The sequence below is a fragment of the Pristiophorus japonicus genome, unplaced genomic scaffold (assembly GCF_044704955.1).
Source record: "Pristiophorus japonicus isolate sPriJap1 unplaced genomic scaffold, sPriJap1.hap1 HAP1_SCAFFOLD_634, whole genome shotgun sequence".
NCBI classification, from domain to species: domain Eukaryota; kingdom Metazoa; phylum Chordata; class Chondrichthyes; family Pristiophoridae; genus Pristiophorus; species Pristiophorus japonicus.
In genome coordinates this window covers 1-72,089 of record NW_027254546.1, presented here as the reverse complement: position 1 = coordinate 72,089, position 72,089 = coordinate 1, and the positions used below count along the sequence as shown (strand labels likewise).

General features: G+C 44.6%; 1 protein-coding gene and 1 pseudogene across 1 annotated transcript; both read left to right on the top strand.

Moving 5' to 3' along the window:
• Positions 1–26,026: 26,026 nt before the first annotated feature.
• Positions 26,027–29,336, top strand: LOC139255790 (histone-lysine N-methyltransferase PRDM9-like; annotated as a pseudogene).
• Positions 29,337–36,182: 6,846 nt separating this feature from the next.
• LOC139255789 (zinc finger protein 239-like) lies at positions 36,183–55,272 on the top strand. Its single transcript, XM_070873996.1, has 2 exons — positions 36,183–36,350; positions 54,736–55,272. The coding sequence occupies exons 1-2, from the start codon at positions 36,183–36,185 to the stop codon at positions 55,270–55,272; spliced, it is 705 nt and encodes a 234-aa protein (XP_070730097.1).
• The last annotated feature ends 16,817 nt before the right edge of the window (positions 55,273–72,089 follow it).

Genomic DNA, 72,089 nt, shown 5'->3' with positions numbered 1-72,089 from the left:
TGCTGATCCTGCACCTGACCCCAGTGAACTGCCCCTGCTGAAAGTACAAGTGCTGGGCATCTGGTCTGAACAATAGTCTATCTCCACTCTCCAATGGAGCTGGTATGGGAGCTCGGATGGTCCCTAGCTATGCTGCCTTTTCTTGGGATACAGGGAACCTTCGTTGTTCCAATTGTGCTCCGGTCCCCTCCTTCACATATTGTTCAGGTACATTGATGACTGTGTTTGCGCAATTTCCTTTTCTAGCCATCAACTGGAAAATGTCCCAACTCGCACAAAGTCATGGTAACCCATCACCTCACCCCTATGCTTTCTGACCTACATTGGCTCCCGGTTAAGGAACACCACGATTTTGAAAATTATCATCCTTGTTTACAGATCTCTCCATGGCCTTGCACCTCCCTACCTCGGTAAATTTATTCAGCCTCACAACCCCTCAAGATATCTCCGCTCTTCAGATTCTGCCCTCTCGAATATCCCTCATTATACTGCTCAACTATCGGTGGCCTCACCTTCAGCTGTTTGGACTCTAAACTCTGGAATCCCCTCCCTAAACCTCTCCGCTTCTCTAACCATCTTTCCATTTTAAAGAAGCTCCTTAAAATCACCGTCTTTTACCAAGCTTTTGGTCGTATGCCTTCATTTTTTCTTTTTTGTATCGATGTCCTATGTATCTGTGTTTTCCTGTTAACATTGCTTTGAAGAGCCCTGGAACCTTTAAATACGTTAAAGGCGCGATATAAATAAAGGTTTTTAGTATTATTAATAATAATTATTATTAATATTTATAGTATTAATAATAGTAATAAAAATATTTAAGTAGTTAACCTTGCTTCTACTTTACTCCTCTCTCTCTCCTTCACATGCTCCCTCTGACACTAGCCTTCCCTTCCTCGACATCTCTAAGTCCATTTCCGAGGATAGGATCACTACAGATATCTACCATAATACGGCCGACTCCGACAGCTACCTTGATGGTATGACCTCTCACCCAGCTTGCTGGAAGGGCTCTATTACATTCTCCGAGTGTCGCTGCCTGCGTTGCATCTGTTCCGATAATGCCACCTCCCACACCAGTGCTTACAACTTGTGCTCCTTTTTCGGAGCTGAGGATACCCGTCCTCTGTGGTGGACAGGGTCCTCGACCGTGACAATCCAATTTACCGCATTTATCCTCAGCCGAGGATTCCCCACCACTGTGCTGGAAAAGGCCCATCGCAGTGTCAATCCAATTAGCTGCATTAATTTCATCGCCTCTGATCCTCCCTGCTAGAATCATGATAGGGTCCCCATGTCCTTACCTTGGACTCAACCAACCTCCACATTCAAAGGTTCATCCTCCACCATTTCTGGCCCTTCCTTCTTATTCCCTCCAACAAACACATCCCCTTTCAACATTCCCAATGGATCGTTCCCTCCATGACAACCTGGACCACACCTGAATCGCCCCCAACAGTTGTCCCCTTCCATCGGACCATCCTATGCAAAACCGAGGAGAAAGAAGACCTGCCCTTTCACCTCCATTCGTTCCATCGCCCAGGGCCTTCAATGTGTAAGATTGATTGACTTGTATTTCTTGCAATTTAGTATACTGTATTCGCTGTTCACGATGCACTCTCCTGTAGATTGGGGAGGATTAAACAGAGATTGTGTGATTACATTCCTGAACTTCTCCGTTCTGTCCGCAAATGTGTGTCTCTCTCTCCCTCCCTGTGTCGAACATTCCCCGGTTACTTTCCCCTTCAATTCTACATCCCACTGCCAGTCTGACATCTCTAACGTCAACATTCTAAAATGTTCCCCTTTGCAACTTAATGGGGAACAGCACCACATGTTTCGATTATCCATTTATTAAAAGCCGAACATAAAACTAAGTTTAAACTTTTCAGACCAATACTACCGCTCCCGTTTCCTCAGACAGCATGTGCTGGTAATGAAGGATGTCTTCAGTAGAGCCATTGGGAGTGGAGGATGTGTGTACAGGTGCTTGGGACCACCTCTCGGTGTACGGCAGGCGGGCTGGTCCGCACCCCTTGGATCTACTGACCTTTTTCTACAACATTCCTGGGCCATGGGAGCCTTCTGATCTTTGCCAGATTTACCTTGCTCCCCACCGTCCCACCGCCCCACTCTGTAATCCTGCTCTATCCACTTACGTCTCCTCTGGACTCATTTCCTGTTCCTTTAGTTGTCCCATTTGTGTTACACTATCAGCCCTTTTGTCGTTGAATCAATCCTGCACACCGTCCCATCAAAGACATTCAACTTTGTTCTTTCCTCCTCCTACCACAACTTTATTTGCCTCTAAAATTGCCTTAAAACTGTTCATCTCTCGCGGATTCCAGTATTGAAGAAAGGTTATCACCTGAAACGTTTACTCTGTTTCTCTCTCCACAAATGCTGCATGACATACTGAGTGTTTTTAGCTTACTCTGTAATTTATCAGATTTACAACCGTCTGTATGGGGGTAGTCTAAGCAGAAGGAGAGAAAGGGAGAGCGTGTGGGGCCTTGGAAAGCGCACCTGGATCTCCTGGCCCACAACCAAGGCCGTGAAGGCACTTCCATTGTCCCCGAAGCTGTCCTCCGCTCACTTTAAATGCCCTGTATCCCGAGGCCTGGGAAACACAGCCAACCAGTTAAATCGTAAAATAAGTTAAACCCGTAAAATAGTTTAAACCAGAGGCTGCTATCCCCATTAATACATTTAAATGCCCACCCGCCTGCTGGGATGGCTCGGTTTCCCTCCCACTGCCCCGTCTCTGCTAAACGTGGAAGCAGCGGGTTGGAGGTAGGTTCGGTTGGGATGATATACTTTACATGTGAACCCCTGACCCGACGTCAAGCCGGCCGTTTTTGAGCTAAATCACAGGCCTTACTGTCTGGGCTCAGTCACCGACAATGTGTGACCAATAATTGACCGTCTCTTCTCCCTTCTGTTTATTACAGTGAATTTAGTGGCGATTGTGATCCTGTCCCGGGGTAAGTGCGGGCTCTCCAACTGCACCACTCGCTACCTGGTGGCCATGGCAGCAGCGGATCTACTGGTGGTCATCACTGGGGTAATACTGTGGCGCATCAATTGGTATTATTTCCCGGGATCTTTCCTGGAGATCACCCCTGTGTGTTGTGTTACATATCTCCTGTCCCGTGTAGCCACAGACTGCTCTGTCTGCTTCACCGTCACTTTCACCTTTGATCGATTTGTGGCTATTTGTTGCCAGAAGCTGAAAAACAAATATTGCACCGGGAGAACTGCGGCTGTGGTTCTGGCAACAAGCTGCATTCTGCTCTGTTCAAAAAACGTTCCTTACTACTTTACACTTGGACCTGGGGAGATAATCGAGAATGTTCCGTGGGACTGTATCCCAATACCAGCCTATTATACTGCGCCCGGATGGCTGGGTTTTGACGTGGTTGGTATGGTTTTATCCCACTACTTCCATTCGCTGTAATTTTGTTGCTCAATGCTCTGACAGTCAGGCACATTTTAGTGACCAGTCGAGTCCGGAAGGGACTGAGGAGTGAGAGAAAGGGGGAGAATGGCAGTGACCCAGAGATGGAGAGCAGGAGGAAGTCTGTAATTTTACTCTGCACCATATCCGGCAGCTTCATACTGCTGTGGCTGGTGTATGTTATAGGTTTCTTATATTATAGCATTACAGGAAAAAAACCCGGTGATTACAATGTAGCTTTATACACCTTTCAACAAGTCGGATATATACTGCAGAATTTAAGTTGCTGTACAAACACATTTATTTACGGGGTGACCCAGTCCAAGTTCAGAGAGCAGTTGAAGAGCGCGATGAAATATCCGGTTACCTCAATTATACAATTAATTAATGGTCAGAACAACTGAGCAAAGCCCAGAGGCGGCTCGCAGTGTTTCCAGTACAGGAATATAATATTTAGCCCCAGATTTCCATCCACTGAATTACACCAGGAATGACTGGTGATCTGATAATACACCCAGCGACGGGGCAAGCACGGTGTTTCGGACACAGCACCATTCCTGATTGATATTTCCCACATGGTCTTTTGGGACAGCACCACCAGATTGTTGCATTCAGTTTGAGCTCTTCTGTAAAGGGTAAGTACAGCTATTTAGTGCGGCTATACATTGCATCTTCCTGAGTGAGAGGTTTGATAATAGGTCGGCAGGCAGGGCTAGGCTCCAGTTCAGAGGATTATATGATATAGAACATAGAGCAGAGAATCAGGCTATTGGGCCCAACTCATCTTTGTTGGTGTGTGTGCTCAGCACTCGACTAGAAAGTAAGAAACTGAATGAGGCAGAAGAGCAATGTAGGACGTGCCAGACTGAGGCGGTTCAGACCATACACACCCCGCACTTACATGGAAAAGAGATCGTACCTCGACTTACCAAGCACCTACCTTCTGAAACTGCGCTTCCACAAGTTGGTTATTACTGAAATATGCCATATCATCAGGGCAGAAATGCAGCCTGCCAGCAAATTCATCACATCATTGCCCGTCGAGGTCAAGGTCACCACAGCACTGTCATTCTAGATGTCCGGTGCCTTTCATGCATCCACGGGAGACATTTTCCCTCTGTCTCAACATGCCACATATTGCTGCGTTAGAACGGTCACAGAAGCCCTGTTTGTGCGGAGGATGGAATTGATCAGCTTCACTATAAAAAAAGGAGGCTCAGATTGACAGGGCTGGAGCATGCTGCAGCATTGCTAAGTTCCCCAACGTTCAGGGAACAATACAAGGTACGCACATAACCATGCGAACACCTTCTCACGGCCCAGAGGTTTTTCGCAGCAGAAAAAAAATTCACTCCCTGAAGGTGCAACTAGTTGTGGACCACAATCCGATAATTATGGCAGTGAATGCCAAATATCCGTGCAGCTTCATTGACGCTCATATCCCTCCGTGGGACTGCTGTCTCTGGCATATTTACCAGGCAGCCACAATGACAATGCTAAATGCTTGGTACAATCGATATGGCCTAGCCACCTGCCTGATGACTCAGCTTCGTGACACCCAAACCAAGGTCGAGAATAGATGCAGCCGGAGCCACAGAGCCACACGCAATGTTTTCCAGAAAATCATTAGTGTGCGTCAGCAGCTCAGGTGGGGAGCTACAATACAACCCCTAATCATATAGCTCAATTCCTGGTCGTGTGCTCCAATGTGCAAAACCTGACTATCAGGAGCAAGCAAGAGTTGCTGCAACGGACCGATGGTCCACTTCAGGAAAGTGAGGAAAAGGAGGACGAGGAAGAGGATGGTGACTTCCGACCAGACAATCAGGTTGACTATGCAACCATTCCCATGCCCCCCTCCAGACGGCAGGTGGCTGCACAGCTGCATGATTCTTACGTCAGCAGCTCATAGATGAGGGATTTCCCTGAAAGAACCATGCTCTTATTGACAAAGCTGACACACTGCTGTGTGTGCAGCTCACGCATTAATGGTGGGCATCACATTTGTACCAGTTAATGTTTATGTTGATTCAAGTTTAGTATAATTATAACCTTTTAGGTTAAGGAATCACTAGAGCGTAATTGTCCAGCTACCTGAGACAATGCTCAACAAGGTTTGGTAAATAAAAAAAGATTTAACACGACCATTAGTCTGAAATCATAAGTGTCACTGGCAAAAATACCTCACCCCACCACACCGCCATTTTTCGAACACTGACATCAATCAAATAGTCAACATTTCCAGCAAAACAGAACACAAATGCAAACCAGCAGGTGGGATCCCTCCCCGCATACATTACAACGAATTGCATACACCGAGATGGAGATATAACAAAGCCATTACCTGCGGGCCTGCACTACACTTTCCTTCCCCTTCCAACTCTTCTCCCCACCTCTACCCCTGCCCCTCCATAATCCACGCCGCCTGGCCGAGGCGCTCCTCAGACGGTGCCTCACTTGAGGGGATGAAGGCAGAGCTGATGGTCGCATGGATCCCGGAGTGCGGGGTACAGAGATGGCAACATTCTCGGATCCAGAAGCAGGATCTTGCTCCAGCATCTCATGTGTCATTGGCACTGGGGGTACCGAGGCTTGGGATGGAGTGCCATGCTCTGGCACCACTGGGAGGCCTGTGCCAAGAGTGTTCCTGGCTACCACTTCTAGTGTCTACACCATCCATGGAACGTACACCATCAATGTGCTGTAGATGCTGGCCAGCTGTCGGTATATGCCCCCCAATGCCTGTAGGATCTGTTCACCTACGTCCACAATCTTCCTGAACAAGTTTACCATCTCTCCGCTCCAATCTGGCGATTGTGGAGCAGACCTGCCGTGTCCAAATAAAGTCCGCGGTGTCGGCGCTGTTCTGGGGACACCCGGGGTGGTCTGAGGTAAGATGCCTGGGCACAGAACCTCCATAGTGAAGGTGGGAAATGCCGGAGGAGCACAAGATGGCCTTGGGGTGGAATATCTTCTGGAGCGTGGCGATGCAGACTCCACAAACTCGGCACTCTAATCCATGGAGGATAGTCCCAGCTGATTGACCGGCGAGAATCAGTGCTCCTCAGCATCCGATGTCGGATCGTCCGGCTATTCCGGCCCCGCACCCACAACCTCTGGCCTCTGTGGTCTTGCCCTGGGACATGCTGCTGGCTGAGCTGCAAAATACAAACGCGGTTATTAGAGGAGAAGAAGGTGCTAGGGTCACAAGTTCATTCCAGCCATACACACTGCATGTGCACGACAAAACCACCAATAATATCAACTTCATCACAGACATCACATTCCAGGCCCATCAACACATTCAGCATTGTAATGATTCTCACGAGGCCTGCATTATTTATAGGACAATTTTAGATACCAGCTATCATATATTATTGTTCAGATATGATTGGGTGTGGCATAAATTGATCTTCCATCAGCCAATGGTGTATATTTTACTCATATGGCATCACTTCATAGTCTACAGCTGCTTCCATCGCCGTCCGGGGAAGCCTTGCCACGAGTTTCAGCATCCGCTCCTCTATCTTCGTGATGTCGCTGGTGACTGGTGGCCCCCACCCATTTGCTTCTGCTCAGATCTAACCGTCGTTAGCATCTTCTGTAAAACGACATGGCATAAAATCATTGCATGATATCATTGCTAGGTAATATCACAGAGACTGATACAACACATAACCGACAGATGTAATCACGATTATTATGATAATTATTATTCTTGACCTAAAGACATGCACCATGACCGTAGCTTTGAATATAACATTCCCAGTAAAACTGAAAGACCCCACACCTGATGATAGTCACTCATGACACTTATAAATCAAATTATACAAACACATATGTACATGTAAAAAAAAGTCATATTTACTCTTGCTGATCCTACAAGGTCATTCCATTGCTTGCAGCATTGATGGCACTCACGCACCTCGTTGATCACCGACGAGACCACCTCTGCTATCTCGGTGCATCTATTCTGGTCGTTGTTTGGGGTGGCTTCCCGCGCCCTCGACCACCTGCATGAGGGAGGGTTTTCCCACATCTGCGAACCTCCTCGCTCTTTTACATCCTTCAATGTGCTCCTTTCCCAGCTCACTACTCTCACGAGTGTCAGTTTCCACAGCGTGATGGCTTCCCTCCTCCTCTCGCTTCATTATAGTCACGATATTCTTGCAAATATCTGGCTGGTAACAGCTAATTCTTTTTCGCAATTTGTTGTAAAGCTCGAAACATTCCCTCCTTCCTCCAAAAGCAGCCACACCACACCCACACACACCTTCGCTCGCTCTCAGCTCCCTGTCTCTCTGTCTCCTCTGATGCGCATGTAATGATGACCTCTGACTCCCTGAATCGCGGGAATCGAGCATTGCCATGCTGTTGCTAAGGACGGCTACACGTAATGGCAGAATTCAGAGAGATTTAATTCTGAGAGAGCTAAGGCCCATTTCATATCGCTCGCAGTAACCCCCAATTTTTAAAATGTAGACTACGGCTTTGAAAATGGGCGACAAGCCAGCGATCTGAAAACACATTTTTACCACCCACGTCGGAAATAACGCCAATTATTGGGTGATCTGCATACAAGCAGAAAATCTAGCCCAGAGTCTCAGAAAAATGGGTCACACATTTAAAACTGAGATGATGAGAAAGTTCTTCTCTCTGTGGGTTTTAAATCTGTGGAATTCTCTGGCCCAGAGAACTCTGGAGGTTGGGTCATTGAATTTATTTAAGGCGGAGATTTACAGATTTTTTAGTCATAAGGCAATAACAGGTTACGGAGAGCGGGCAGGAAAGTGGAGCTGAGTCGATGACCAGATCAGACATGCTCTTATCGAATGCTTGAGCAGGCTCGAGTGGCAAGGTGGCGTACTCCTGCTCCTATTTCTTATGTTCTGATGTTCCTGCCAACGACCACACTTCACAATTTTATGTGTGAAATTTAACCTGCTATCTCTCTGCTCTTTTCAATCAGGATTAGAGTAGTGCTGTAAGCGAAGGGATTGAATTTGGACTGAAACTCCATCCGGGAATTGTAGGATCAGGTCAGATGCTTCTCTGAATTTCTCTGCCTCTCCAGCCTGAATATATTTCATGAGATTCAAGACCCAGTCAAATCTGCTGGTGAGTTAGGTCCTGTTTTAGGCGACACTGATATTGTTTTCTTTTAATGCAAAATATATATCAGTTAACAGAGGTAGGACTTAACTTTATGTGCAGGAATGAGTATCAGTTCGAAGTTGATAATTTGATTGTCCATTTTTACCGATGATGAGCCACGATCTTAGTGAATAGCAGAGCAGGCTCGAAGGGCCGGACGGCCTACTCCTGCTCCAATTTTATAATTTCTAATGCTCACCGGTCAGTCTGTTCCTCCTGAAGTCTAGTACTATCGTCCTCATTGTGTATTGCATTTCCAAGTCTCGTATCATCTACAAAGGTCAACATGATGCAGTTTATACCCAATTCTCGGTCATGAATATATATCAAACAGACCAGTACTCCTAATCCCGACCGCTGGCGGAGGCAACAGTATAGCTCACTCCACTCTGAACAACAACCAGTACCCAATGTTCTCTGTTATCTGTCACTCAGCCAAAGACATGTCCATACTGCCCTATCCCTTTAATCCCATGCGTTAGAATTTTTGCAACACGTCTATTTAGTGCCAATTTATCCAGATTCCTACCAAATTGTCTCATCTCGAATTCTTCTTTAAATTCAATTCCAATTTAACTGCACAGCCTACATGTTTCCTAACGTGTATTGTGAACGGATCTTTAGAGAATTGCCTCTTTAAGATTTGAAGCAAAGCATCAGGTTACTGAATAAAAACATTGATAATGCAATAAAGCAACCATTTACAACTGTGTGAGATTTTAAAATTGATAAGGAATCCATAAGGTTTATTGTTATTCGATGACGATGTTCCTTATTTCATCAAACAGAGCCACTGCCGTGATTACATAAACCTCATGTTTTGTCTTTACATAGCTAATTATGCACCCAATGTCCTCCGCTCTCCCCAAACCACCCAATATCCTCAGCTGCTCCCCATCCCAGCAATATCCTCAGCTCCTCCCTAACCCACCCAATATCGTCAGCTCCTCTCCACGCCACCCAATATCCTCAGACCCTCCCCACTACACCTAATGTTCTCAGACCCTCCCCACCCAACCCAATATCCTCAGCTCATCCACACCCCATCCAATATCTTCACATTCAGCACAACACACCCAATATCGTCAGACCCTCCACATCCTACCCAATATTCTCAGCTCTTCGCCACCCCACCCGATATCGTCAGCTCCTCCTCACTCCACCAAATATCCTCAGACCCTCCCCACACCACCCAAGAACCTCAGACCCTCCCCACCCCATCCGATATCCTGAGCTCCTCCCCACCCCACGATTATCCTCACCAACCCCACACACCCCCCAATATCCTCCGCGCCTCCCTCCCAAACCCAATATCATCCTCTCCTCCCCACCAATGTTGCCTCTAATTGTTTGTACTGAGTTGGCCAGAAATTCCTTTTAGCGCGACCTTTTCACCTCTGGGCAACATTTACAACAATATTATTTGCAACAACTTTTCCAACAACGACAGCAGCAGCAATCCCTTGAAATCATATATAGAATTATGCCATATTGGCAGCCCACCGTTTCAGATCATGACACAATCAGACACGCTTCGATACAGGGTTTACACAACTTATCTGCTGTTTAATTATAATCCTCTATAAATGATCTCCAGTGATTCATTTGCACTTGTGAGGCCTTATTACCCTCTAGTGCTACATTTAGTGACTTGTGTATCTGTTCCCAGAGTTCCCTTTGCACTTCTACCCCATTTGTTTTCTCTGTTTCCGGGTAGGTTCGGTCCGTATCTCTCCGACCAAAATGTTCCAACTCACACTTACCTTTATTGAAAATCGTTTGATACTTACATCATCATTATGCGCGTTTGTTTACGATAGAATTAATTAATAGTTTTTAGTTCGTCATGTAAAAAATATATTAAAAAAGATAACTGATCACAAATTAGAGGGATATAAATGAACTGCATCATAATGCATTAACACTACATAACCATCACTCAGTTACACAGTTATCCATCGACAAACAATCCAAAAACCCAAGGTGAGCTGAAAGAGCCATATATATTCGTACAATTTATATTAATTTTAAATTTGTCAACCTTTTAGCTGCATCTCTCATCTGACCATAGTAATAGCGGCAAAAGCACCAGGAATAGTGACTTTCCTAGGATGCTGATATCCTGCACGTCCATATAAGTAATTAGAATATTAATCGTAATACAAACAAACAACCAGTACATAAAATTACTGTAATTCTTTAGTTCAAGGCATAAAAAAGAATTGAACAAAATGGCCGTAATTTCCAACTGCAATCACATCCATTAATAAAGGTGTCTTTCTTGAACCAGCACCACGTCATGTAACATGTCAGAAATGAGGCACCTAATCACAATACACATACACACTGTGCGTCACTGAATTAAAAACCAAATGCAGAAAGAGCTATGATTTAAATAAATAAACATTCATCTTTCTTCCTGGACAGGAGAACCAATCAGCCTGACTTGGAAATGCTTACTAATATGGTGAATTAACGATATTAAAATACAAATGTTGCTTCTAATGTTTATCTCCCAAACATTTGGCACTATATTAATCCCTGCTCTTATTTCCAAAAGTCTTGAATTAGTTTAGGTATTTCACAATTAAATAGTGGGAAACGAACTTCATTGTATTCTCAATTTTATTCCCCTATTTCAAACATATATACCAAATGGACATTGTACATTGTCACTTTAATAAAAGTATGTTCTTTGTCGTTCTCAAAAAAGAAATAGTGGTTTCTTCTAATGTCGATTCTTTGCTATTTTATACACCATTACATAACTCTTGTTCTATTGACATTCCATAAAACCTTTCGGAGGAAATCTATATTTACTTTTTTCCTGAGACTGCAGAACGACAGTCAAAATAAAATAGTTCACAACAGCAAGAAACAGCGGCTGCTGGAATCTGAAACAAAAACAGAATATGCTGGAACGACTCAGCAGATCAAGCAGCTTCTCTGGAGAGAGAACCTAAGGTACCCATTTAGGTCTGTCAACTTTCGGTCAGAACTGGAAGAAGTTAGAGATGTAACATAATTTAACCAGGTGCAGAGGCAGGATTTAACTTCTCCTGTCTTCCACCATGACACAGACCTTTCCTTTTATTCATTCCTCCCCTCCCAACTTTCTCTGCCTCTACACCTGGTTTAAATCTGTTACTTCTTTATAATTTTCCAGTTGTGATGAAAGTTGACAGATCTGAAACATTAACTCCTTTTCTCTCTCCACAGTTGCTGCCTGACCTGCTGAGTATTTCCTGCAATTTCTGTTTTTATGTTATTTAAAATAAAATGGTTTGTGTTTTTACCTCTTTTGATTTTCTTCCTAAACGGCTTAATTATATTTTTTTATGTCAATAAATAGTATTGTGTAACTCCTACACATCCTCCCCTGCCCTCCCCTCCTCAACAGAATGGGGTGCGTGTTTGTATCACTTTCGTCAATCGCTCAACATCAAATATTGAACACCTTCAATTTTAAATGTGTTAAGCAATTCGGAGACTCCTTAAAAGCATTTGGATTTGAAGACCCGGTTGGGACTTTTTTAGAGGAGGCGAAAACTGATGTGTGCCTATTTCTTCCGAAATCATCGTCGAAACTGAGGGGGAAACGTGCTTTCAACGCACGTTTTTTGTGAAAGGTTCAAAAAAGTTATTTATCTTTTTCTCGTCTCGTTGTAGCACTGTGAGAATAATTTGCTCCAAGTTTCTCTGACCCGCTTCAATCCTGTCGTTAAACATTCAACAAGAATAATACAATAAATGGATTCCAAACGGAGCTCAAATAAAAAGGTGAATAATGTGGTGAACTTCCGAAGAAAGCAGTGAGCTTATCTACCCTCAAAATTGACGAGGATTTGGGATCAGTTTTGGAGAAGTTGTTTTCTCTTTGTCTGCTGCCGTTCCCTCCGTCTCTCACAGACTCTGAGGTACAAACGTGTCCACAAATCTTATCCTGTCTCTCATTACATGATTTGAATAACCCGGAGAAACACTTTCAAAAAGAGAACAAAACCTCACAAAATGTAACCGAAACTGAGCTGGGGACTCAGGATCGTTGTCTTTAGCCTCCTCCCAGCAGCCACAGAGCATGTGCTGCACCTCCACCTGTGTTCCGGATGAGCAGCAATGTCCTCCAATTGAATATTGGAAAGACCAAAGCCATTGTTTTCGATCCCCGCCACAAACTCCGTTCCCTGGCTACTTACTCCATCCCTTTCCCCATCTATTGTCTGAGACTGAACCAGGCTGTTCGCAACCTTCCTGTTACATGTGACCCTGAAATTATCTTTCCACCTCATATCCGCAGCATAACTAAGACCACCTATTTCGATCTCCATAACATCGCCTGTCTCCGCCCATTGCCTCAGCTCGTCCGCTGCTGAAACCCACGTCCATTCCTCCATTACTTCGAGACATGACTATTCCAACACACTCCTGGTTGGCCTCCCACATTCTGACCAACGTGCACTAGAGGTGATCCGAAACTCTGCTGCCCATGACCTAACTCGCAACAAATTCCAGTCACCCATCTCCCCTGTGCTCGTTCAACTCCATTGCCTCCCGGTTAAACAACGCCTCGATTTCAAAACCCTCATCCTTGTTTTAAAATCCCTCCATTGCCCTTAACCCCTCGCTATCTATGTAGCCTCCTCCGGCACACAACCCTGGAGATGTCTGCAATCAGCTAATTCTGCCCATTGAGCATCCCTGATTATAATCGCTCCACCATTGGTGGCCATGCCTTCTGTTGCCTAGACCCCAAGCTAAGAAATTTGTCCCTAATCCCCTCCATCTCCCTACCTCTTTTTCCCCTGAAAGGTGTTCCTTATAACCTTCCTCTTGCATCAACTTTTTGATCACATGCACTAATTTCTACTTGTGCAGTGCAGTGTCAAGTTTGTTTTATCTCATAATACACCTATGGATCACCTTGGGATGTTTCGCCGCATTAAAGGCGCTATATAAATATAAAGTCTTGTTGTAGGATCAAAATGCGACCGCTGCGCAGTCCCTGGGAATTGACGAGATAAACCTCAGTCTCAACACTCTCTCTCTCTCTCTCTTTCCCCCTCTTTTGATATCTATCTTTCGCTCTCCAATTCCGTATGACACTGTCTCGCAGTCTCCCGCGCTCTGTCTGTACATCTCCCTCTCTCTCTCTGTCACTGTATGTGTGTCTGTGTCTCTGTCACTGTTTCTCTCTGTCTCTCTCTCACTCACACCACTATCTCTCTGTACCCCGCTCTCTCTGTCTCCCCTCTTTCCCCCACTCTCTCTAGCCCCTCTCTCGATTTCCCTCAGCCATGCTCACTCCAGTATCTCTCTTTCCCCAGTCTTTTTCTCTCAATCTCTCCCACTTTCTCTCCTCAATATTATTCTCTCCACTCTATCTCTCTCCCCTGTCTCGAATTGCCCCAGCCTCACTATCCAACATTTTCTCTCTCCCACTCCCTCTCTCCACCTCTGGACCTGATGTTCTTAGAACTAAAACATTCAGTGTACCAACGCACTTTACAAGAGCAAGAAGGTCCTAGCATAACCTGCAGAGTCTGGAACTTACTGCCTGAAAGAATAGTCGAGGCAGAAACCATCATCGCATTTGCCAAAGTACTTGGATATGCACTACAAGTGCCATAACCTACAGGGCTATGAACCAAGAGCTGGAAAGTGGGATTAGGCTGGATAGCTGCTTTTCAGCCACACAGATGGCTTCCTTCTGTGTTGTAAACTGCTATGATTCAATGTCACCAATCCCCTCCTGTCTGATATAAACACACTCCACAGTCACTGACACCAATCTCCTCCTATTGGATATAAAGCCACGCCACAGTCACTGAAACCAATCCCCTCCTGTCTGATATAAACCCGCCCCACAGTCACTGACACCAATCCCGTCCTGTCTGATATAAACCCACCCACAGTCAATGACACCAATCCCCTCCTGTCTGATATAAACCCTCCCCACAGTCACTGATATCAATCTCCTCCTGTCTGATATAAACCCACCACACAGTCACTGACACCAATCTTCTCCTGCCTGATATAAACCCACCCACAGACACTGACACCAATCCCCTTCTGTCTGATATAAAGCCACCCCACAGTCACTGACACCAATCTCCTCTTGTCTGATATAAACCCACCCCACAGTCAATGATACCAATCCCCTCCTGTCTGATATAAACCCACCCCACAGTCACTGACACCAATCCCATCCTGTCTGATATAAACTCACCCCAAGGTCACTGACACCAATCTCCTCCTGTCTGATATAAACTCACCCCACAGTCACTGACACCAATCTCCTCCTGTTTGATATAAACCCACCCCACAGTCACTGACTCCAATCCCCTCCTGTCTGATATAAACCCACCCCACAGTCACTGACACCAATCTCCTCCTGTCTGATATAAACCCACCACACAGTCAATGATACCAATCCCCTCCTGTCTGATATAAACCCACCCCACAGTCACTGACACCAATCCCATCCTGTCTGATATAAACCCACCCCACAGTCACCTGACACCAATCCCGTCCTGTCTGATATAAACCCACCCCACAGTCACTGACACCAATCTCCTCCTGTTTGATATAAACCCACCCCACAGCCACTGACACCAATCCCCTCCTGTCTGATATAAACCCGCCCCACAGTCACTGACACCAATCCCGTCCTGTCTGATATAATCCCACCCACAGTCACTGACATCAATCCCCTCCGGTCTGATATAAACTCACCCCACAATCACTGGCACCAATCCCCTCCAGTCTGATACAAACTCACCCACAGTCACTGACACCAATCTCCTCCTGTCTGATAATAAACCAAACATCACCATCATAGGCAGTCCCTTGGAGTCGAGAATGACTTGCTTCCACATTACAAATGAGGTCTCAGATGTCTGTTAAGTCCAATGCAGGAGCTACAGTCTCTGTCGCAGGTTGGACAGACGGTGGTTGAAAGTACGTTGGTTGAAGTGCCGGTTTGTTGAAGTGCTCCCGCAGTATGCGCTTGGTCTCCGCTTGCTCCAGGTGGATAAACTCAAAATGTTCGACGCCCTCACGGATTATTCTCTTCCACTTTGAACGATCTTGTGCCAGGGATTCCCAGGTGTCGGTGGGGATGTTGAAATTGAAGGAGGCCTTGAAGTTGTCTTTGAAGCGTTCCCTCTGCCCTCGGGGCTCGCTTGCCATGTTGAAGCTCCAAGTAGAGTGCTTGCTTTGGGAGTCTCGTATCGGGCATGTGGACGATTGTCCCATCCATCGTAGCTGATCGAGCGTGGTCAAAGCTTCAATGCTGAGGATGTTGGTCTGTGCGAAAACAGACGTTGGTGCGTTTATCGTGCCAATGGATTTGGAAGATCTTCTGGAGGCAGTGTTGATGTTATTTCTCCAGTGCTTTGATGTGCCTGCTGTACATAGTCCATGTCTGAGAAGCATGTCTGAGGGCAGATAGCACTACTGCTCGGTAGAACATGAGCATTGTGCTGGTTTTACGGTTCTGGTCTTCAAACACTCTCTGCCTTAGGCGACCAAAGGCTGCGCTGGCACACAGAAGTTGGTGTTGGACCTAGTCATTGATATGTGCACTTGTTGACAGGAGGCTCCCGAGTTATGAAAATTGGACCATTTTGCCAAAGGCCTCATCGTGGATTTTGATCATCTGGCGGGATTGTGGGGGTGAAGGGCAGTGCTGTATGGCGGGGATAGGTTAATAGAGCACTTTTCTTTTACGGAGATGTTTTGTGTAAGGCCTATGCTCTCTGATACTACGGTGAATGTGTTGACGATGGTTTAGAGCTCGGCCTCTGAGTGAGCACAGACACAAGCATCATCTGCATATTGTAATTCGATGACAGAGGATGGCACGACCTTGGATCTTGTCTGAAGGCGATGGAAGTTGAACAGTTTCCCATTTATTCTGTAGATTATCTCCACTCCAGCGGGACGTTTACTGACGGTGAGATGTAGCAATGCAGCAAGGAAGATGATGAAGAGTGTGGGTGCGGTGACAAAGCCTTGCTTAACCCCGGTCCGTACATGAATTGGGTCTGTTGTGGATCCATTGCTCAGGATCACAGCATGCATGTTATCACCAAGCAAGTGGAGGATGGTGACAAATTTTAGAGGACAGCCAAATTGAAAAGTACACCCCATAATTCCTCACGGTTGACAGTTTCAAAGGCCTTGGACAGGTCAAAGAAGGTTGACCCAACCCCACAGTCACTGACACCAAACTCCTCCCATGTGATATAAACAAACCCTGGTCACTAACACCAAGTGGACTGTGAAAATATGTTCAAGGGTAAGACTGTAGAAATGCAGTGGCACACATTTAAGGAGATATTTCTTAATCTCAGCAGAGAAATAAAGATGCTAAGAGAAGGATGAACCATCCCTGGCGAAGTAAGGAAGTAAAGGACGGTATCAAATTGAAAAAAAAAGCATACAATGTTTCAAAGGCCAGTGGAAGGCCAGAGAATTGAGAAATGTTTAGAAACCAGCTCAGGACAACTAATAATAATGATAAAGACAGAGATGATAGCATACGAGATCAAACTAGTAAGAAATATAAAAACAGACAGTAAGAGCTTCTACAGGTATGTAAAAAAGAAACGAGTAGCTAAAGTAAACGTTGGTCCCTTAGAAGATGAGACTCGAGAATTAATCATGGGAAACACGGAAATGGAAGAGACTTTGAACAGATATTTTCTATCGGTCTTCACGGTAGAGGACACTAAAACCATCCCAAGAGTTGATAAAGGAGTTATTGTGGGGGGTGGGAACCTTAAAAGAATCACTATCACTAGTGATAAAGTACTCAGCAAACTAATGGGATTAAAGGTGGACAAGTCCCCTGGACCTGATGGCATGAATCCTAGGGTCTTAAAAGAAGTGGCTGCAGAGATAGTGGATGCACTGGTTGCAATCTACCAACATTCCCTGAATTCTGGAGAGGTCCCAGTGGACTGGAAAATGCAAATGTAACACCCCTATTTCAGAAAGGAGGGAGACAGAAAGCAGGAAACTATAGACCACTTAGCCGACCATCTGTCAATGGGAAAATACTGAATTCCATCATTTAGGAAGTAGTAGCAGGACATTTAGAAAATCATATTGCAGTCAAGCAGAGTCAGCATGGTTTTATGAAAGGTAAATCATGTTTGACAAATTTGCTGGAGTTTTTTGAAAATGTAAGGAGCAGAGTGGATAAAGGACAATCAGTTGATGTTGTATATTTGGATTTCCAGAAAGTATTCGATAAGGTTACTGCACTGGCTAAGAGCTCACCGGGTTGTCGGTAATATATCACCATGGATCGAGGATTGGGTAACACACAAAACAGAGTCGGGATAAATGGGTCATTTTCAGGTTGGCAAACTGTTACGAGTGGGGTGCCGCAGGGATCAGTGCTGCGACATCAACTATTTATAATTGATATTAATGACTTGGATAAAGTGACCGAGTGTAACGCAACCAAATTTGCTGATGATACAAAGATAGGTGGGAAAGCAAGCTGTGAGGAGGGCGCAAAGAATCTACAAAGGGATATAGACAGGCTCAGTGAGTGGGCAAATATCTGGCAGATGGACGACAATGTGCTAAAATGTCAGGTTATCTCCTTTGGTAGGAAAAATAACAAAGCAAATCATTATTTCAATGGACGATTACAAACTACTGCTATACTGAGGGATCTGGGGTTTCTTGTATATGAAACTCAAAAAGTTAGTATGCAGGTGCAGCAAGTAATCAGGTAGGCAAATGGAATGTTGGCCGTTATTGCAAGGGGGACGGAGTATAAAAGTCGGGAAGTCCTGCTACAACTTTATAGGGTATTGGTAAGACCCAGCTGGAGTACTGCGCACAGTTTTTGTCTGGACTTGTCTCCATTCCCGTATCGAGGGGATTTCTACACCAGACAGGAGAGGAACCAGGGAGAGAACCTGAAGGTATCTTCTGTGGCTGGGTTCAGTTCTATACTCCATGCTTACCATCCCTCCCATCTCTCCCCTCCCCTTAACGTTCTGACTGTGGCAGGGTTCAGTTCTATGCTCACTCCTTCCCCGCCCTCCCATCTCTCTTCTCCCCTGAAGGACCTGACTGGCTGGGTTCAGTTCTACACTAATTGGTACGCCTCACACTCCTCCCCTGTAGGTGTAGACTCTGGCTGGGTTCAGTTGTGCATTCACTGGTTCCCCTCCCCTGAAGGTGCTGACTCTGGCTGGGTTCAGTTCTACACTTACTATTTCCCTTCCCTTGAAGATGCTGACTCTGGCTGGATTCAGTTCGACAATCTGCTTCCCCTCCCCTGAAGGTACTGACTCTGGCTGGGTCCAGTTCTACACTCACTGGTTCCCTCCCCGGAAGATGCTGACTGGCTGGGTTCAGATCTACAATCACTGGTTACCCTACCCTGAAGGTACTGACTCTGGCTGGGTTCAGTTCTACACTCACTGGTTCCTTCTACGGAAGGTGCTGACTCTGGCTGGGTTCAGGTCTACACTTACTGGTTCCCGTCCCGGAAGATGCTGACTGGCTGGATTCAGTTCTACACTCACTGGTTCCCATCCCCTGAAGTTACTGACTCTGGCTGGGTTCAGTTCTACACTCACTGGTTCCCTTCCCGGAAGGTGCTGACTCTGGCTGGGTTTAGCTCTACACTTACTGGTTAACCTAACCTGAAAATGATCACTCTGCCTGGGTTCAGCTCTACACTCACTGGTTCCCTTCGCATTTCTCCTCTGAATGTGCTGCCTCCGGCTGGGTTCAGTTCGACACTCACTGGTTCCCCTAACTTGAAAAAGATCACTCTGTCTGGGTTCAGCTCTACACTCGTTGGTTCCCATCGCATTCAAACTCTGAATGTGCTGACTCTGGTTGGGTTCAGTTCTACACTCACTGGTGCCCTCCCCAGAAGATGCTGACTGGCTGGGTTCAGTTCGACACTCACTGGTTCCCCTCCCCTGAAGGTGCTGACTCTGGCTGGGTTCAGTTCTACACTCACTGGTTTATTTCCCCTGAAGGGACTGACTCTGGCTGGGTTCAGTTCTACACTCACTGGTTCCCCTCCCCTGAAGAAGCTGACTCTGGCTGGGTTCAGTTCGACAATCTGGTTCCCCTCCCTCTCCTCCCCTAAAGGTACTGACTCCGGCTTGGTTCAATTCTAGACTTACTGGGTCCCCTCCCCTGAAGTTACTGACTCTGGCTGGGTTGAGTTCCAGACATTGACATCATTTACTTTGTTCCTACACCAAGATGGCCACACATGCGCTCTGCTACTCATTGAATCAAAATAGCGGAGCGCTGAAGCTGCCTTCCTGCATGAAGATGGCCACCGTTAGCCTGGGCCTGTGAACGGGATAAACCCTCGAAGCTGCAACCGCCGATATTCCGGTTATTATTCCAGGCTTGCAGCAGGCGCCGGTTGTTTATGAAGCCTCACCGGCTGCCCACTGGTCCATTTCTCCACTCTATCCCGCTGAAAAGGACACCTCCAAGGAGCCTATACAAAACGTGTTGCCGCCACCATTACACGCACCGCGCATGCTCCAAACACAGCCAGGGCCCGCGCCTGCGCACTGAGCTGCTGTAGTCTGGGTGCGGCACATTCTCCACCGCGGGGCATGCTGGGTACACAAGACCATGAGAAATCGGAGCAGGAGGGGGCCACCCGGACCCCCGAGCATGCTCCCCATTCAATAAGGTAATTGCTGGTATGATCATAGACTCAGCTCCATTCCGTGCCCGCTCCCCAGAAACCTTCACTCCGTTACCACACCTGGAGTACTGTGCACTGTTTTGGTCTCCTTCTCTGAGGAAGGATATCCTTGCCTTAATTAGATACAGAGTAAAGCTTCCTCAACACTATCCCACTAGACATTCCAAGGTGAGATATGGAGTATATCTCCCTCAACCTGTCCCATGCATTCCAGAGTGGATATGTTAGTACGGATTCGTTTTCCCTCAATCTGTTTCAGCGAATACACTGACGCGAACACCTTCTTGCCTTTTCGTAAAATAGCTTTATTGAAGATTCTCCGGCCGGGGCTTGTCAAGACAAAGGGACATTTCAATCAGAGTCTATTTACCTTCCCCTGGATAAGCCCCTTTTCAGCGCGACACAACACATTTATACATTTTTAAAACAGGACACATATGATTAGCACTTGATCTATCCAATCCCTTTCTGCCTCCCCCCCCCCTCCCCGAGTACGTCCAATGGCAGGCAAGAAAGTCTCCCAATTAGGGCTGGTGTAAGGGTCAGGTTAATTATAGCTTTTCCCTTATCAGTAAAGAACCCAATTAGTTTCCCTTCCTCCTTATCAGTAAAAGCTATTACTTTTCCCCTCCTATCTAGGATTGTTTTCTTTCTTTGTGCCGCCTTGCATCTTTCTCATGACCTGTGTTGATCCTCAACCTCAACACTTGGTAACCCCTTTTTTACTGTCCATTCTGCAGTTGTCTGCATCTTGACATTTCTTTAGCTATTGTCCCATGATTCCCTATCTCCATCCTTTTGCCACATTCTCTATCCATCTACCACATTCGCAACCCTTCTTTACACATTCTCAGATACGGCATTGGTTAGATAATGAATAAAGCTCACTCTACATTATCCTATCAAACATTCCCAGGATAGGTACAGCACGAATTAAATATACAGTAAATCTGTGTCAAAGAAACTGTACCCCAGTGAGAGTCAGTGCCAGAGGAAACTACAGCATGGGATGGATGCAGAATAAATCTCCCTCTACACTGTTCTGAACAATCCCAGGGCAGGTAAAGCTCGGTTTTGATGATCATAGCCGGTCCCTCGAACGAGGATGATTTGCTTCCACATGAGATCACATATGTTTCAATGAAGGACCCAATATTCAAGTCCTGACCTCCAATTGAGGAGGTGGAAGATGCCTATCGGTGGATTGTTTTTAACGTGTGGTGACCGTTGCACACCAGCCACGACACGGGCATGACAAAGCTAGGATTGGTCCAGTGTCAAGGTAAATCAGGATTACTGGAGACCTGTTTTGCTGTACGGAGCTAGTGTGCACAAATATAACAGTGTTGGCTGGTCCGTGCTGCCCCTGGGCTCTTGCCTCTTTTGCACCTGGTATCCTCATTCGCCGTACCTCCGCCACGACCTCTCGCCACTCCTCCACCACAAACATTCGCTGCACCTCCACCACGATCCCTCTCTGCTCCTCCTCCAAGAAAACACAGACCGCACCTCCGCCACAATCTCCTGCCCCATCTCTGCACCAAACATTCGCTGGACCTCCATCACGATCACCCACCAAATCTGAGTCATGCTCCTTCATCACTCCTCTGTCCCGATCACTCGACGCAAGTCCAGCACAACCTTCCATGTTCCTCTGCTGTACCAGGGCCCTGCCGATGCTCCTGCCCATGCTCCAAATGACAATCTGGGCCCTGATGATGTCACCCAGTCGTCTACCTCGAAGCCGTCACACATTTGTTTCAGCTCACACTGAAGCTGCAGTGGCTCGCTCCTGCTCTTTTTATAGCCCCGAGCTGTGGAGATGTTCTCTCGCAGGTCGGGGTGGCTCATGATGTCCCGGAGCCCAGTGCTCCAGCTCTTTTTACAGCCCCAACCTGTGGAGATGTTCTCTTGCAGGTTGGGGTGGCCCATGATGTGATACATGGTTGAGATACAGTGTAGAGCTCCCTCCATTCTACTCTGCCACATTAATACTCTCAGGTGAAGTACAGCACGGTTGAAACAGAGAGTAAATCTCTCTCTACACGGTCCCATTAAACAATCCCAGGGCAGGTACAGCATGGGTTATATCCAGAATAAAGCTCCCTCAACATTCTCGCAACAAACAGACGACTGTAGTAATTTCTCCCTCTGCACTGTTTCAATAAAAAAATCCCAGGGCAGGTATAGCACAACTATTTTGTTGTTGATCTGTAAATCAAGTGTCCCCTGATTAAAGCTGGGGTGGGGGGAGGGTGGCACTAGAACCAACAAAATAAACCAATTAAACTTTGGACAGTAAACTTAAATCAAATTAAAATTTGGTTGCTGGGGGTGATGATGCACTCCATGCACTCCGGCTGAGGAGCTACGCCCGGAGTCACAGTGCGCATTTCGTCCTTCTAGGGGTATAACGGATATGAGTAGGTACACAGTAAGGATCCCAATACACTGTCCCATCAAACTCTCCCAGGGCACGTACAACATGGCTTAAATACAGACCAAAGCTTCCGCTATACAGTTCCCAGGGCAAGTACAGTACCGGTTAGAAACATAGTACATCTCCCTCTAATGCCCCAGGCATTCCAGGGCAGATGTAGCATTTATTCGATTTTGAGGAGATCTCCCTCTATAATGTTCAACCAGACATTCCCAGGGCAGGTACAACACGGGTTAGATACAGAGGAAAGTTCCCTCTACACTGATCTATCAAACACTCCCATCACAGGTAATACACGGGTTAGATACAGAGTAAAACTCCCTCTACACTGTCCATTAAACACTTCTGGGGCACGCACAGCACTGGGTACAAATAGAGTAATGTTCCCTCTAAACTGTCCCAGCAAACATTCCCAGGGCAAGTACACAAATGATAGATACAGAGTAATTCCCTCTACACTGTCCTATCAGCCACTCCACAGCAGGTACAGACAGGGTTATAATGCAGAGTAAATATCCTTCTACATTGTCCCATTAACCATTCCCATGGTAGGTAAAGCAAGGGTTAGAAAAAGAATAAATCTCCCTCTACACTTTCCCATCAAACACACCCAGGGCAGGAACAACAAGGGTTACATATTGAGTAAAAATCACTCTACACTGTCCCGTCAAATACTCTGCGAAGATACAGCACAAATTAGATACAGACGGAAAACGTGCTCGACACTATCGTATCAAAAACTGCCAGGGCAGGTACAGCACGGTTTAGACAGAAATGTTAAGGCTGGATGTTCCAGAATTAGGGCCTGGGCCAACAGAAAGCACAGCCACAAAATCCACCAATGGTTGAAGAATTACAATCAGGGATACTCAGAAAGACTGATATCTCATGGGCGGGAACGGTGGGTGAGGGGGGCGGCACAGTGTGAGCGGGAAATTTGAAATCAAGGCATTGATTCACTGGAAGCTAATGTAGGTCAGCGAGCACAGGGGTGATGGGTGAGCTGGACTTGGTGCGAGTTAGGACATGGGCAGCCGAGCTTTGGATCAACACTAGTTTATGTAGGTCAGAATGTGGGAGGAGTGCATTGGAATAGTCAAGTCCAGAAGTAAAAAAAGGCATGAGTGAGGGCTTCAGCAGTGGATGGGCTGAGGCATGAGAGGAGATGGGCGATGTTACAGAGGCGGAAATAGGCATTCTTAGTTATTTTGTGGATATGTGGTCAAAAACTTATTTCAGTGTTAAGTATGTCACCAAGGTTGCGAACAGTCTGGTTCAGGCACAGACAGAAGTTGGGGAGAGGGATGGAGTCGGTCACTAGGGAACGGAGCTTGTGGCAATGATGATTACAAATATCAGAATATTTCACATGCTATCACGTGCAAAATGTGTGAATGAGTTTTTAATATTCAATCCGTTTCAAAAACGGGTTAACTGTTCGAGAAATTAACGGATTTCAAATCTTATGCAACACAGTTCAATAAAGGTGTGGTTCAAAAGATTTCAGCTGAGTTTAAAGTGAGACACTGCAGTTAAGTCTACTACAACCACAAGTCGTGTATGCAAATGGAACAAGTTTGCGGTTTGATATGCTAGAAAGCGAACTTGGTTAGAAGTGATATAAGTTAGATTAAGAAAAAGCCCTAAAAGGGAACAATCCATAACAGAACATCAATTAAGCTTCTCTGATCATGGAAGAATCAAATATTAAACAAACTGTGTTTGAAACCAAGATAATTTATTCAACATTTATAGAGGGTATTGATCTCCAGCTTTACAATCTATATTAACGATTGGAAAAAGGGACTGAGTGTAACATAGCCAAGTTTGCTGATGATACAAAGATCGAAGGAAAAGCAATTTGTGAGAGGAATACAACAAATCTGCAAATGGACATAGACAGGCTAAGTGAGTGAGGAAAAATTTGGCAGATGGACTATAATGTTGAAAGGTGTGAAGTCATTCACTTTGGCAGAAAAAATCAAAGAGCAACATAATATTTAAATGGCAAATGATTGCAAAGTACCGCAGTACAGTGGGACCTGGGGGTTACTTGTGCATGAAACGCAACAGGATAGTATGCAGGTACAGCAAGTGATCAGGAAGGCCAATGGTATCTTGGCCTTTATTGCAAAAGGAATGGGGTATAAAAGCAGGAAATTCTTGCCACAGCTATATGTGAGGCCACACCTGGAATACTGCGTGCAGTTTTCGTTTCCATATTTATGAAAGGATATACTCGTTTTGGAGGCAGCTCAGAGAAGGTTCACTCGGTTGATTCTGGGCATGAGAGGTTTGACTTATGAGGAACGATTAAGTAGGTTGGGCCTCTACTCACTGGAATTCAGAAGAATGAAAGGTGATCTTATCAAAACGTATAAGATTGTGAGGGGGCTTGATAAGGTGGATGCAGAGAGGATGTTTCCACTGATAATGAGGAGTCTAGAATTAGAGTGCATGATCTTAGAATAAGGGGCCGCCCATTTAAAACAGAGATGAGGAGAAATTTTTTCTCTCAGAGGTTTGTAAATCTCTGCACTTCACTGCCTCAGAGAACTGTAGAAGCTAGGCCATTGAGTAAATTTAAGACGGAAATAGACAGTTTCGTAAATGATATGGGGATATGGGGGTATGGGGAACGGGCGGGGAAATGGAGCTGAGTCCATGATCAGAACAGTCATGATCTTATTGAATGGCGGAGCAGGCACGAGGGGCCGTATGGCCTACTCCTGTTGCTATTTCTTATGTTCTTATGTTCAGGTATAGGGGTTATTAAGATCATCAGAAAGTTAAAAAAAGCTGCCAGAATAAACATGGTTCAGTGCCCAATGCAATCACAGTAAATCTTGTTCGAGTCACAAATGCAATCTTTCTTCTCAGCCTATTTAAAACAGAGATGAGGAGGAATTTCTTCTCTCAGAGGGTTATAAATCTGTGGAATTATCTGCACCAGAGAGCAGTGGAGTCTGGATCATTGAATATATTTAAGGCGGAGATGGCCAGATTTTTGAGAGTTAAGGGAGTAAAGAGTTCTGGAGAGCGGGCAGGGAATGGAGCTGAGACAATGTTCAGACAAGCCATGACCTTATTGAATGAAGAGCAGGGCCGCGGGTCTGGGTGGCCCACTCCAGCTCCTATTTCTCATGGTCTTATGTACCCAGCATGCCCCGCGGGGGAGAATGAGCCGCACCCAGGCTACAGGAGCTCAGTGCGCAGGCGCGGATCCTGGCTGTGTTTGGAGCATGCGCGGTGCGTGTAATGGCGGAGGACACACGTTTTGTACAGGCTCCAGAAGAAGTGTGCTTTTTAGCGTGACGGAGCGGAGTAATGGACCAGCGGGTAGCCGGGGAGGCTGCATGAACAACCGGTGCCCGCCGCATGCCCGGAATAATAACCGGAATATCGGCGGTTGCAGCTTCGGGGCTTTCTCCTGGTCACAGGCCCAGACTCATGGTGGCCATCTTGGTACAGGAAGGCAGGTTCACGCCGTCATTTTGATTCACTGAGCAGCACAGCGCAAGCGCAGCCATCTTGGTGAGGAACAAAGTGAATGATGTCAGTGTCTGGAACTGAACCCAGCCAGAGTTCGTACCTTCAGGGGAGGGGAACCAGTGAGTGCAGAACTGAACCCAGCCAGAATCAGTATCTTTAGGGGAGGGGATCCAGTGAGTGTAGAACTGAACCCAGACAGAGTCAGTACCTTAAAGGGAGGGGAACCTGTGAGTGTAGAACAACCCAGCCAGAGTCAGTACCTTCAGGGGAGGGGAACCTGTGAGTGTAGAACTGAACCCAGCCAGAGTCAGTACCTTAAGGGGAGGGGAACCAGTGAGTGTAGAACTGAACCCAGCCAGAGTCAGTACCTTCAGGTGAGGGGGATCAGTGAGTGTAGAACTGAACCCAGCCAGAGTCAGGAGCTTCAGGGGAGGGGAAACAGTGAGTGTAGAACTGAACCCAGCTAGAGTCAGTACCTTCAGGGGAGGGGAACCAGTGAGTGTAGAACTGAACACAGCCAGAGTCAGTACCTTCAGGGGAGGGAAACCAGTGAGTGTAGAACTGTTCCCAGCCAAAGTCAGTACCTTCAGGGGAGGGGAAACAGTGACCGTAGAACTGAACCCAGCCAGAGACAGTACATTCAGAGGAGGAGAACCATTGAGTGTAGAACTGAACCCAGCCAGAGTCAGTACCTTCAGGGGACGGGAACCAGTGATTGTAGAACTGAACCAGGCCAGAGTCAGTACCTTCAAGGGAGGGGAACCAGTGAGTGTAGTACTGAACCCAACCAGAGTCAGCAACTTCAGGGGAGGGGAACCAGTGAGTGTTGAACTGAGCCCAGCCAGAGTCAGTACCTTCAGTGGTGGGGAAAGAGGGGAGGGACGGAGAGGACCCATTGATTGTAGAAATGACCCCAGCCAGAGACCGCACCAGCAGGGGAGCAGAGGGAGGGGAACCAGTGAGTGCGGAACTGAACACAGCCAGACTCAGCATCTTCAGGGGAGGTGGGGAACCAGTGAGTGTCGACCTGAACCAAGCCACAGTCAGAACGTTCAGGGGAGGAGAGTGACGGGAACCAGTGAGTTTAGAAATAAACCCAACCAGAGTCAGCACATTCAGGGCAGGGGAACCAGTGACTGTAGAACTAAACCCAGCCATAGTCAGTTCCTTCAAGTGAGGGGAACCAGTGAGTGTAGAACTGAACCCAGCCAGAGTCAGTACCTTCAGGGGACGGGAACCAGTGAGTGTAGAACTGAACCCAGCCAGAGTCAGTACCTTCAGGGGAGGGAACCTGTGAGTGTAGAACTGAAACCAGCCAGAGTCAGTACCTTCAGGAGACGGGAAGCAGTGAGTGTAGAACTGAACCCAGCCACAGTCAGTACCTTCAGGGGAGGGGAACCAGTGAGTGTAGAACTGAACCAAGCCAGAGTCAGTACATTCAAGGGAGGGGAACCAGTGAGTGATGAACTGAACCCAGCCAGAGTCAGTACCTTCAGGGGAGGTGAACCAGTGAGTGTCGACCTGAACCCAGCCACAGTCAGAACGTTCAGGGGAGCAGAGGGACGGCAACCAGTGAGTGTAGAACTAAACCCAACCAGAATTGGAGGTGAAAACTGGGAGTGCTGGAGAAACAGGCTAGAAATGTGTGTTGATTTGGATTTCAACACAGCAGGAGGGACAATGCGTGGGACAAGGATTTACAGCTTTGGAAGAACAAGAGAGGAAAGAATGTTCCATGGAAACTAGATATGTCTATCCTGAATTTGTGTCTTGTACTGACTGTGATGAGTTTTGTTATCTCCTTTTACAGCATATTAGAAGGGGAGATTTTCAGACAAGAAACACAAACCAAACATCGTGTCAAGATCTGACGGAGTCAATCGATTCATCAGGACCTGAATATCATTGGCCTTTGAAAGTGGAATGAGAAATGTTTGTCTGTTCTCTCTGTGCGAAAAGATTTCAAATATCTGTGTGACTGGAAAAGCTCCGAGATACACAGACCCGAGTGAGTGTTCCAGTGCACTGCCTGTGGAAAGAGCTTTAAACAGTTACAGAGCCTGAACGAACATCGCACCATTCACAGCGGGGAGAAACTGTAAACGTGTTGTGTGTGTGGCCGAGGCTTCAGCTGATCATCCAACCATCCAGAGTCATAAGGATACCCGCACCATGGAGAAACCGTGGAAATGTGGGGACTGTGGGAAGGGATTCAGATCACCATCTGAGCTGGAAATTCATATTCGCAGTCACACTGGGGAGAGGCCGTTCACCTGCCCTGTGTGTGGGAAGTGATTCACTGCATCATCCACCCTACTGACACACCAGCGAGTTCACACTGGGGAGAGGCCATTCACCTGCTTGGAGTGTGGGAACGGATTCACTGCATCATCTGACCTGCTGAAACACCAGCGAGTTCACACTGGGGAGAGGCTCTTCACCTGCTCGGAGTGTGGGAAGGGATTCACTTGTTCATCCAACCTGCTGAAACAACAGCGAGTTCACACTGGGGAGACGCCGTTCACCTGCTATGAGTGTGGGAAGGGATTCACTTCTTCATCCCACCTGCTGAAACACCAGCGAGTTCACACTGGGGAGAGGCCGTTCACTTGCTATGAGTGCGGGAAGGGATTCACTCGGTCATCCCACCTGCTGACACACCAGCGAGTTCACATTGGGGAGAGGCCGTTCACCTGCTCTGTGTGCGGGAAGGGATTCACTGTGTCATCCACCCTGCTGACACACCGCCGAGTTCACACTGGGGAGAGGCCATTCACCTGCTCAGAGTGTGGGAAGGGATTCACTCAGGCATCCCACCTGCTGAGATACCAATAATTTCACACTGGGGAGAGGCCATTCACTTGCTCTGAATGTGGGAAGGGGTTCACTCAGTCATCCCTCATGCTGACACACCAGCGAGTACACACTGGGGAGAGGCCGTTCACCTGCTCGGAGTGCGGGAAGGTTTTCACTCAGTCATCCATCCTGCTGAAACACCAGCGAGTTCACAAGTAATGCAGGGGTTGGATTCTGCTGTTATTGAGGCTGTTAATCACATCCCGACTGAACCATGTTCATTCAGACAGTTGGGGTTTCTTTCTGCTGATGTTAATAACCCTATAACTGGGCTGGACTTTAATATTCTGGATATATTGCTGATTGTGTTCTCGGGGCTGCAGTGTCCATTTAATAAACATTGTGGGTTATCTTTCCCCTTAATTCAGCAACTCTCAACAGAAATTTAGTTTGCAATAAAATTATGAACTTTTACTTTAATCCTAAATTGATCTTTGGTACAATATCTGCAATAGTGTGTGAAAGTTTCCACTGATAAAATCTCCAATTGGAAAGAGCTTGCTGACAATTCTTAATAACTTGCTCATTACACAGAGTGGCCACTCCATATCCACCAGAAAGAAGGGGAATGGGAATTGGTGGGGAATCAGTGTACCCAAATGTAGTCCTTCCCATCTGGGTGTATCAATCCTCTCGGCAATGAAATAACCTGATATTTTACCACATTATAGTCCATCTGCCAGATTTTTGCCCACTCACCTGAGCCTGTCTATATCCATTTGTAGATTCTTTGCGTCCTCCTCACAACTTGCTTTCCCACCTATCTTTGTACCATCAGCAAATGTTACACTAGGTCCCTTCATCCAAGTCATTAATATAAATTCTAATTAGTTGAGGCCCCAGTACTTATCACTGCGGCACCACACAAGTTACTGTTTGCCAACCTGAAAAAGACCCATTTATCCTTACTCTCTGTTTTCTGTTAGTTCGGCAATCCTCTATCCATGCTGATATATTACCCCCAACCCCGTGAGCTCTTAGCATGTGCAGTAATATTTTGTGTGGCACCTTATCGAATGCTTTCTGGAAATCAAAATATGCAACATCAAGTGGTTCTCTCTTATCCACTCTGCTCGCTAAATCCTCAAACAACTGCAGCAAATTTGTCAAACATGATTTCCCTTTCATAAAACCATGCTAATTCTGCCTAACTGAAGTATAGTTTTCTCAATATCCTGCTAGTACTTCCTTAATGATGAACTCGAGTATTTTCCCACTAACAGATGGTAGGCTAACTGATGTATAGTTTCCTGCTCTCTGTCTCCCTCATTACTTGAATAGGCGTGTTACATTTGCAGTTTTCCAGTCCACTGGAACCTCTCCAGAATTCAGGGAATTTTGGTAGTTTACAAACAATGCATGCACTGTCTCTGCAACCATTTCTTTTAAGACCAGAGGATGCATGCCATCAGGTCCTGAGGACTTATCCAGTTTAGTCACATTAGTTTGATTAGCACTTTATCTATAGTGATAGTGATTGTTTTAAGTCATCCTTCCCACTCCCCCTCCGCAATAGCTCCTTGGTTATCAACTGTTGGTATGTTTTTAGTGTCCACTACTGTGAAGCGTAATACAAAATATTCGTTCAAACTCTCTGCAATTTCCATGTTTCCCATTAATAATTCTCCAATGTCATCCTCTAAGTGAGCGATGTTTACTTTAAATACTCGTTTCCTTTTTCTATCCCTGTAGAAGCTCTTACTGTCTGTTTTTTTATTTCTTGCTAGTTTGCTATCATCTGCTTTCTTCTGTCTTTTTCATTTTTTAGTCGTCCTTTGCAGGTTGCTAAAAATTCCCAATCCTCTGGCCTTCCACTGCCCTTCACAACATTATATGCCTTTTTTTCCAATTTGATAGCATCCTTTACTTCCATGAGGACACTTGTTGCACACGTGATTGACCAGGACACGAGAAGTGTGGTTGCTCCATAACGACAGGATTTCATCTGTTTCAACAGAAACAACTACACTGTGGTATTTCCAGAAATAATCCCCGCTGTCTGGCCTGAATGAATCCATGTCACTACCAAATGCTGCAATGTTTCCTCCACCCCACAGATTTCCATCTGTTTAAAGCCACGACAGAAATGTGCCATTTCCTCCTGGAGTTTGAGGGACATCAGCTTTAACAATGGGGCAGAGTTTCAACCAATGAGTGAGATCCAGACCCAGCCTCGCCAACTTGGGGCTGCAAGCCCCAGCCCTCGCACACTGTGATTGGCTGGAGGACCAACCGCCTGCCTGGTCCTCCAGCCCCTCCCCCACTCTCCCTATTGATCGGGAGCTGCCATCAATCAGCCGGGCAGTGTGAGCTGAGCATGCACAGTGGGAGAGTTAGCAGGTGAGAGATGGGCAGAGGGAGGGAGCGGGTTAATAAAGAACGCGCTTATTTGTACTGCCAAAATGGCCGCCACGCCGCACCCTTTGTCTATGATTGGTCCCTTGTAGGATAAGCCACACCCTGAGATTTCACTGGAATGTGGAACTGCAACCGCTCATCCCAAGGTCTCACTGACTTTGCAAATTGTAACTCGATCCACTTTGACTTCCTGAAGCATTAGAGGACAGAGCTCCCAATACGATAGCAAGGGCCAGCCGAAGTACCTTGCCCCAGTCCCAGTATATGCCTCCGCCAGCCGAAGTGCCTTACCCCAGTCCCAGTGCATGCCTCCCACAGCCGAAGTACATTACCCCAGTCCCAGTGCATGCCTCCACCAGTCGAAGTGCATTACCCCAGTCCCAGTGCAAGCCTCCCCCAGTCGAAGTGCATTACCCCAGTTCCAGTGCATGCCTCCCCCAGCAGAAGGGTTTTACCCCAGTCTTACCCCAGTCCCAAGATATGCCTCCCCCAGCCGAAATGCTTCAACCCAGTCCCTATATATGCCTCCCCCAGCTGAAGTGCCTTACCCCAGTCCGAGTGCAAGCCTCCGCATCCGAAGTGCCTTACCCAAGTCCCAGTGCAGGCCTCCCCCAACCGAAGTGCCCTACCCGAGTCCCATTGCACATCTCCCCCTGCCGAAGCGTCTTACCACTGTCCCAGTGTATGCCTCCCAGAGCCGAAGTGCCTTACCCTAGTACCAGGAAAAAGCCTCCCCAGTCAAAATGCCTTACTTCAGTCCCAGTATATACCTCCCCCACCCAAAGTGCCTTGCTGCAGGCCCAGTATATGCCTCTCCCAGCCAAAGTGCCTTAACCCAGTCCCTTTACATGCCTCCCCCAGCCGAAGTGCTTTACCAAATTTCAAGTGCATGCCCCCCCCAGCCGAATGCATTACCCCAGTCACAATATATGCCTCCCCCACCAGAAATGCCTTGCCCCAGTCAGAATGCATGCCTCCTCCAACCGAATTGGCTTAATCCAATCCTATTGCATTTCTCCCCCACCTGAAGTGTCTTACCACCGTCCCAATATATGTCTCCCACTGCAGAAGTGCCTTACCCTGTAAATGTGGATTATTTTCCCTCAATCTGGTTCAACAAAATAACTGAAACGAATACCGTTTGTGCTTTAAACAAAGTAAGCTTTTATTTAAAAAGCAAATCCCGATCGGGGACCTTATCAGACAGAAGGAATACAACTCTGATAGAACGCACTCACTTCCTATGGACAAAGTGACGTTACGTTGTAAAGGGACGACGGTTATACATTTTCGGCAAAAGATAAAAAGAGAGGGCTAGAGTGACATCCTAGTTCAGCCTATCCCTTTTGATCCCTCTTTCCCTTTGTCCACTCATAAGCCGACCTAAGTATGATCTGATTTTAAACAAAGACCTTCTGTTAATTTTTCAGGTTAATAACATGATTTAATAAGACCTTGAGATTGTTCTGCAAGCTGTGGTTTGTGTTTCAATATGTGTTAGTGTTGTAACATTTCGCTGCCTCGAGTCTGAGATGTCATGGCTATTCCACCATGAATTCTTTGTTAACTTATACTGTCCCTATATAATTAGCACGTTCTCAACTTCAATGTCTCTATACATTTTTAAACATTCACATTCCCCCCTTTTATCATTCCATGAAAACCCTGGTGACTATTCCAGGAGTATCGCATTCAGCCGTTTGCACTCTCTTTCCTGATCAATATTTTTGTTATTGTCGAGTAGTTCTTTAGTTCGTTGGATCATAACTCTGGAGCCCTTGACCACAAGAGGGTTTGCTAACATTGCCATCATTACTTTACAACAAAGGTTAAGGCAACCAACAATTAGATAGGATTTCCAAGATCCATCTGATTGCCAATGAAACCAGCTAGATCCTTCTGCTGGTGTGCATAACTTCTTCAACTCCCTTCTTATGTGATCAGCGAGATTGGTTATGATTTCTGACCTATCAGAATGTAGGTGCAACATTCAGATCCTATCAGGGCACACGTTCCCCCTTTCTCAGCTAACATATAATCGAGGGCCATTCGGTTTTTTAATGCTACGGTCCTTATTGCTACCATTTCAGCTGTGATGCCCTCCAAAGCTTCAGCAATATTGTTAGATATCTGTTCCATTATCGTCTCTCGGTTCTGTACTTCATCCATGAGACGTCCTATCCTGATTGGAAACATCATGACCCCAAAGAACTTGTCGGCGGGGGTGATGGCTCGCTTGTATCGGCAGGAGGCATGTGCTTCCGCCAGGGTACGTATTTGCCACACAAATGGCAACACATATCCCAGATAACAGGGACCTGTCCATCTTCTGGATCCCAGGACTGTGCCCACAAACCTCCACCTGTTTTATTCGGACGGTGAGAGAGGGTGGTGACTCGTGCACCAGTGGTGAGTTTGAGACTGTTTGGGCATTTGCTGTATCCTACGATATGTCCCTTGTTACCGGTGCCATTTCGGATTAGACATACGTCCCCGGTCGGTCTCCCAATCCATGAGGTATTGGTCAGGGCTATGAATGGGGGTTCCTTTTCACGGTTGGACGTTGGTTGGTACCATCCCTGGAATGTCTGACTAATGGGATCTCCAGCACTCTCCCACTTGGTGACCTCCCCGTGGTCGTTCATGTGCTAACGGTATGATACTCCTCCTGATCTCTGTGATCCCTCTTTTGATCCGCCTTTATTCTCTCGTATTTGTATTGGACCCCTCCACTCGTGAAAGTTTTGGCTCTGAATCCATCTGACAGTCTCAGTTAGGGTTAGTGTAACGGGGCACAAAGGAATTCCCCCTTTGGAATGTATCGGGAAATGTATAGGGAATGTGAACACACCCAGCATCAAGAAAATTTCCCATGTACAAAAAGAAGTTTGCTTGGAGCTCTCGTCTCTGTCTCCCCTCCCATACGCCGCAACTGTCATATTATAGCGACTGTGGCATACAGACACAGTTTCATCTTATGACTCAGGATTCAGATAAATAGTCCAACTATTTTGCTGATTAAAAGAGTTCAGTTTTCCCGACTGTCTTCTTAGGTCACCGTCGGTGTAGCTGGTTGTCTATCACCACGGGTAAAAGTTCAAACTGGTCCACGTTCCAATTAGGATGCCAACGGCCTTGTTCAGCTATGGAGAAGAGGAAGTCTGGAACAGAAACTGGAGTTAGAATAACCAGTATAATAGGTTCGTTAGAGTGTGGTGAGTTTGCAGTGGTGCAGGTGAACCCAGGCACTTTTCCCCTCAACCTTGGCTGCAGTTGGGGTAGTGAGTAACATCTGAAAAGGCTCTTCCCATTGTGGCTCTAATCCCTTCCGAATCCACACTTCCCTGATGCCACGAGTGACAATTCGGGTAAAACTGGGAGGTCGAGGTCAGCATCTTGAACGTGGTTGTGTGCTAGTCGCAGAGCCTGAGTCAGTGAAAGAACATAGGTGGTCATCAGTCGAGCCGAGATACCATATCTAGGAACGATTTCCCTCATTAACACCTTAACAACAGTTTGAGCCTTGTTGTCCAGGTTAGGGTAGGATTTAATCCATCTGCTGAACAGATCTACTAGTACTAGCACATATTTGTAACACTGAACTTTTTCAACTCAATGTAGTCCAACTGAAATGTCTCAAAGGGAACTTCGGGTACGGGCGTTTTACCCCAATTACAGGGGACTCCCTTCCCTGGATTATGTTGCTGGCAAACCAGGCAACGACTACTGATGTTCTGGGCGAGCGCCTGGAGTCTACGGTGCCACCAAGTAGCCAAACGTGTGTCACTCGCGGTCCTTGCTCCACAATGAGTAGCAAAATGCATACATTCAATAACCCATAGAGCCAACTCGTCAGACTTGCAAGTCTGCTCCAAGGGAGTGGTCCAGAGTTTAGAAACATTGTCATAAGTACATCCATAATATTTCCACAACAGTTTATCTTTTTCAGGAGCGCCCTCCTGTGCTTTTATAACGTCTTGGATGGTTGGCATTGGTTTTTACGACGCTAACTTATCCTTCGCAGGATTTTTAGTCTGACTCATCATTTTGCGTACTACCATCTGTTGGTCACGAGAGGCCTGTTTAGCCTCTTTTTCAGCATAGTGGTTCCCTCTATCAACCGGGGATTTTCCGGTGGTGTGGGCGGTACTTTTAACAACGGCAATGTGCTTGGGGAGCATGAGGGCTTGCAACAAATCAGACACTAGTTGCTTATTGGATATCTCATTCCCCTGTGAGGTTAGGAATCCCCTATCTTTCCATAATTGTCCGAAATCATGAGGCACTCCAAAGGCATACCGAGAGTCGGTATAGGCATTTACTTTGAGGTCTTTGGCCAAGATACAGGCTCGGGTGAGAGCGAATAGTTCAGCTTATTGGGCAGAATAGGCGGTTTCAAAAGCGGCAGATTCCAAGACCTGATTCTCCTGGTTTAAGATGGCGTAACCTGAGATTCGTGTATCTTCTGGATTAATAGAGGAACTTCCGTCAACATACATAATACAGTCTGGATCTTCAATTTGTAAATCAACTAAATCTTCCCTGACTGATGTGGCCTCTTGAATTAAAGATAAACAATCATGACTGGGTTCTTTATCATCTTGGGGCGGCTCATTAAGAAAACAGGCCGGCTTAATGGCAGTAGAGTGCCGAAAGGTCAGCTTAGGATTGTTTAGTAAGTAGATGTCATATCTGCTTTGCCTGGCCATGGTAAGATGTTGAGTCTGCAGTTGACCCAGGAGGGCAGCTACGGAGTGAGAGGTCTACACAACAATATCCCGGTGGAGGGCAAGGTTGACGGCAGATTGAAGGCTATTGCAGATGGCGGTGAACATTTGAGTGCATGCAGAGTGCCCCAAGGCAACGGGGTCTATTTTGGAAAAGTAATCGGCAACAGGCCTATGCTTATCCCCGTGTTTCTGAGTTAAGACTGCAGTAGCACCGTCTTTCAGGATTGTACAGTACAGTTGAAAGAGCCGGTCATAGAGGGGCCGGCCCAAAGCCGGAGCTTGCAGCAGGGCTGTCTTTAGTTCCTTAAAGGCTTGGACGTCTGCGGTTTTTATTTTAAAGCTGCCTTACTTATTTGTATACGGGGTGAGGTGCTTAGTCATTAGGGCAACATTAGGGATCCAGGGTCTGCAGTAATTGATCATCCCCAACCGCTGTCGCATTTGTTTAGCCGTGCTAGGGACTGGAAACTGGCAAATTGGTTCGACTCAGCTAGCCTCCAAGGCTCGGTGGATACTTGGTAGTGCCTGTGATTTAATTCGGCACTGTCGGATAGAGGGCCAGTCCACATTTGCACATCCCGGCAGGTAGGGTCAGCCTCGTCTATAGCCTGGCGCACCATAACTCCCAAATCTTTAGCGTGGTAGGGAGGTAATACTTAGAGTAATATGTGGTGCCACCGTTGGGGGCTTTCCATTTCCACAAAATCTGCCTTTCCTTCCGGTCCAGTCACTCTAGCCCTTAATAGAATTTCCTTCATTCCCCTTCGTGATCCTGATAAAAGTTCTGCAGGTACTGATTCTTTCCACTGGGTTCGTATGCTAGGGTCACGTGATAGGGTGCCTGCGTCAGGTCCAGAGACCACCACTGAGGGGTTCTAGTGGTATAATACTGCCGCTTAAGGCTTCCCTGTTTCACAATAATCCCATCATCTCCACACTCCAAATGCAACTGGAATTTGCAGAGGAGGTCTCTAGCCATCAAGTTACAGTCCAGGTTGGTTGTGATAACAAATCGATGTTCCACCGATTCTTCCTGGTAACACATTTTAACCGTTCTGACACCGGGAATGTAGAGACTTGTCCCAGGAATCCTGACAGTCCCTGTGTTTCAGTGAAGGCGGGGAGTTTAAGCTTTGATTGTACAGAAGACATGAAGGCTCCCGTAAGTATCAAGAAGGGTTGACACTCATTCCGAATTTTTAACAATATCATCGGTTCGTCGTCCGGGGAGGTTCCCTGCACAATCAAGCTGCGAGGTCAATACGAATCGGGGGACGGTTGGCCAAAGGGGTTGTTCTGGGAGAAGTTAGTGTAAGATCCCCGTCCTCTCCACCCTTGCCCCCCTCCTCTTCCTCCTCTTCCTTTTTCGTGCTGACGGGAGGGACAATTTCTATTCCAATGTCCTTCTTGCCCACAAATAAAGCATCCATCTCGTCTTTCCCAGCCCCAACCTCTTCCCATACCAGGCCGGGGACAATAGGGCGGTCCGTAATTAGCAGGGCCCGGGCCAGTTGGGTGTTTGATCTAACCGTATCCCTGTTTATCCACCCAATCCTGCACTCAACACTGCGGTTCCATCTGGTATCCGCTTGGGTCAGGTTTTGGTCCTTCCACCCGAGGCGGCTCTTCCTTTCTAGTCACGTTTTCAGTCTTGAGCCGGGTTGGGGGCGCACCTCCCCCCTCTCCTTTCTTTTCCTCCAATAATATTTAACCGACCTTTCCATCTGGGCTTTACTGTTTTGTGCCCAATTTATATTATTTGTCAGGATAGCGTGAGCAATCGAATAAGGCAGGCACTGAAGTAGGATAGCGCAGAATTGAGGAGAATCCTCTCCTGCCCTGAAGCCATTATCTCCTGATTGACTTCCGTATATTTCAATAACTCTTTTCATGAATTCATCGGCAGTTTATTCCCGTTTGGGTTTAGTTGCTAATGCTGCAGCCATACTGATGGGCTTCTGAAGGGTCGTGGTGAGAGCATTAAAGATAGCGTTTCGGCGATCCTGGACATCGTTAGGGTGAGCAACCAACAATGCATCATGAGTAGCACGTCCTAGGTGAGTTAGAAATCGGGCATGCTCAGTTGGGCTCAGGGTTTGCTTTACCAGGGCCCACAGGTCCCTTGATTCGGCATTATATCCGTGCATGTCGAGACCACTCCGTGAAATCGGAGGTCAGGGTTAAGTTGGGTTTGTGGATCTCTCTCAGTTTATTTATCTTAGCCTTTTAACTCTTCAATTTGTTTTGTTTGAGTATCTATTTCTTTATTGTGTCAGGCAAGTATTATTACATAAGCTAGTTCTGTTTTTATTTTTATTCTGACTATCGCACCATTCCTCTGTTAAGTGAGTCTTTTTTCTATTAAGAAATCCAAATTGATAATGTTCAGTATGAAACGGCTGTCAATGGAAAGGGTTAACTCCTTTACAGGTTTGTAAGAAGACCTGATGTCATTACGTGACTTCACGAAACCATCTGAAAAAAATTATTTTCATCACGAAAAGTAGCATTTGATTAAACTCCAATATTTTTTAACTTCTTATTCAAGTACTTGCCAAAGATATTTTTTTAATTAATTGAAAACGAGACCACACATTTTTAATAGCTATTTGTTTACTGAAATTCAATTACGTCATCAGCTTCGGTCAATGCAAAGACAACCATTTTAACTGCGTAGTCTATCGATACCTTTCTCAGAGGTCCCAGTGGAACTCTGAGTACGTTTCTCGTGCGTGCTCTCTTTCTTCAAGACGTCTACGGTTTTTATTATGTCCTCCTTCTGTCAATGAAAGCCCTAATTTAAGAGTTTTTCTGCTAATTCGAGAGGAGTGATTTTTTTTTTTGACTGCAGTGGAATTTTTCTCATAATTTAAAATCTCAGAACACATTTTTTTTTTCAGCACCTAATTAGCAGGTTACGTATTTTTTTTCGTCTTTTCCATAACGAGAGGGAAGTCTGGCACGGACGCTGTGGACTGCTTTTCGTTATCTCAATTGTTCCAGCCTCAAGATCGTTTTATACTATCTCTTCTAAACTGCAGATTTAATGTAATATTTTTTTTGAATCCTTTTGAATCCATCTCAGTTGTTTTGCTGTGCCTTCTCTGAATATCTCAATATCCCGATTCAAACTTTGTAATGTAATCAATCATTATATGTTTTCTTTCGACAAGTAAGTGAGCATGTCAAATCCTTTTTTTAAACCACCGGGACCATGTATTTTTTTTCTTTTTTCATTCAACAAACCTATCCTTTGTGCATTTCCTGGCTCCGTAACTTATCATCCGAATATACGTAATTCAATAAGGTTCACACTCTTAAACTTCCCACATACAGGACAACACTACGAAGGGTTAAAAAAAACTTTCATTCTGTTTGAAAAAGTGGGTGGAGCTAAAACAAACACAACTCCCCTGCTTTCTTTTCCACAGTAAAAATCACACAAGCATTTCTCATTTAAAACAGACGTTCACAAGAGTCTCTCTTCTTTCCTATTAATTTTTGGATCCATGATTGATCATCTATCCCTATCTAGCTCTAACTATCCCTACTTGTTTTGGCCGGCTCTATTTTTGGATCCATTCACTTTCAGGGAATTCATAGTTTTATCTAATTACCCATCCTGTATCGCCGCACGTTGGATCAGGGTCCTAATTAGTCCTGATTGTCTCCACGTCGCCCCGTGGTGTTTTCAGTTATCTTACCCAGAGCCTAGGCGGAACAAGTGATATACAAGATCGACAAAGTACCTGGCGTAAGTACAATTTAAAATTTACACAGTCCCGCGGCTTAATTTTATGTAATTCCCTAACCTCTGTGTTTCCCTACGGGGTTTGCGTGATTCTCTCTCTCTCCGCGTTGCCGCGCAGTTTTACTTTGGCCTCGAACACACACAGACACTGGGCCTCGAACTCAGGCAGGCTTACCTATTCTAACCTATCTTTCCGAGTCGCCGCTTGCTTTGCGTCACCGCGCAATTTCCCTATCTCTATCCCTATTCTAAGTTTGAAAGGTATTCACCAGATTGTTTTGGATCTCGTTAAGCGAGTGGATAAACTTTCCTCAGAATTTTGAAACCGGGGGAAACTGGAGCAGTATTGAAAGTATACTCACTCCAGTGGCCACTTTCCCCTCTTCTCGTCCAAGGCTAGTCTGGCTCTTAATTCGCAAGTTTTCGGCAGTCGTCCGTTGAGATTCCTCTTCTGACACCAAATGTTGATTTCTGGATTCTTTTCCCTCAATCTGGCTCAGTGAAATCAATGAGTCGAATACCGATTGTGCTTTAAACAAAGCAAGCTTTTATTTAAAAAGCAAATCCCGATCGGGGACCTTATCAGACAGAAGAAATGCAACTCTGATAGATCGCACTCACTTCCTATGGACAAAGTGACGTTACATTGTAAAGGGACGACGGTTATACATTTTCGGTAAAAGATAACGAGATACAATTGGAGTGACATCCTATTTCAGCCTATCCTCTTTGATCCCTCTTTACCATTGTCCACTCATAAGCCGATCTAAGAATGGTATGATTTTACACAAAGGCCCATTATGAGACACTAAGACCTTGAGGTTTTTCTGCAAGCTGTGGGTTTTGTTTCAATATGTGTTAGTGTTGTAACATTTTGCAGTCTCGAGTCTGAGATGTCATGACTATTCCACCATGAATTCTTTGTTAGCTTACACTGTCCATATATAATTCCCACGTTCTCAACTTCAATGTCTCGATACATTTTCAATCATTCATAGAATCAAACTCTGAACAGCCTCCAATGCAAGAATATCCTTCCTTAAATGCAGAGACCAAAACTGCATGCAGTACTCCAGGTGTGGCCTCACCAATACGCTGTACAGTTGTAGCAGGACTTCTCTGCTTTATCCCCCTTGCAATAAAGGCCAACATTCCATTTGCCTTCCTGATTATTTGCTGTACCTGCATACTAACTTTTTGTGTTTTATGCACAAAGAACCCCAGGTCTATCTGTACTGTAGCAGTTTGCAATTTTTCTACATTTAAATTGAAATTTGATTTTGTATTATTTCTGCCTCATATTTTCTCACATTATACTACTCTGCCAAATTTTTGCTCACTCATTTAGACTGTCTATTTCTCTTTGCAGATTTTTTGTGTCCTCACAATTTGCTTTCCCACCCATCTTTGTATCATCAGCAAACTTGGCTACATTACACTCGGTCCCTTCTTCCAAGTCATTAATATAGATTGTAAATAGTTGAGGACCCATCACCGATCCCTGTGGCACCCCACGAGTCACCATTTGCCAACCGTAAATTGACCCATTTATCCCGAATTTTTGTTTTCTGTTAGTTAACCGATCCTCTATCCACGCTAATATACTGCCCCCAACTCAATGAGCTTTTATCTTGTGCAGTACCCTCTTATGTGGCACCTTATCAAATGCCTTCTGGAAATACAAATACACCACATCCACTGGGTCCCCCTTATCCATCCTGCTCATTACATCCTCAAAGAACTCCAGCAAATTATCAAAAATGATTTCCCTTTCATAAAGCCATACTGACTCTGCTTGATTGTATCATGCTTTGCTAAATGTCCCACGACTGCTTCCTTATCAATGAATTCCAGCATTTTTCCAAAGACAGATGTTAGGCTAACTGGTCTATACTTTCCTGCTTTTTGTCTGCCTCCTTTTTTAAGTAGAGGCATTACATTTGCAGTTTTCCAATCTGCTGGGACCGCCCCAGAATCCAGGGAATTTTGGTAGATTGCACACAAAGTATCCACGTTCTCTCCAGCCATTTCTCTTAAGACCCTAGGAAGTAAGCGATCTGATCCAGATGACTTGTACACCTATAGTCCCATTATTTTACCGAGTAATACTTCATTTGTGATAGTGATTTTATTAAGTTCCTCCCTCCCTCTCGATAGCCGCTTGATTATCCACTTCGGTATTACTCTCAGTGACCGAGTGTTTTACTCTAACTAAACTGATCTCGGACGTTTCTGTCAGATATTAACTCCTGCACGGTCCGAGCAAGCAGTCCCACTCCCTTGTCCCTTCGATGTTTCTGCATGATTGCTTTGTGAAGAAGGGCTCACGGAGAGAAACATCCTGCACGGAATGATCCAAAATTGAGCATTTCCAATGGACAAGGCTCCCAGCTTTAATCAGTCTGTGTTCTTTCCCCCCAGGCCCAGTTCCTTTGCACAGATTCTGATAAAAGTAAATTGGGAAAAGTGCACTTTGATTTTTATCGGCTGAAATATTGCAGAGAGCTGCGCATGCGCGATTCAGCCCCACCCCCTGTGTCGATTCCCAGTGAGCAGAAGAGCACATGCACCCTCCCCTCCCCCAGCACTGCCTGTGATCGCCATTCACTCAGTGAGTGGAAGAAGATGGTTTAAAACAGCCAGGAATGGTGACACCGCGACTCCGGTGTAAGGCAGCGAGCAGCAGCCTCCTTACAGCAGCACAGCGCATTGGGAGCGTGTCCGCAGATGGGTTCAGAAATCGGCATTGAGTCCGGGGGGAGTCGGGGGTTGTGTGTAAGAGGCAGAGTGGACCAGGAACAAGTGTCAGTCCGTGCTGTGAGTGGGGGAAGGGAGAGGCCATTCTCGGGCTGTGTGTGGACAGTGTCAGGTAACAGAGAAAGTAAACCACCTCGCTCTTTCAAATCATTGCTGCTTTCTTTCCCCAAATCAGTAGTGAGTGTTCCTGATTCAGTTCCAATCTCACCGTGTCTGTTGTTCATGGACAGTGAGCAGTGGAAACACAGCCTGACAGTGAGGATGTGAGGAGTTTCACAAAGTGCATCTATTGCAGGCACCAGGAGAGGAGTGTGGGAGAAGATATTTTAAAGACGGGTTTTTTGTTTCGGTGAGCTGAGTTCTCCAGAACTATGTTGCTGATGATCGAAAGCTACATTGTCACTCCCTCAGATACATCATATTGTCCCCGCATCTATATCTTAGAACTAATAATGTTCTCGTATTATTAATCTCAGAGCAAAATTCTTCAACCAGCCAGAACAAATGTGAGCTTTCCTCCACCTGGAACACAAGGAACAGTGCAGGCAGCTCCTTCTCACACACAGTAAGTAGATTATCACTCACAGAGCGCAGAGATACAGAACTGGCCTCAATCCTATTTTCACAGGCAGCAGAAGCTGTCAGTCCCACAGTGAACCGAAGTGGCAGAGTTACATTGTGAATCTTACAGCCACATGGAGCAGTAGAATCAGATGCTGTTCCACCATTGATACAGATCACACTGACAGGTACATGAAACACCCACACTTGCCAGAAACTGGCAGGTACAGTGTTAAACATAAAACCACGTAGACTATAGATACAAATTAAAGGCAGACTAACATACCAGAAACTTAGACACACAGCTTAAACACCCACACACATACCAAAACCTGTCCGGTACAGAATAATACACACACTCGCTTATCAGAGGCTGAGAGATACAGTATAAAACGCACACTCACACATCAGAGACTGACATATTAAAATCCATATTCCCATAACATAAATTGACAGATACAATGAAATGCAAGACTCACTTCCCAGTAATTGACAGGTACAGGGTAAAGACATCTCTTCCATACCAGAAATTGACAGGTACAAAGGAAAGCCCACTCTCACTCAAGCAGAAACTGGCAGGTACAGAGTAAGGCCCACAATCACATATCAGAACTTGATGGGTACAAAATAAAACCCAAGCTCCCATAACAGAAATGGAGATGCAGAGAAAAGCCCATACTCACATACCAGAGATAGATAGATACAGAGTAAAACTCAGACTCATTTACCAAAGATCGACAGATTCAGCATAAAACTCACCTCCATAACTCAAATTGACAGTTAGAAAGTGAAACAAATACGCGATCAGGAATTGGTGGTACACAGTAAAACAATACTAACATACTGGAGAATGACGGATATGGAGTAGAGCTCACATTCACATAACAGAGATGGACAGATACAGCACAAAGCACACACTCACACATCCCAGGAATGGAAAGTACAGAAAGAAACCCACAGGCAATTACCAGAAATTGACAGGTGCGGGATAAAACCCACACTCTCAGATGAAAAACTGACACAGAGTAAAACCATCATTCACATACCAGAGATCCACACTCCCATACCAGACACACACATATTAATTCTATATTTGCCTGTCAGTGGATCAGAGAGTGAACGTGTCAGTGTCCATCCAACACTCACCTGTCAATCAGAATCTGTCACATAGTGTCAGAGAATGTCAGAGTCAGTATCTAACCAACACTCACCTGTCACATAGTGTCAGAGAATGTCAGAGTCAGTATCTATCCAACACTCACCTGTTACAATATATCAAAGAATGACAGAGGCAGTATCTATCCAATACTCACCTGTCACACAGTGTCAGAGAATGAGAAAGGCAGTATCTATCCAAAATGCACCTGTCACATAGTGTCAGAGAATGAGAGAGGAAGTACCTATCAAACACTCACCAGTCACATAGTGTCAGAGAATGAGAGAGGCAGTATCTATCCAAAACTCACCTGTCACATAATGTCAGAGAAAGAGAGTGCAGTATCTATCCAACACTCACCTGTCACATGGTTTCAGAGAATGAGAGAGGCAGTATCTATCCAACACTCACCTGTCACATGGTGTCAGAGAATGAGAGAGGCAGTATCGATCCAACACTCACCTGTCACAGTATCAGAGAATGAGAGAGGCAGTATCTATCCAACACTCACCTGTCAAATATTGTCAGAAAATGAGAGAGGCTCTATCTATCCAACACTGACCTGTCACAGAGTATCAGAGAATGAGAGAGGCAGTATCTATCCAACACTCACCTGTCGCATAGTGTCAGAGAATGAGAGATGCAGTATCTATCCAACACTCACCTGTCAAATATTGTCAGAAAATGAGAGAGGCTCTATCTATCCAACACTGACCTGTCACACAGTTGTACAGGGCCTTGGTGAGGCCACACCTGGAGTATTGTGTACAGTTTTGGTCTCCTAACTTGAGGAAGGACATTCTTGCTATTGAGGGAGTGCAGCGAAGGTTCACCAGACTGATTCCCGGGATGGCGGGACTGACCTATCAAGAAAGATTGGATCAATTGGGCTTGTATTCACTGGAGTTCAGAAGAATGAGAGGGGACCTCATAGAAACGTTTAAAATTCTGACGGGTTTAGACAGGTTAGATGCAGAAAGAATGTTCCCAATGTTGGGGAGGTCCAGAACCAGGGGTCACAGTCTGAGGATAAGGGGTAAGCCATTTAGGACCGAGATGAGGAGAAACTTCTTCACCCAGAGAGTGGTGAACCTGTGGAATTCTCTACCACAGAAAGTAGTTGAGGCCAATTCACTAAATATATTCAAAAGGGAGTTAGATGAAGTCCTTACTACTCGGGGGATCAAGGGTTATGGCGAGAAAGCAGGAAGGGGGTACTGAAGTTTCATGTTCAGCCATGAACTCATTGAATGGCGGTGCAGGCTAGAAGGGCTGAATGGCCTGCTCCTGCACCTATTTTCTATGTTTCTATGTTTCTATGTTTCTATGTCACCTAGTGTCAGAGAATGTGAGAGGCAGTATCTATCCAGCACTGACCTGTCACATAGTGTCAGAGAATGAGAGAGGCAGTATCTATCCAACACTGACCTGTCACATAATATCAGAGAATGAGAGAGGCAGTATCTATTCAACACTCACCTGTCACACAGTATCAGAGAATGAGAGGGGCAGCATCTATCCAACACTCACCAATCACCTCGTGTCAGAGAATGAGAGAGGCAGTATCTATCGAACACTCAACTGTCACAGTGTCAGAGAATGTGAGAGGCAGTATCTATCCAAAAATCACCTCTAAGAAAGTGTCAGAAAATGAGAGAGGCTGTATCTATACAACACTGACCTATCACATAATATCAGAGATTGAGAGAGGCAGTATCTATCCAATACTCACCTGTCACATGCTGTCAAAGAATGACAGAGGTAGTATCTATCCAAAACTCACCTGTCACATAGTGTCAGAGAATGAGAGAGGCAGTATCTATACAACACTCACCTGTCACATTGTGTCAGTGAATGAGAGAGGCAGTATCTATCCAAAACTTACCTGTCACATACTGTGAGACAACGAAAGAGGCAGTATCTATCCAACACTCACCTGTCACATAATAGAAACATAGAAACATAGAAAATAGGTGCAGGAGCATGCCATTCAGCCCTTCCAGCCCGCACCGCCATTCAACGAGTTCATGGCTGAACATGAAACTTCAGTACCCCCTTCCTGCTTTCTCGCCATACCCCTTGATCCCCCGAATATATTTAGTGAATTGGCCTCAACTACTTTCTGTGGTAGAGAATTCCACAGGTTCAATACTCTCTGGTTGAAGAAGTTTCTCCTCATTTCGGTCCTAAATGGCTTACCCCTTATCCTCAGACTGTGACCCCTGGTTCTGGACTTCTCCAACATTGGCAACATTATTCCTGCATCTAACCTGTCCAAACCCGTCAGAACTTTAAACGTTTCTATGAGGTCCCCTCTCATTCTTCTGAACTCCAGTGAATACAATCCCAGTTGATCGAGTGGTTCTTGATAGGTCAGTCCCACCATCACGGGAATCAGTCTGGTGAATCTTCGTTGCACTCCCTCAATAGCAAGAATGTCCTTCCTCAAGTTAGGAGATCAAAACTGTACACAATACTCCAGGTGTGGCCTCACCAAGGCCCTGTACAACTGTAGCAACACTTTCCTGCCTCTGTACTCAAATCCCCACGCTATGAAGGCCAACACGCCATTTGCTTTCTTAACCGCCTGCTGTACCTGCATGCCAACCTTCAATGACTGATGTACCATGACACCCAGGTCTCGTTGCACCTTCCCTTTTCCTAATCTGTCACTATTCAGGTAATAGTCTGTCTCTCTGTTTTTACCACCGAAGTGGATAACCTCACATTTATCCACATTATACTTCATCTGCCATGAATTTGCCCACTCACCTAACCTATCCAAGTCACTCTGCAGCCTCATAGCATCCTGCTCGCAGCTCACACTGCCACCCAACTTAGTGTCATCCGCAAATTTGGAGATACTACATTTAATCCCCTCGTCTAAATCATTAATGTACAATGTAAACAGCTGGGTCCCCAGCATAGAACCTTGCGGTACCCCGCTAGTCACTGCCTGCCATTCAGAAAAGTACACATTTACTCCTACTCTTTGCTTCCTGTGTGACAACCAGTTCTCAATCCACATCAGCACACTACTCCCAATCCCATGTGCTTTTACTTTGCACATTAATCTCTTGTGTGGGGCCTTGTCGAAAGCCTTCTGAAAGTCCAAATATACCACATCAACTGGTTCTCCTTTGTCCACTTTACTGGAAACATCCTCAAAAAATTCCAGAAGATTTGTCAAGCATGATTTCCCTTTCACAAATCCATGCTGACTTGGACATATAATATCACCATTTTCCAAGTGCGCTGCTATGACATCCTTAATAATTGATTCCATCATTTTACCCACTACTGATGTCAGGCTGAATGGTCTATAATTCCCTGTTTTCTCTCTCCCTCCTTTTTTAAAAAAGTGGTGTTATATTGGCTACCCTCCACTCGATAGGAACTGATCCAGAGTCAATGGAATGTTGGAAAATGACTGTCAATGCATCCGCTATTTCCAAGGCCACCTCCCTAAGTACTCTGGGATGCAGTCCATCAGGCCCTGGGGATTTATCGACCTTCAATCCCATCAATTTCCCCAACACAATTTCCCGACTAATAAAGATTTCCCTCAGTTCCTCCTCCTAACGAGACCCTCTGACCACTTTTATATCCGGAAGGTTGTTTGTTTCCTCCTTATTGAATACCGAACCAAAGTACTTGTTCAATTGGTTTGCCATTTCTTTGTTCCCCGTTATGACTTCCCCTGATTCTGACTGCAGGGGACCTACGTTTGTCTTTACTAACCTTTTTCTCTTTACATACCTATAGAAACTTTTGCAATCCGCCTTAATGTTCCCTGCAAGCTTCTTCTCGTACTCCATTTTCCCTGCCTTAATCAAACCCTTTGTCCTCCTCTGCTGAGTTCTAAATTTCTCCCAGTCCCCGGGTTCGCTGCTATTTCTGGCCAATTTGTATGCCACTTCCTTGGCTTTAATACTGTCCCTGATTTCCCTAGATAGCCACGGTTGAGCCACCTTCCCTTTTTTTATTTTTACGCCATTGTTGTAATTCATCCATGCGGTCTCTAAATGTCTGCCATTGCCCATCCACAGTCAACCCCTTAAGTCTCATTCGCCAATCTATCCTAGCCAATTCACGCCTCATACCTTCAAAGTTGCCCTTCTTTAAGTTCTGGACCATGGTCTCTGAATTAACTGTTTCATTCTCCATCCTAATGTCAGAGAATGAGAGAGGCAGTATCTATCCAAAACTCACCTGTCACACAGTTTCAGGCATTATATTTCAACACTCACCTGTCAAATAGTGTCAAAGAATGAGTGATGCTGTATCATTTCAACCCTCACTTGTAACATAGTGTCAGAGAGTGAGAGAGGCAGTATATATCCAATACTCACCTGTAACATAGTATCAGAGAATGAGAGGCAGTATCTATCCAAAACTCACCTGTCACACTGTGTCAGAGAATGACGGAGGCAGTATCTATCCAGCACTGACCTGTCGCATAATGTCAGAGAATGTGAGAGGCAGTATCTATTCAACACTCACCAGTCACATATTGTCAGAGAATGAGAGAGGCAGTATCTATCCAACACTCACCTGTCACATAATATCAGAGAATGAGAGAGGCAGTATCGATTCAACACTCACCTCTCACATCGTGTCAGAGAATGAGAGAAGCAGCATCTATCCAACACTCACCAGTCACATAGTGTCAGAGAATGAGAGAGGCAGTATCGATCCAACACTCACCTGTCAAAAAGTGTCAGAAAATGAGAGAGGCTGTATCTATCCGACACTCACCTTTCACATAGTGTCAGAGAATGTGAGACGCAGTATCTATCCAACACTCACCTGTCACATAATATCAGAGAATGAGAGAGGCAGTATCTATCCAACACTCACCTGTCACATAATATCAGAGAATGAGAGAGGCAGTATCTATTCAACACTCACCTGTCACACAGTATCAGAGAATGAGAGAGGCAGCATCTATCCAACACTCACCAATCACATAGTGTCAGAGAATGAGAGAGGCAGTATCTATCCAAAACTCACCTCTACGAAAGTGTCGGAAAATGAGAGAGGCTGTATCTATACAACACTGACCTGTCACATAATATCAGAGAATGAGAGAGGCAGTATCTATTCAATACTCACCTGTCACATAGTGTCAGAGAATGAGAGAGGCAGTATCTATACAACACTCACCTGTCACATTGTGTCAGAGAATGAGAGAGGCAGTATCTATCCAAAACTTACCTGTCACATACTGTGGGACAACGACAGAGGCAGTATCTATCCAACACTCACCTGTCACATAATAGAAACATAGAAACATAAAAAATAGGTGCAGGAGCATGCCATTCAGCCCTTCCAGCCCGCACCACCATTCAACGAGTTCATGGCTGAACATGAAACTTCAGTACCCCCTTCGAGCTTTCTCGCCATACCCCTTGATTCCCCGAATATATTTAGTGAATTGGCCTCAACTACTTTCTGTGGTAGAGAATTCCACAGGTTCACTACTCTCTGGGTGAAGAAGTTTCTCCTCATTTCGGTCCTAAATGGCTTACCCCTTATCCTCAGACTGTGACCCCTGGTTCTGGACTTCCCCAACATTGGGAACATTATTCCTGCATCTAACCTGTCTAAACCCGTCAGAACTTTAAAAGTTTTTATGAGGTCCCCTCTCATTCTTCTGAACTCCAGTGAATACAAGCCCAGTTGATCCAGTCGTTCTTGATAGGTCAGTCCCACCATCACGGGAATCAGTCTGGTGAATCTTCGTTGCACTCCCTCAATAGCAAGAATGTCCTTCCTCAAGTTAGGAGATCAAAACTGTACACAATACTCCAGGTGTGGCCTCACCAAGGCCCTGTACAACTGTAGCAACACTTTCCTGCCCCTGTACTCAAATCCCCTCGCTATGAAGGCCAACACGCCATTTGCTTTCTTAACCGCCTGCTGTACCTGCATGCCAACCTTCAATGACTGATGTACCATGACACCCAGGTCTCGTTGCACGTTCCCTTTTCCTAATCTGTCACCATTCAGGTCTGTCTCTCTGTTTTTACCACCGAAGTGGATAACCTCACATTTATCCACATTATACTTCATCTGCCATGCATTTTCCCACTCACCTAACCTATCCAAGTCACTCTGCATCCTCACAGCATCCTGCTCGCAGCTCACACTGCCACCCAACTTAGTGTCATCCGAAAATTTGGAGATACTACATTTAATCCCCTCGTCTAAATCATTAATGTACAATGTAAACAGCTGGGTCCCCAGCATAGAACCTTGCGGTACCCCACTAGTCACTGCCTGCCATTCAGAAAAGTACCCATTTACTCCTACTCTTTGCTTCCTGTGTGTCAACCAGTTCTCAATCCACATCAGCACACTACTCCCAATCCAATGTGCTTTTACTTTGCACATTAATCTCTTGTGTGGGGCCTTGTCGAAAGCCTTCTGAAAGTCCAAATATACCACATCAACTGGTTCTCCTTTGTCCACTTTACTGGAAACATCCTCAAAAAATTCCAGAAGATTTGTCAAGCATGATTTCCCTTTCACAAATCCATGCTGACTTGGACATATCATGTCACCATTTTCCAAATGCGCTGCTATGACATCCTTAATAATTGATTCCATCATTTTACCCACTACTGATGTCAGGCTGAATGGTCTATAATTCCCTGTTTTCTCTCTCCCTCCTTTTTTAAAAAAGTGGTGTTATATTGGCGACCCTCCACTCGATAGGAACTGATCCAGAGTCAATGGAATGTTGGAAAATGACTGTCAATGCATCCGCTGTTTCCAAGGCCACCTCCTTAATTACTCTGGGATGCAGTCCATCAGGCCCTGGGGATTTATCGACCTTCAATCCCATCAATTTCCCCAACACAATTTCCCGACTAATAAAGATTTCACCCAGTTCCTCCTCCTTACGAGACCCTCTGACCCCTTTTATATCCGGAAGGTTGTTTGTTTCCTCCTTATTGAATACCGAACCAAAGTACTTGTTCAATTGGTTTGCCATTTCTTTGTTCCCGTTATGACTTCCCCTGATTCTGACTGCAGGGGACCTACGTTTGTCTTTACTAACCTTTTTCTCTTTACATACCTATAGAAACTTTTGCAATCCGCCTTAATGTTCCCTGCAAGCTTCTTCTCGTACTCCATTTTCCCTGCCTTAATCAAACCCTTTGTCCTCCTCTGCTGAGTTCTAAATTTCTCCCAGTCCCCGGGTTCGCTGCTATTTCTGGCCAATTTGTATGCCACTTCCTTGGCTTTAATACTGTCCCTGATTTCCCTGGATAGCCACGGTTGAGCCACCTTCCCTTTTTTATTTTTACGCCATTGTTGTAATTCATCCATGCGGTCTCTAAATGTCTGCCATTGCCCATCCACAGTCAACCCCTTAAGTCTCATTCGCCAATCTATCCTAGCCAATTCACGCCTCATACCTTCAAAGTTGCCCTTCTTTAAGTTCTGGACCATGGTCTCTGAATTAACTGTTTCATTCTCAATCCTAATGTCAGAGAATGAGAGAGGCAGTATCTATCCAAAACTCACCTGTCACACAGTTTCAGGCAGTATATTCCAACACTCACCTGTCAAATAGTGTCAAAGAATGAGTGATGCTGTATCATTTCAACCCTCACTTGCCACATAGTGTCGGAGAGTGAGAGAGGCAGGATATATCCAATACTCACCTGTAACATAGTATCAGAGAATGAGAGAGGCAGTATCTATCCAAAACTCACCTGTCGCACTGTGTCAGAGAATAACGGAGGCAGTATCTATCCAGCACTGACCTGTCACATAGTGTCAGAGAATGAGAGAGGCATATCTATCCAACACTCACCTGTCACATAATATCAGAGAATGAGAGAGGCAGTATCGATTCAACACTCACCTCTCAAATAGTGTCAGAGAATGAGAGAGGCAGCATCTATCCAACACTCACCAGTCACATAGTGTCAGAGAATGAGAGAGGCAGTATCGGTCCAACACTCACCTGTCAAAAAGTGTCAGAAAATGGGAGAGGCTGAATCTATCCGACACTCACCTTTCACATAGTGTCAGAGAATGAGAGAGGCAGTATCTATCCAACACTCACCTGTCACATAATATCAGAGAATGAGAGAGGCAGTATCTATCCAACACTCACCTGTCACATAATATCAGAGAATGAGAGAGGCTGTATCGATTCAACACTCACCTGTCACATAGTGGCAGAAAATGAGCGAGGCAGCATGTATTCAACACTCACCTGTCACTTAGTGTCAGAAAATGAGCGAGGAAAAATCTATTCAACACTCACCTGTCACTTAGTGTCAGAGAATGAGAGAAGCAGTATCTATCCAACACTCACATGTCACATAGTGTCAGAGAATAAGAGAGGCAGTATCGATCCAACACTCACCTGTTACATAGTGTCAGAGAATGAGAGATAAAGTATCTATCCAACACTCACAGGTCACATAATTTCAGAGAATGACAGAGGCAGTATCTATCCGACACTTATCTGTCACAAACTGTCACAGAAAGAGAGAGGCAGTATCTATCCAGCAATGACGTGTCATATAGTGTCAGAGAATGAGAGAGGTAGTTTTTATCCTACACTCACCTGTCACATAGTATTAGAGAATGGGAGAGGTAGTATCTTTCTAACACTCACCTATCACATCGTATCAGAGATTGAGAGAGGCAGTACCTTTCCAACACTCACCTTTCACATAGTGTCAGAGAATCAGAGAGGCAGTATCTATCCTATGTGAACAAATATATCCGGCTCTGATAACAATATCAGAGAATGAGAGGTACATTGTCTATCCCACTTTTGGAAGACAATGCTGCAATGACACACAATACCAGAAAGTGACAGTGGCAGTGTCTTGCCTATATTCTCTCTCAATCCCACACTGACACACTTTATCAGAGAGTGAGTGACAATGTCTGTCCTATACACACCTGTAAATCCTACACTGACACACAGTACCAGAGAGTGAGTGGCAAGGTCTGTCCTTTCCACACCTGTCAATCCTAGACTGACATACTGAACCAGAGAGTGAGTGTCAGTGTCTGTCCTATACACACTTGTCAATCCCACACTGACACACTGTACCAGAGAGTGAGTGGCAGTGTCTGTCCTATACACACCTGTCAATCCCACACTGACACACAGTACCAGAGAGTGAGTGGCAGTGTCTGTCCTATACACACCTGTCAATCCTACACTGACACACAGTACCAGAGAGTGAGTGGCAGGATCTGTCGTTTCCACACCTGTCAATCCTAGACTGACATACTGTACCAGAGAGTGAGTGGCAGTGTCTTTCCTATACACACTTGTCAATCCCACACTGACACACTGTACCAGAGAGTGAGTGACAGTGTCTGTCCTATACACACCTGTCAATCACACACTGACACACTGTTCCACAAAGTGACTGATAAAGTGTCTCATCTTTTCTCATGAAGCAATGTAAAGCTATCCAATTGGACCAACGAGTGACAGAAACAATACTAGCCAGAGTCAGCACCTTCAGTGTAGGAGAGGGTGGGGAGCCAGTGAGTGTAGAACTGAACCCAGCCAGTGATGGTGATGATAATTCGGAACATAGGACAAGCTGCCTTCAGACGTGTGATGTGTTGGAATTTCAGGACAGGGATGGTGAAGAGAGGATGGGGAGGGGATTTGCAGCTTTGTAGGAACAAGAGAGAAAAGAACGTTCCATAGAATCTAGAATTGCCTGTTCTGAATTTCTGTCCTGTACTTGCAGTGATGATTTTTGTAAACTCCTTTTCCAGGGTATCAGAAAGGGAGGATTAGTAGACGGGAAACAGAAACCAAACATCACGTCAAGGTCTAACAGAACCACTCGATTCCTCAGGACCTGAATATCATCGGCCTTTGAATGTGGAAGGAGAAATGGTTGTCTGTTCTGTCTGGGAACAGATTTCAAACATTAGTGTGACTGGAAAAGCACCAAGACACACATACCCGAGTGAGTGTATTTCATTGCACTGACTGTGGAAAGAGCTTTAACCAGTTACACAGCCTGAAAAAACATCGCAGCATTGACAGCAGGGAGAACCTGTACACGTGTTCTGTGTGGGGACAAGGCTTCAAGTGATCGTCCAACCTGGAGAGACACAAGGACTCCCACAGCATGGAGAAACCGTGGGAATGTGGGGACTGTGGGAAGGGATTCAATTACCCGTCTGAGCTGGAAGTTCTTCGACACAGTCACACTGGGGAGAGGCCGTTCACCTGCTCTGAGTGTGGGAAGGGATTCACTCGATCATCCAACCTGCTGACACACAAGCGAGTTAACACTGGGGAGAGGCCGTTCACCAGCTCCAAATGTGGGAAGGGATTCACTCGATCATCCAACCTGCTGACACACCAGCGATGTCACACTGGAGAAAGGCCGTACACCTGCTCCGCGTGTGGGAAGGGATTTACTCGATCATTCGACGTGCTGCCACACCAGCGAGTTCACACTGGAGAGAGGCCGTTCAACTGCTCCGAGAATTGGAGGGGATTCACTACATCATCCAACCTGCAAAAACACCAGCGAGTTCACACTGGGGAGAGGCCGTTCAACTGCTCCGAGAATTGGAGGGGATTCACGACATCATCCAACCTGCAAAAACACCAGCGAGTTCACACTGGGGAGAGGCCGTTCACCTGCCCTGACTGTGGGAGCGGATTCACTACATCATCCGACCTGCGGACACACCAGCGAGTTCACGCTGGAGAGAGGCTGTTCAGCTGCTTCGAGTGTGGGAAGGGATACACTCAGTTATCCCACCTGCTGAGACACCAGCGAGTTCACAAGTTACCTCGGGATTTGGATTCTGCTGTTGTCCCAGACTGAATCGTGCCCATTCTGACAGTTGGGCCTGCTTTCTGCTTATATGATGACCCGTATAATTATGTTCGAGTTTACTATTCGAGATATTTCACCAATTAATCAACGGGAATAGGGTCAGATATAAAAAATAACGCTTATTGTGTTTGCATCCATACTTCATTCTTTAAAAAACATAAGAAATAGGAGAAGGAGTTGGCCATCGTCCACTTTAGCATGCTCTGCCATTTAATAAGATCATGGCTGATCTGATCTTGGGCACAGCTCCACTTCCCTGCCCGCTCCCCATAACCCTTCATTCCATTATCGCTCAAAAATCAGTCTGTCTCCAACTTAAATATATTCAATGACCCAGCCTCCACAGCTCTCTGGGCTAGTGAATTCCAAACATTTATGATCCTCTGAAAAAAGAAATGTCTCCACATCTCCGTTGTAAATCGGTGACCCCTTATTCTCAAACTATGCCCCCAGTTCTAGATTTCCCCACGAGAGGAAACACTCTCTCTGCATCTACCTTGTCGAACCCCCTCAGTATCTTATATGTTTCAATAAGATCATTTCTCAATCTTCCAAACTCCAATGAGTATAGGCCCAACCTGCTCAACATTTCTTCATAAGTCAATCCCTTCATCTCAGGCATCAAACTAGTGAAGCTTCTCTGAACTGTGTCCAATGTAAGTATATCGCACCTTATCTAAGGAGATCAAAACTGTATACAGTACGCGAGGTGTGGTCTCACCAATACCCTGTACAGTTGTAGCAGGACTTCTCTGCTTTTATACTCTATCCCCCTTGCAATAAAGGCCAATATTCCATTTGCCTTGCTGATCACTTGCTGTACCTGCATACTGACTTTTTGTGTGTCATGCACAAGTACCCCCAGGTCTCTCTGTACTGCAGCACTTTGCAATTTTTCTCCATTTAAATTATAATTTGCTTTTCTATTTTTTCTACCAAGGTGTATAACCTCACATTTTCCCACATTATACTCCATGTGCCAAATTTTGGCCCACTCACTTAGTCTGTCTATATTCCTTTGTAGATTGTTTGTGTCCTCCTCACAATTTGGTTTCCCACCCATCTTTGTATCATCAGGAATCATGGCTACATTACACTTGATCCCCTCATCCGAGTCATTAATATAGATTGTAAATAGGTGAGGCCCCAGCACCGATCCCTGCGGCACCTCACGAGTTACTGATTGCCAACCCAAAAATGACCCATTTATGCCAACTCTCTGTTTGCTGTTAGTTAACCAATCCTCCATCCATGTTAATATATTACCCCCAACCCCGTGAACTTTTATCTTGTCAAATGCCTTCTGGATGTCCAAATACACCACATCTACTGGTCTGCCCTTATCCACCCTGTTCTTTACATCCTCAAAGTACTCCAGCAAATTTGTGAAGTGAGAGTTCCCTTTCATAAAACCATGCTGACTCTGCTTGATTGTATTATGCTTTTCCAAATGTCCTGCTACTGCTTCCTTAATAACGGACTCCAGCATTTTCCCAACGACAGATGTTAGGATAATTGATCTATAGTTTCCTGCTTTTTGTCTGCCTCTGTTTTTAAGGGCAAAGCAGCCCACTTGATTGGCCCTGCATCCACCTCATTAAACATTCACTCCCTCCTCCACCGGCGGAACATGGCTGCAGTGTGTAACATCTACAAGATGCACTGCAGCAACTCACCAAGGCTTCGTTGTCAGCACCTCCCAAACCCGTGAGCCCTCCCACCTAGAAACACAAGGGCAGCAAGCGCATGGAAACAGCATCATCTGCAAGTTCCCCTCCAAGTTACTCACGATCCTGACTTGGAAATATATCGGATGTTGCTTCATAGTCGCTGGGTCAAACTCCTGGTACTCCCTCCCTATCAGCACTGCGGGAGCACCTTCAGCACATGGACTGCAGCGGTTCAAGAACACAGCTCGCCCTCAATTCTCGGGTCCGATTAGGGATGGGCAATATATACTGAACTGGAGAGTGCCACCCATATTTGAAGAACGAATAAAGAAAGGAATCAAATTAATCAGAATGCACCAGATTAAAGTGACAATTCAGCACTTTCTATGGAGGTGATTGGCCCAGGCACATTAGTAGTGAATAGTATTTAGAAAGCTCCGGAGAAAGGGGCAGGGGAAACAAAGATACAAACAGAGACACAAATATAGACACATAGACATAAGCACAGACATATCATGCACACACAAGTAGTCATCCCCTCAAACACACACAAAGCCCGTACACAGATATATATTGCACACACAGTCCGTACACAGACATATATCACACAAACAGCCCGTACACAGACATATATCACACACACAGTCTGTACACATACATATATCACATACACAGCCTGCACACAGACATATATCACAAACACAGCCTGGACACAGACACATATCACACACACAGTCTGTACACAGACATATATCACACACACAGCCAGTACACTGACATATGTGACATACACAGCCCGTACACAGACATATATATCACACACAGCCTGTACACTGACATATATCACACACACAGTCTGTACACAGACATATATCACACGCACAGTCTGTACACAGACATATATCACACACACACACTGTCTGTACACAGACATATATCACACACACGCAACCCGTAACAGACATATATCACACACACAGTCTGTACAGACATATATCACACACATACAGTCTGTACACAGTCATATATCACACACACACAGCCTGTACACAGAAATATATCACACACACAGTCTGTACACAGATATATATCAAACACAGCCTGTACACAGACATATATCACACACACAGCCTGTACACAGACATATATCACACACATACAGTCTGTACACAGTCATATATCACACACACAGCCTGTACACAGACATATATCACACACACAGCCTGTACACAGGCATATATCACACACATACAGTCTGTACACAGACATATAACACACACACAGTCTGTACACATACATCTTTCACACACACACAGCCTGTACACAGATATATATCACACACACACAGTTTGTACACAGACATATATCACATACACAGTCTGTACACAGACATATATCACACACACAATCTGTACACAGACATATATCACACACACAGCCCGTACACAGACAGAATTCACACACACAGTCTGTACACAGACATATATCACACACACAGTCTGTACACAGACATATATCACACACACAGTCTGTACACAGACATATATCACACACACAGCCAGTACACAGACAGAATTCACACACACTGTCTGTACACAGACATATATCACACACACAGCCTGTACACAGACATATATCACACACACAGCCTGTACACAGATATATATCACACACAGAGTCTGTATACAGACATATATCACACACAGTGTCTGTACACAGACATATATCACAGACACAATCTGTACACAGGCATATATCACACACACAGTCTGTACACAGACATATATCACAGACACAGCCTGTACACTGACATATATCTCGCACACAGCCTGTACACATACATCTTTCACACAGACACAGCCTGTACACAGACATATATCACACACACAGTTGTACACATATATCTTTCACACAGACACAGCCTGTACACAGACATATATCAAACACACAGTCTGTACACATACATCTTTCACACACACACAGCCTGTACACAGATATATATCACACACAGAGTCTGTACACAGTCATATATCACATACAGTGTCTGTACACAGACATATATCACACACACAGTCTGTACACAGACATATATCACACACACAGTATGTACACAGACATATACCACACACACAGTCTGTACACAGACATATATCACACACACGCAACCCGTACACAGACATATATCACACACACAGTCTGTACAGACATATATCACACACATACAGTCTGTACACAGTCATATATCACACACACACAGCCTGTACACAGACATATATCACACACACAGTCTGTACACAGATATATATCACACACATACAGTCTGTACACAGTCATATATCACACACACACAGCCTGTACACAGACATATATCACACACACAGTCTGTACACAGATATATATCAAACACAGCCTGTACACAGACATATATCACACACACAGCCTGTACACAGACATATATCACACACATACAGTCTGTACACAGTCATATATCACACACACAGCCTGTACACAGACATATATCACACACACAGCCTGTACACAGGCATATATCACACACATACAGTCTGTACACAGACATATAACACACACACAGTCTGTACACATACATCTTTCACACACACACAACCTGTACACAGATATATATCACACACACACAGTTTGTACACAGACATATATCACATACACAGTCTGTACACAGACATATATCACACACACAATCTGTACACAGACATATATCACACACACAGCCCGTACACAGACAGAATTCACACACACAGTCTGTACACAGACATATATCACACACACAGCCTGTACACAGACATATATCACACACACAGCCTGTACACAGATATATATCACACACAGAGTCTGTATACAGACATATAGCACACACAGTCTGTACACAGACATATATCACAGACACAGTCTGTACACAGACATATATCACACACACAGTCTGTACACAGACATATATCACAGACACAGCCTGTACACTGACATATATCTCGCACACAGCCTGTACACATACATCTTTCACACAGACACAGCCTGTACACAGACATATATCAAACACACAGTCTGTACACATACATCTTTCACACACACACAGCCTGTACACAGATATATATCACACACAGAGTCTGTACACAGTCATATATCACATACAGTGTCTGTACACAGACATATATCACACACACAGTCTGTACACAGACATATATCACACACACAGTCTGTACACAGACATATATCACACACACAGCCTGTACACAGACATATATCACACACACAGCCTGTACACAGACATATATCACACACATACAGTCTGTACACAGTCATATATCACACACACAGCCTGTACACAGGCATATATCACACACATACAGTCTGTACACAGACATATAACACACACACAGTCGGTACGCATACATCTTTCACACACACACAGCCTGTACACAGATATATATCACACACACACAGTTTGTACACAGACATATATCACATACACAGTCTGTACACAGACATATATCACACACACAATCTGTACACAGACAAATATCACACACACAGCCCGTACACAGACAGAATTCACACACACAGTCTGTACACAGACATATATCACACACACAGATTGTACACAGACATATATCACACACACAGCCTGTACACAGATATACATCACACACAGGGTCTGTACACAGACATATATCACACACAGTGTCTGTACACAGACATATATCACAGACACAGTCTGTAAACAGGCATATATCACACACACAGTCTGTACACAGACATATATCACAGACACAGCCTGTACACTGACATATATCTCGCACACAGCCTGTACACATACATCTTTCACACAGACACAGCCTGTACACAGACATATATCACACACACAGTTGTACACATACATCTTTCACACAGACACAGCCTGTACACTGACATATATCAAACACACAGTCTGTACACATACATCTTTCACACACACACAGCCTGTACACAGACATATATCACACACACAGTCTGTACACAGACATATATCACACACACAGCCTGTACACAGACATATATCACACACACAGTCTGCACACAGACATATATCACACACACAGTCTGTACACAGACATATATCACACACACAGTCTGTACACAGACATATATCACAGACACAGTCTGTACACAAACATATATCACATACACAGTCTGTACACAGACATATATCACACACACAGTCTGTACACAGACATATATCAAACACACAGTCTGTAAACATGCATCTTTCACACACACACAGCCTGTACACAGATATATATCACACAACAGTCTGTACACAGACATATATCACACACAGTGTCTGTACACAGACATATATCACACACACAGTCTGTACACAGACTTTTATCACACACACAGCCTGTACACAGACATATATCACACACACAGCCTGTACTCAGACATATATCACACACACAGTCTGTACACATACATATATCACACACACAGTCTGTACACAGACATATATCACACACACAGTCTGTACACAGACATATATCACACACACAGCATGTACACAGACATATATCACACACACAGCCTGTACACAGACAAATATCACACACACAGCCTGTACACAGGCATATATCACACACACAGTCTGTACACAGACATATATCACACACAGTCTGTACACAGACATATATCACACACAGTCTGTACACAGACATATATCACACACAGTCTGTACACAGACATATATCACACACACAGTCTGTACACAGACATATATCACAGTCTGTACACAGACATATATCACAGGCTGTACACAGACATATATCACACACACAGTCTGTACACAGACATATATCACACACACAGTCTGTACACAGACATATATCACACACACACATTCTGTACACAGACATATATCACACACACAGTATGTACACAGACATATTTCACACACACAGTCTGTACACAGACATATATCACACACACAGTCTGTACACAGACATATATCACACACACAGCCCGTACACAGACAGAATTCACACACACAGTCTGTACACAGACATATATCACACACACAGCCTGTACACAGACATATATCACACACACAGCCTGTACACAGATATATATCACACACAGAGTCTGTACACAGACATATATCACACACAGTGTCTGTACACAGACATATATCACAGACACAGTCTGTACACAGGCATATATCACACACACAGTCTGTACACAGACATATATCACAGACACAGCATGTACACTGACATATATCTCGCACACAGCCTGTATACATACATCTTTCACACAGACGCAGCCTGTACACAGACATGTATCACACACACAGTTGTACACATACATCTTTCACACAGACACAGCCTGTACACAGACATATATCAAACACACAGTCTGTACACATACATATTTCACACACACAGCCTGTACACAGATATATATCACACACAGAGTCTGTACACAGTCATATATTACATACAGTGTCTGTACACAGACATATATCACACACACAGTCTGTACACAGACATATATCACACACACAGCCTGTACACAGACATATATCACACACACAGTCTGTACACAGACATATATCACACACACAGTCTGTACACAGACATATATCACACACACAGTCTGTACACAGACATATATCACAGACACAGTCTGTACACAGATATATATCAAACACACAGCCTGTACACAGACATATATCACACACACAGCCTGTACAAAGGCATATATCACACACACAGTCTGTACACAGACATATATCACACACAGTCTGTAAACAGACATATATCACACACAGTCTGTACACAGACATATATCACACACAGTCTGTACACAGACATATATAACACACAGTCTGTACACAGACATATATCACAGTCTGTACACATAAATATATCACAGTCTGTACACAGACATATATCACACACACAGTCTGTACACAGACATATATCACACACACAGTCTGTACACAGACATATATCACACACACACATTCTGTACACAGACATATTTCACACACACAGTCTGTACACAGACATATTTCACACACATAGTCTGTACACAGACATATATCACACACACAGTCTGTACACAGACATATATCACACACACAGTCTGTACACAGACATATATCAAAGACACAGTCTGTACACAGACATATATCACACACACACAGTCTGTACACCGACATATATCACACACACACAGTCTGTACACCGACATATATCACACACACAGTCTGTACACAGATATATATCACACACACAGTCTGTACACAGACATATACCACACACACAGTCTGTACACAGACATATATCACACACACAGTCTGTACATAGACATATATCACACACACAGTCTGTACACAGACATATATCACACACACAGCCTGTACACAGACATATATCACACACACAGTCTGTACACAGACATATATCACACACAGTCTGTACACAGACATATATCACACACACAGTCTGTACACAGACATATACCACACACACAGTCTGTACACAGACATAGATCACACACACAGTCCGTACACAGACATATATCACACACACAGTCCGTACACAGGCATATACCACACACACAGTCTGTACACAGACATATATCACACACACAGTCTGTACACAGACATATATCACACACACAGTCTGTACACAGACATATATCACACACACAGTCTGTACACAGACATATATCACACACACAGTCTGTACACAGACAAATATCACACACACAGTCTGTACACAGACATATATCACACCGTCTGTACACAGACATATATCATACACACAGTCTGTACACAGACATATATCACACACACAGTCTGTACACAGACATATATCACACCGTCTGTACACAGACATATATCATACACACAGTCTGTACACAGACATATATCACACACACAGTCTGTACACAGACATATACCACACACACAATCTGTACACAGACATATATCACACACACAGTCTGTACACAGACATATATCAGACACACAGTCTGTACACAGACATATATCACACACACAGTCTGTACACAGACATATATCACACACACAGTCTGTACACAGACATATATCACACACACAGTCTGTACACAATCATATTGCACACACACTGTCTGTACACAGACATATATCACACACACACAGTCTGTACACAGATATATATCACAGACACAGTCTGTACACAGACATATATCACAAACACACAGTCTGTACACCGACATATATCACACACACACAGTCTGTGCACCGACATATATCACACACACAGTCTGTACACAGACATATATCACACACACAGTCTGAACACAGACATATACCACACACACAGTCTGTACACAGACATATATCACACTCACAGACTGTACACAGACATATATCACACACACAGTCTGTACACAGACATATATCAGACACGCAGCCTGTACACAGGCATATATCACACACACAGTCTGTACACAGACATATATCACACACACAATCTGTAAACAGACATATATCACACACACAGTCTGTACACAGACATTTACCACACACACAGTCTGTACACAGACATATATCACACACACAGTCTGTACACAGACATATATCACAGACACAGTCTGTACACAGACATATATCACACACACAGTCTGTACACAGAAATATATCACACACACAGTCTGTACACAGACATATACCACACACACAGTCTGTACACAGACATATACCACACACAGAGTCTGTCCACAGACATATATCACACACACAGTATGTACACAGACATATATCACACACAGTCTGTACACAGACATATATCACAGACACAGTCTGTACACAGACATATATCACACACACAGTCTGTACACAGACATATATCACACACACAGTCTGTACACAGACACATATCACACACACAGTCTGTACACAGACATATATCACACACACAGTCTGTACACAGACATATATCACACACACAGTCTGTACACAGACATATACCACACACACAGTCAGTACACAGACATATACCACACACACAGTCTGTACACAGACATATATCACACACACAGTCTGTACACAGACATATATCACACACACACAGTCTGTACACAGACATATATCACACACACAGTCTGTACACAGACATATATCAGACACCCAGTCTGTACACAGACATATATCACACACACAGTCTGTACACAGACATATATCACACACACAGTCTGTACACAGACATATATCACACACGCAAACTGTACACAGACATATATCACACACACAGTCTGTACACAGACATATATCACACACAGTCTGTACACAGACATATATCACACACACAGTCTGTACACAGACATATATCACACACACAGTCACTACACAGACATATACCACACATACAGTCTGTACACAGATATATATCACACACGCAGTCTGTACACAGACATATATCACACACACAGTCTGTACACAGACATATATCACACACACAGTCTGGACACAGACATATATCACACACACAGTCTGTACACAGACATATAGCACACACAGTCTGTACACAGACATATATCACACACACAGTTTGTACACAGACATATATCACACACACAGTCTGTACACAGGCATATATCACACACACAGTCTGTACACAGACATATATCACAAACAGTCAGTACACAGACATATATCACACACACAGTCTGTACACAGACATATATCACATGCAGTCTGTAGACAGACATATATCACACACACACAGTCTGTACACAGACATATATCACACACACAGTCTGTACACAGACAAATATCACACACACAGTCTGTACACAGACATATATCACACACACACAGTCTGTACACAGACATATATCACACACACAGTCTGTACACAGACATATATCACACACACAGTCTGTACACAGATATATATCACACACACACAGTCTGTACACAGACATATATCACACACACAGTCTGTACACAGATATATATCACACACAGCCTGTACACAGACATATATCACACACACACAGTCTGTACACAGACATATATCACACACACAGTCTGTACACCGACATATATCACACACACAGTCTGTACACAGACATATATCACACACAGTCTGTACACAGACATATATCACACACACAGTCTGTACACAGACATATATCACACACACAGTCTGTACACAGACATATATCACACACACAGTCTGTACACAGACATATATCACACACACAGTCTGTACACAGACATATATCACACACACAGTCTGTACACAGACATATATCACAAACAGTCTGTACACAGACATATATCACACACGCAGACTGTCCACAGACATATATCACACACGCAGACTGTCCACAGACATATATCACACACACAGATTGTACACAGACATATATCAACACACAGTCTGTACACAGACATATATCACACACACAGTCTGTCACAGACATATATCACACACACAGTCTGTACACAGACATATATAACACACACAGTCTGTACACAGACATATATCACACACACAGTCTGTACACAGACATATATCACACACACAGTCTGTACACAGACATATATCACACACACAGTCTGTACACAGACATATATCACACACACAGTCTGTACACAGACATATATCACACGCACAGTCTGTACACAGACATATATCACGCACACAGTCTGTACACAGACATATATCACACACACAGTCTGTACACAGACATATATCACACACACAGTCTGTACACAGGCATATATCACACACACAGTCTGTACACATACATATATCACACACACAGTCTGTACACAGACATATATCACACACAGTCTGTACACAGACATATATCACACACACAGTCTGCACACAGACATATATCACACACACAGCCTGTACACATACATATATCACACACACAGTCTGTACACAGACATATATCACACACACAGTCTGTACACATATATATATCACACACACAGTCTGTGCACAGACATATATCACACACACAGTCTGTACACAGACATATATCACACACACAGTCTGTACACAGACATATATCACACACACAGACTGTACACAGACATATATCACACACACAGTCTGTACACATACATATATCACACACACAGTCTGTACACAGACATATATCACACACAGTCTGTACACAGATATATATCACACACACAGTCTGTACACAGACATATATCACACACACAGTCTGTACACAGACATATATCACACACACAGTCAGTACACAGACATATATCACACACACAGTCTGTACACATACATATATCACACACACAGTCTGTACACATACATATATCACACACACAGTCTGTACACAGACATATATCACACACACAGTCTGTACACAGACATATATCACACACACAGTCTGTACACAGATATATATCACACACACAGCCTGTACACAGACATATATCACACACACAGCCTGTACACAGACATATATCACACACACAGTCTGTACACAGACATATATCACACACACAGTCTGGATACAGACATATATCACATGCAGTCTGTAGACAGACATATATCACACACACACAGTCTGTACACAGATATATATCACACACACAGTCACTACACAGACATATACCACACAGACAGTCTGTACACAGATATATATATCACACACACAGTCTGTACACAGACATATATCACACACACAGTCTGTTCACAGACATATATCACACACACAGCCTGTACACAGACATATATCACACACACAGTCTGGACACAGACATATATCACACACAAAGTCTGTACACAGACATATAGCACACACAGTCTGTACACAGACATATATCACAAACACAGTCTGTACACAGACATATATCACACACACAGTCTGTACACAGGCATATATCACACACACAGTCTGTACACAGACAAATATCACACACACAGTCTGTACACAGACATATCACACACACACAGTCTGTACACAGACATATATCACACACACAGTCTGTACACAGACATATATCACACACACAGTCTGTACACAGACATATATCACACACACACATCTGTACACAGATATATATCACACACACAGTCTGTACACAGATATATATCACACACAGCCTGTACACAGACATATATCACACACACAGTCTGTACACAGACATATATCACACACACAGTCTGTACACCGACATATATCACACACACAGCCTGTACACAGACATATATCACACACAGTCTGTACACAGACATATATCACACACACAGTCTGTACACAGACATATATCACACACACAGTCTGTACACAGACATATATCACACACACAGTCTGTACATAGACATATATCACACACACAGTCTGTACACAGACATATATCACACACACAGTCTGTACACAGACATATATCACACACACAGTCTGTACACAGACATATATAACACACACAGTCTGTACACAGACATATATCACACACACAGTCTGGACACAGACATATATCACACACACAGTCTGTACGCAGACATATATCACACACACAGTCTGTACGCAGACATATATCACACACACAGTCTGTACACAGACATATATCACACGCACAGTCTGTACACAGACATATATCACACACACAGTCTGTACACAGACATATATCACACACACAGTCTGTACACAGACATATATCACACACACAGTCTGTACACAGGCATATATCACACACACAGTCTGTACACATACATATATCACACACACAGTCTGTACACAGATATATATATCACACACACAGTCTGTACACAGACATATATCACACACACAGTCTGTTCACAGACATATATCACACACACAGCCTGTACACAGACATATATCACACACACAGTCTGGACACAGACATATATCACACACAAAGTCTGTACACAGACATATAGCACACACAGTCTGTACACAGACATATATCACACACACAGTCTGTACACAGACATATATCACACACACAGTCTGTACACAGGCATATATCACACACACAGTCTGTACACAGACATATATCACACACAGTCTGTACACAGACATATATCACACACAGTCTGTACACAGACATATATCACACACACACAGTCTGTACACAGACATATATCACACACACAGTCTGTACACAGACATATATCACACACACACAGTCTGTACACAGACATATATCACACACACAGTCTGTACACAGACAAATATCACACACACAGTCTGTACACAGACATATCACACACACACACAGTCTGTACACAGACATATATCACACACACAGTCTGTACACAGACATATATCACACACACAGTCTGTACACAGACATATATCACACACACACATCTGTACACAGACATATATCACACACACAGTCTGTACACAGACATATATCACACACACAGTCTGTACACAGACATATATCACACACACAGTCTGTACACAGACATATATCACATGCAGTCTGTAGACAGACATATATCACACACACACAGTCTGTACACAGATATATATCACACACACAGTCACTACACAGACATATACCACACAGACAGTCTGTACACAGATATATATATCACACACACAGTCTGTACACAGACATATATCACACACACAGTCTGTTCACAGACATATATCACACACACAGCCTGTACACAGACATATATCACACACACAGTCTGGACACAGACATATATCACACACAAAGTCTGTACACAGACATATAGCACACACAGTCTGTACACAGACATATATCACACACACAGTCTGTACACAGACATATATCACACACACAGTCTGTACACAGACATATATCACACACAGTCTGTACACAGACATATATCACACACAGTCTGTACACAGACATATATCACACACACACAGTCTGTACACAGACATATATCACACACACAGTCTGTACACAGACATATATCACACACACACAGTCTGTACACAGACATATATCACACACACAGTCTGTACACAGACAAATATCACACACACAGTCTGTACACAGACATATCACACACACACACAGTCTGTACACAGACATATATCACACACACAGTCTGTACACAGACATATATCACACACACAGTCTGTACACAGACATATATCACACACACACACATCTGTACACAGATATATATCACACACACAGTCTGTACACAGATATATATCACACACAGCCTGTACACAGACATATATCACACACACAGTCTGTACACAGACATATATCACACACACAGTCTGTACACCGACATATATCACACACACAGCCTGTACACAGACATATATCACACACAGTCTGTACACAGACATATATCACACACACAGTCTGTACACAGACATATATCACACACACAGTCTGTACACAGACATATATCACACACACAGTCTGTACATAGACATATATCACACACACAGTCTGTACACAGACATATATCACACACACAGTCTGTACACAGACATATATCACACACACAGTCTGTACACAGACATATATAACACACACAGTCTGTACACAGACATATATCACACACACAGTCTGTACACAGACATATATCACACACACAGTCTGTACGCAGACATATATCACACACACAGTCTGTACGCAGACATATATCACACACACAGTCTGTACACAGACATATATCACACGCACAGTCTGTACACAGACATATATCACACACACAGTCTGTACACAGACATATATCACACACACAGTCTGTACACAGACATATATCACACACACAGTCTGTACACAGGCATATATCACACACACAGTCTGTACACATACATATATCACACACACACTCTGTACACAGACATATATCACACACATTCTGTACACAGACATATATCACACACACAGTCTGCACACAGACATATATCACACACACAGTCTGTACACAGACATATATCACACACACAGTCTGTACACAGACATATATCACACTCACAGTCTGTACACATACATATATCACACACACAGTCTGTACACAGACATATATCACACACACAGTCTGTACACAGACATATATCACACACACAGTCTGCACACAGACATATATCACACACACAGTCTGTACACAGACATATATCACACACACAGTCTGTACACATACATATATCACACACACAGTCTGTACACAGACATATATCACACACAGTCTGTACACAGATATATATCACACACACAGTCTGTACACAGACATATATCACACACACAGTCTGTACACAGACATATATCACACACACAGTCAGTACACAGACATGTATCACACACACAGTCTGTACACATACATATATCACACACACAGTCTGTACACATACATATATCACACACACAGTCTGTACACAGACATATATCACACACACAGTCTGTACACAGACATATATCACACACACAGTCTGTACACAGATATATATCACACACACAGTCTGTTCACAGACATATATCACACACACAGCCTGTACACAGACATATATCACACACACAGCCTGTACACAGACATATATCACACACACAGTCTGTACACAGACATATATCACACACACAGTCTGGACACAGACATATATCACACAAACACAGTCTGTACACAGACATATATCACACACAGAGTCTGTTCGCAGACATATATTACACACAGAGTCTGTACACAGACATATATCACACACACAGTCTGGACACAGACATATATCACACACACAGTCTGTACACAGACATATATCACACACACAACTGTACACAGACATATATCACACACACAGTCTGTACAAAGACATATATCACACACACAGTCTGTACACAGACATATATCACACACACAGTCTGTACACATACATATATCACATGCAGTCTGTAGACAGACATATATCACACACACACAGTCTGTACACAGACATATATCACACACACAGTCACTACACAGACATATACCACACAGACAGTCTGTACACAGATATATATCACACACACAGTCTGTACACAGACATATATCACACACACAGTCTGTTCACAGACATATATCACACACACAGCCTGTACACAGACATATATCACACACACAGCCTGTACAGAGACATATATCACACACA

Bases quoted from the DNA above. Each gene is read 5' to 3' on its own strand.
- LOC139255789 (XM_070873996.1), top strand. From the start codon at position 36,183: ATGTTGAGTCTGCAGTTGACCCAGGAGGGCAGCTACGGAGTGAGAGGT. The intron at 36,351-54,735 runs GTAATCGGCAAC...AACACTGGGGAG, and splicing joins ACGGGGTCTATTTTGGAAAA to AGGCCGTTCACCAGCTCCAA.